The sequence below is a fragment of the Lytechinus pictus genome, chromosome 8, assembly GCF_037042905.1.
Source record: "Lytechinus pictus isolate F3 Inbred chromosome 8, Lp3.0, whole genome shotgun sequence".
Classification (NCBI taxonomy): domain Eukaryota; kingdom Metazoa; phylum Echinodermata; class Echinoidea; order Temnopleuroida; family Toxopneustidae; genus Lytechinus; species Lytechinus pictus.
Genome location: NC_087252.1, coordinates 34725637 through 34797725, shown reverse-complemented (window position 1 = coordinate 34797725; position 72089 = coordinate 34725637). Strand labels below are relative to the sequence as shown.

The following is a 72089-nucleotide window of genomic DNA, read 5'->3' as shown; positions in this document are numbered from 1 at the left end:
GGTAACACATCGGTTGTACTTGTGCTGTACTTCTTGGAGAAAAAGTTCTCTTGAGTGATCCAATGTGACTAGCATATTTTACTTTGAAGATTTTTTTTTAATGGCAAAACGTTGAATTTTAAGGAGAACAAAAGTTCCTAAAGTTAAACTGCCCTTTTTGAATATCATAATACATTGCAGGCCGTCATAAACATCTAGTTTCACCATATGTTGATACTTGTAGCTTGTTATTGTGTGAAGTAAATTTTGAATGGGTTTTCCAGAGATCTTCAACATTTTAAGAACATATGAGCATTAAATGTCTAGAATATGATCCTTCCCTAAAAACAAGCCACTTGCCCATCTTTAGACCCACTGGGCTATCATAACATATCTTACATTTTCATTCTATGATGTTCTTGGTGATTCAGTCAACCTAGTTTTCTTGTGTTGTACAGCAGAGCTGCTCCCACAAGAACCTCTATGTTCCCATCAACATTTGACAAGCCTTCAAAATTGATTGGTCAAAATAATCAACGACCAAATGATTGGGAAATATTGATGAATAATGACAAAATTGACAATCATTTGTGAAAATGTACATGTGCCAAGAGTTGGTGTTGATTTCATTCTTTTTAGGGGGTGGGGTGCCGAAAGAAGAGTCAGACACATATTTTGATCAATCATATCTGTACATCCCTTTGCCTTGAGCAGATTGTCTCAAATACATCACTCAGTACTATTCAATGACATCCCTTTCCCATTCCCTTCATAAAAAACTTTAATGGAGAATATTTACTTCAAATACATGTGATGCACTGGTTTCTGCAGATTTCAATTCTGATCATATGGTCATCTAATCACAATCAATTCATAATTTGTATCTCACTACTGACTAGATGCAATCTGAACAATGACTACAACAGTCTAATTTCAGCAAGTGCTTTTATAACAAGGTGATGACAGTGCTCTGAGAGTCAAGTGTGTTTTCAATCAAGAACTATTTTGGTATTATTAGACTCTGAGACGAGGAAGAGATGCTGTGAACTTCGTTTAAAATAGAGGGGAAAAGAATACAGACAGAGGGGAGACATTCCCTGTTATGTTTCACATATTATTTCTATCATTTGTATGTCTTTTACTCATTAAAAAAGTTGTACACCTAGTAAGCCTACTTGTACACTACAGCACATGTTTTGTCAATCCCAAAATGAACTTCCTGTTGGACAAAATGAATTGGATGGAATTGAATTTACAGATGTTCACCACATTAATCAAAATATAGATATAGAATCAAGAAAGTCTTTAAGAATTAATTTTGTATACAACTACATGTAGTACTGTATACATGTAGGTCTACCCTTTCAGACAGTTTCTATAAACTCTCTACACGTATGAACCAGTCCTTGTAAAATTCATTTTTAAAATGTTGATTCATCTAATTAGGCCAAGATCACATAAATTAGGTAATCAGAGCTCTAATACATGCACAAATACAATCATAAACATATAGGGCCAATATTCATTATTAATAACTATAAACTCTAAAAATTAAAATTCTATGATCTGAATTTCTTATTTTCACTTGATTAAAAACAGATGCATGTAATAAAACACCCTGAATGAACTCTCAACATGACCCACACTCATGTTTTAGGTAGCCTCTATAGCTTGAAATTGGCAGGGGATTTGGTTACAAAAAGGTTCAGAAGCATCAAGCTGCTGGCCAGCAACACTTCATGCTGTTCTCCAAATTAGTTTGTTACCATGGGGTCTGTAATAATTGAATGTTTGCATCCAAGTTGGAAAATTAGTACCAAATGTGGTGTAAAAGGCTGGAGAGTTGGGATGAACAAATTGGTCTGATGTTTAACAAGTTCAATGTATGATATCAGTAAAATCATTCTCTGAGAGCAAGGCTAGAAATCCATATGATATAAATGGCATGGAGATTGACACTTTGGTCAGAACAACCAAATTTTAGTATTATTGGTATCAAAAGAGTTTAAGTACAAATCTAAAAAAAAAGGGGGGTACTAGTATACAAATATACAATGACACTTGAGGATCTGGCTAAAACTATTCGCATCGAAGGAACATCATATAGTACTATTCTCCCGAGGGCCATCGGCCCGAGTGAGAATAGTACTATGTGATGTTCCTGAGTGCAAATAGTTTTAGCCAGTTCCGAGAATGGGTCATTGTATATTTGTTTTATATCCCTTCCACTCATATATATTCTTCATACGATATTCTTTGTTGATACCCGACTTTTACAGCAAAACGATTTTTAATAAGTCGATGATGGAACAATATTGTTGAGAAGTTGAGAAAACAATAAGCCTTGCCGTATTGATCGTCTGTTCAACGAGCGCACCTGGTTAGTGCAGCTCGCCGAAAGTTTCCCGTGGCATGCAGTGGAGAGTACCATTTGGCTGAGCAGCGCTCTGCTCGTATCGCGCCGCACAGCTCGCAAATTGAGTAGGGGGCGGGGTCAAAAAACGCATAGTTCACTTTTTCCCTAGGGAAAAAATGGACTATGCGTGACGTCAGCAAGGAAAATGAACTATTTCATGGCAAACGTTTTTCGTAGTAAAACCATTCTTTTTCTCCTTGTGTACACTCTCAATACAACAATCTTAAGTAAGGGATATAATATTCGCTATGGTATAAATTCATTCTATTACAGTTGAAATATTGCATCTTTCAATGCAGAAAGGAAACAACAAAGCCTGATATAGTACACGTACATGGGTCAATAAATGATAATCTCTCAAGCCAGTTGGACAATGAAAGAAAGAAGCCATACAATATCACTGGCCAGTCTATTATTTCAATGTGCAAGACACCATACATAACACTGTTCCTAGCTCAGGGGCCCATTGCAGTTTATTTTAGAGTTGCAATTTTCTACCAATCAACAGCGCGCATTTGGGACTTGCAATTGATTTGTTGACTTCCAGTTTAAACGCAACTCTTTCTGCAACGGACCCCTGGTGTCTATCATACTACAGAATACAATTGCAGAATTTATATCCTTCCTTGCACTGACCATAAAGCTACATGTGTAATACAGATCTATAAAATATACTACATTTACCTTTATCAGTTTACACAGTATAGCCTATAGGTCCATACATACACATTTGTACATTTAGGCCTAGAGCATGTATACAAAGCATGTCTGAAGCAGGGGTTCCAAAAAAGCGGATTTATTTTATAAGCTCCCCAGCTGGAGTTTCAACCGTCCAAGGACTCTGGAGGGACCCAGTTTTTTTTTTCAAAATTAATGCAAACAGTGACTTTCAAGCCTAGAGTGATGAATGAATGCACACAAACACTGCAGGTGCATGTATGTATCTAGTCACCATCCATGAATGATCACAATGTATTCATGTTTAGTATGGATGGTTAGTTCTTTTTTTTGCATTATTTCCTTATTGACACACCATACAGTAATCACGGAACAATCAGACATTTATCAAGCATTAAACATGTAGGCACACAGTCTACATTTAGGCCTAATATCTGTACCCTTAATGGGACCAACCCAACAAGTTTATTTGAATAAAAAGAGACAGAAATTCATCAAAACACTGAAAATTTCATCAAAATCGGATGTAAAATAAGAAAGTTATGGCATTTTTAAGTTTCAATTAATTTCACAAGAGTATTTTCACAGTCTGATCAGTATGCAAATGAGGACACTGATGAGATCATCAACTCACTATTTCTTTTGTATTTTATTATATGAAATATTCAAATTACCGGTAAGCGAAACTTTATTAAAACATAACTATCCCATTTTGATGATATTTTCTGTGTTATACTTGTTTCATTTTTCTCTGTTGATTCAAATCAACATTTTTCTGGGGTGAGCTTGACCATGTAATGCACATACATGAACAGAGTAGTATATCATTTTTTAGTTGATAATAATTACATGTATAATATTTCTTTCATTTTACTATTTAGTTTAATTCATAATTAGGGTCTTTTATACTGAACCATGAAATTCTTAAAATTAATGGTGGGGCCTACCCTCTACAGGGTCGTATATCATTGCTCAAATACAAAGAGTTTTTCATTCAAACATTGAGAATGATCCTGTAATCCTGTTACTGTTGGATCAGTTCCACATGATCAAACTCAAAGGAACGTAAAACGAACGTTACATTGTGATTTTTCAAGCGACGATATTCCATGGATAGGCTACATGATGATGTTATTTGTTTCAGATTACGTTTTATGAAAATGCCAGACTAATCCTTACTTTAGGAATCAACAAGCCATTCAAATAATGCAAACAAATTTTACAACAACAAAATACAACAAGTCAAAGATTCAACCTCCTGAACTGCAGCCAATCTTTCATGAATATGACGCTGAAAGATAGAGGCCCACATGTTAGAGTTTACTCCAATCTGATCACAAAATAATGACTAACAAAAATAATAATAATAATGTGTACATAACTGTAGGCCTAGACTGTACATGTCTAGACATAGCAGACCTACCATAAAGTCACAAAAAGACAAACAGGGAACCCTTTTGTAATTGTTCAAATGTGTTACAAAATAATAGATTTGCATCAAATTTCAAGGCACTGGCCAAAACTCAAAAAAGCAGACAAATCTGAGCACTGGTGTCACTCAAGATAATGAATTCAAATATTATATTCTAGAAAGTTTTCTACAGGTATATTCAAATTAAAATGGAACTGGGTCCGTTTCATGAAGACTTGTTATAATAACAAATGCAAGATTTCTAAACAAATTCACTATGATCAGCCAATCAGGTTGAAGGATTTCAGTAGCTTTTAACTGTTATTGTAAATTTGTTCTGACAAGTTTTATGAAACAGACCCCTGGTTTCTTCCCATCATGTTTCTTTGTTTCTGAAGAGAGTACAGTATATTGAACTTCACAAATGCTAGCCACAAAGGGTAGTGTTACTTGACAAACATGGGATTTAAGATGGATAATGGATCCAAAATAAGAAAACAAGAGACATAATTCAAGTGTAACAATTAATACCAGTCCTTAGCAAAGCTTTAGCAAGACTTAAGAAACCAGTCATTCCATGTAAGAAGACTGGATGAATGAACAGAGATGATTCAATTTTGGTGAGGTTTAATTAAACTTGAATAGCCTGCAGCTACATGTACATGCTTGAAGAAACAGAAAGTTCTTGTGATTGTGTTTTGTAAAGAAAGGATCGATTGGGTGGTGAAAAGGACAGATGAGCACTGATTTTGGTTGGTTAACAGTTACTTTGAAGGCTTCAAAAGAGACAAAGGTCAGATTAGTGTTGGGGGAATTGAAGGAGATTGCTTTTGTGGTTGGGAGCTGTAGGGATGAATGCTACACTTAGCTGACTTCTTTTTATCTCCATGCTAGGCTGGACATTGATAGAAGTTTTTAGTAAAGCTTTACAGTTATATATTCTTTGAATGAAACTGCAAGGTGCTGACAAGAGAGTTTTTCAAAGTGCAAAGATGTGCTTTCAATGATGACAAGACAGAGCTTATAGATGTTGGAAGCAGAGTTTCAATAAATCAGGGAGATACAATAGTTCAAATGCTTTTACTGTGAATAGACAGCTTTTCATTAATTTATACTTTTGTTTCTCAGCCAGATTTGTTAATTTGCTGAGCTGCAAGATGCCAGACCAAGTGCATGTTTAAGTGTTTTGCTTTAATCATCAAAATTCACTAACAGCAGGTCTAATTTTAATGGAATCAAACACCATTATTATCAACCCATGGTTTTAATTAGTTTTCTTTCTTAACACAGAATAATAGACAAAAAGATTCTTTACAAATATTCTCATCATTTTGGTCTGAAATTGGGGTCTCGTTCAAGAAGTCAAAAGAAATGATGATAGCATATTGGTAGTCCTAACTGATATGTAATGTAGGCTTTTATCTCATCATAACATATAGTCCTAGACCATAATTTTTTTTAAACTCTAATTCCTAATAATTTGAACATTGGTTTTTGTTTGGGTTGGTTGTCATTCAATGACCAATATTTTTTCATCATCCAATCATAAATGGTCGACCTTTTAGCAGTAGGGCATGTTTGCACATTTTACCCATTTCACAGGATTGGCTTTACAAAAACAAATGCAACATTCATACAGAGCTCAGGCCTAATGCAATGTTTCTAAGCACTTCATACTACTACCCCTGCCTTAGCACGGCCATTGTAATTAGACCTTCAAGGAATTCAAGGAATTTCTTCCTACAAGTTACCTACACCTGGGTGAAGAGTGGTAAACTCAGGAGGGCTACTCAACTTTATTGCTGTAGGCCTACACAGACACAACCGCATGTTTTACAAACCCACCCTAAACAAGTTTTATCCATTGGCATTGGTCAAATCTATACCCTTATCAAGTATTTTCACATGCATTTTGACAATTTTGCCCCCTAAACAAATATAACCCGTAAAAAATACATGTTTTACCTTACAACCATACCCTTTTGGCCTTATTTTGGCATTTTTAGTTTTTGACGTACATGTCAGCACCCATCATGTATGTGATGTGCCATGATCGGCAAAAAGTACCCTTTTTACGCACTTTTTTTGTACAGCAATATAACTGAGTGGTCCCCCAGGATGGCAAATGTAAATACATGTAAATGCCTTGCCAAAGGATGCAAGCACTGCATTGGGATTCGAACCCCGGACCTTGCGCTTCAAAGTCCAGAGACTCATCTTATTTCTTATTTTTAAAAGGTTAAAATCTTGCCTGACCCAATTGTGGCAACGACTTTTTTTTCCTGTGGTTGATAATGTTCATAATGTTCACAATTGCAATAAGCTCAAAATCCCGATATTTTATTTTCACAACGCCTCCTTTCCAAACGTCTAACTCTAAGTCTAACATTACTACAATACAAATACAATTACTAGGCAGCCGGCAGCAGCACGAGCAGGATTGTTTACGAGATGACAGCCATAACTTACCCGTTGGGTTCTGTGCAATGGTCGGCACTCCAGCTAAAACAAACGATGCGATAATCACGCAGATGACAGCCATTTCTGGGGAAAATCAGTTTACGCAGTTCATGACATCCTTTTTCAAATATACTAGGTCAAGTTCTCATTTGGTAGCATTATGACATCTTTAATCTGCTTGTCTGGCCATCTGGAGTGTATGTAAATAATAACTGTCTTTCTTCGGGGATACAGTATCATGGGTACCTTGCCTTGTCAACTCGTAGTCCGCGCAAGTTTTAAATTCAATGCACGCTCGAATTGCCCGTATTCGCGTACACATACACGTATACGGTACGGAGCTAGCCTCGGCCGATATCGCCGGTGCTGCTGCTGCGTGCATTCATGTGCTTTAGCCTTTCAACGTTTTAGCCAATCACAACCCCTATAGCTTTCGTCATTACAATATTGTCCAATCATTGGCTTGCTTTTATTCCTTATGTAACTTAGTTCGCTCAGCTTGATGATTCGTGATGATGTATTTGTTATCATCACTAGACAAAAGAGAAAGGGAGAGCTCATGAATTGTCAGTTATAGTATTTTATTTCAAGCATATCTTTTGTCAGAGAGGATTAATCGTCAGCTGGGAAGACGTCAACCGTTACTTCTGAGAGGATTCAAAAATTCGAAGGGCATGGAGATATACATTCATTTACAAATACACGATACACGTATATCCCAATATATCAGTTTTACCCCCCCCCCCCAAAAAAAAAAAAAAAAAAGAGAGAGAGAATATAAAGATTATGATAATTGATTACGGGCTTTCTTCATTTAATTTTTACTTTTCATTTATTACTATCATTATATTTTTCTCTTTATTTTCTATATCTTTGACTCGACTTTCTAACGTAGACCAAGCGGACCCCCACCCCCCCCCCCTCCTGCCCCAAATCGTAAACAGTTAGTACTTGGAGCTTAGTAGTTTTTTTTTTCTGGATGATTTCGCGTATCCACTGGATCCAGCAGTTCTCCAGGACAAGAAGAAATCAACAGAAGAATGAAGATGAACTTTTAATACATTTATCAAGCAAAATGGTAATATTTGTTCATAATTTTAATGAAGATGGAGATGATAAGGATGATGATGACAATTGTGAAAATTATTTTGAAAGTGCATGGGGTCTGAGCCGAAATTATGTGTTCTTTACTTGGTTATTGGAAAGGGGGCTGGAGTCCACACCACCGGGCAATGAATTATTGCCCACCCACCCCCCCCCCCCCCTGTGCAGGCGCGGAGGGGGAAGGAAAAGAAGAAAAAACTAGAGGAGAAAAAAAAGAAGAGGAAAAAGAGGAGGAATACGAGTGAATGAAATAAGGTGCAATGAAGACTTGGTACAAAAAAATAATCTTTCATGTCAAAACAACAAAATTTCGCTCGCGCTTCGCGCTGCAAGTTCGATGAGATACATGTACTGCTAAATAGACTGATATAGAGCTTAAAATATCAAGTATTGAAGTCAATATACAAAACATATTTCAGTTCGGACATCGAGCTTTCCAGTATATTGTTTGATTTACAAATTGATTTTCAAAGAGTGCTCTGTAAAATGTCTGTTTTACTGTCTGAGTATCAACATTTTCAGCCCGCGCTGCGCGCTCGCATTATTTGATCTGTCGAGTCCCTTCTCTTCGTGTGTTCCATAAAGTTCTCAAATATCCCTTTTCATGTTTGATTGCCAAAACCTTGGTCAAAACCAATCAGCTAGCGCTGCGCGCTCGCATTTTGGTTGGTGAGTATTATACCTCTATTGTAATTCTATAACAAACTACTTAAAATCCCATTTTCCTGACGTTTTATCAAAAAGTTTGGCTCGCGATTTGCGCTCGCATCAATTGTTAAAAATATATTAACCCATGCATCCTATTCAAAATTACATAAGTGCTTAAAATGTTCAGTTTTCAGGAATTAATATCAACAAATTTCGTGCTCTCATTTATAGGGTTATTAGATTGATGAATAAGATAATAACATTTTCATGAATTCTTAATTATCAAATTGTCTCTTTTTTCAGACAGGAATATCGACAAGTTTTAGCTAGCGCTTAAGAAGAGGAATAGGAAGATATATGATAATCATTTTCATACGATGACAAAATAACCTTAGATTGTTCAGTTTCTAGGTCAAAATGATAATTATAAAACTACTTATTTATTTATTTATTTATTCGTTTCTGCATTTCATGACAATGTACATATTGTGACCATCACAAAATTGAATACATTAAATTTTGCATAATAATAATGTATAGTTATGATCTTACATAACTGATTATACCAAGGTTGCAGTCGTATGACAATATAAGCAGATGCTTGAGCTGTTGTCACACTTTTGGATATATGAAATACATACATAAAATATAAAAGAATACTAAGAATAAAAACTAACGGTTACACACAGAAAAAAAAAACAAATACAGCTATTTACAAAACTATCAGCTCGCGCTTCGCGCTCGCATCATTTATCAAGTGCCATCCATATCCACTTCAGATTTTTCCTAGCGCTTAAATTGATCATTTTTCAGATCGGAATATCAAATATTTTCAGCTTGCGTTTCGCGCTCGCATTTTTGATTTTCATGATAAAATGTATTTAGAATTTTAGGTCTAAATCTAAAACACGCGCACGCATGTTTATTGAGATATGCATGCAGCTGGTTCTTTATTTAATACATGCTTAAATTATCCAGTTTTAGATCAGAATATCAAATTTTCTGCTTGCTCTACGCGCTCACATTAAGGAAGATACCCATCCTTTTCATACTTTACAAAACATTAAAAGAGTGTCCCTCTAAATCTCAATTTTACGCTCGAGCTTCGTATGCTCGCATTGTTTAGTTATATACCTATCCTGTTCATGATTACAAAAGTGCTTTAAACGTCCATTTTTTAGGTCTGAATGTCAAAAATGTTCAGCTCGCGCTTCGCACTCGCATCATTTCGATCAGGCCAGAAACCTATATTAAAATTTCTGTTTGCGCTTCGCACTCACAGTAATTATAGGCCTATATAATTACTTACGCATCTTGTTCAGGATAAAAAACATTGCCCAGAATGTTCAATAGTAAGGACAAAATACATGAAATTTCCAAAGTTTTCAGCTCGCGCTAACACTTTTAAAAATAGGGCTTGTGAGATTTATGTTGTTTTATATAGCTAAAAAATGACTACCCCTTCAAAGAAACTAACAAAAATCAACTTCAAGTCGATCGGGGAAAATATGGTTGAAATTTTGTTCGCCCCTCCCCCTATGATAGCTGGATCCGCTCCTGTTTATCTAAATTTATATTAAAAGATGAAGGTAATTCGAAAATTTATGTGAATTTGCATCAGGCAAATTCCTTGCATAAGCATGGGGTTGTTTTATTTATTGGGAAATAGAAAGTTCAATTTTAATGTAATTGCTAAATGCTGGAAACTTGCAGACTGAAACTTTCATTTAAAAAACAAAACAAATAAATTTGTATTTTTTTCAATTTTAAAATGATTAACTTGCAAAAGCTGTAACATTAAATTTTAATTCTATCAGAACAATGGATATTAAAGCAAGAAAATGATTGATGCCGTAAAAACAATGTGTCAAACAACATAGAAGGTCAATTCTTTTAATGATAAGGGATGTGAAGTGTCATGGCAAGTTCAGTTCTTGAAAGTATTTGTTTTCAACATGTAAGCAAAGGTTATTTGTGTTGAAAACTCAAAATAATGCAAGAAAATATTGAAGTCCTTTCATATGGTTTTCCATGAATTTCAGATGGTCAATTTTCAGACAATAACAATCGAGAAATTTAAGAGAATATATAACAGTATAAAAGGGACACAAAACATTAGATAATCATATTGAGTAATTTTGTTGCGAAAATTACTTGTATATTTATGTTGCATTGTCTCGTCTCCCCCCCCCCCCCCTCTCTCTCTCCCTCTCCCCCTCTCTCTTTATTTCTCTTTGTCCTCAGATTTCCTGTTCTCTTTCTCACCACTCTTTATTTGAAAATTCGCATAGTTTCGTTTTTTTTCTAGAGACGTCTTCTTTTGATTTGAACTTGATGAGATATCCAAAACTTCGAGCTTCCTCCCTGCACCCTCCCCCTAGGGAGCGCTCTGTAAGTGTTGGCACGCTTTGCGTTCATTAATCAGACCCCGTAAAAGTCCAACTCTGGATCCGCGCCTGATGTGCCCCCTAAAAGTAAAATAATAATCAATTTCATATAACTGAAAACGTAAAAGATTTCGCCCCTGTTGGGGAATTTTATACTTATAAATAAATTTAGTGTATATAAATCGGAGAACGACGAGTATGCCCCATGCCCCAGTGAAAACATACCTTTCCTAAATTTTATCATTTTCCCTTTGTCGTACTTTACCAGCCATCTAAAATATCTCTCATTGCTCGCGTACTTAGTCAAATGAATATAATAGTTTTTATGAGTAATGGTTTTTAACGCATTCGCATTATTACCTCGTCATGAATCATTGCAAACAGTCATTTTTAAAACTCTTTTTAAATGAAAAAAAAAAAAAACACAGGTTGCGCTTCGCTCTCGCACTATATTTTTTGTTACATAGTCCTAGTACGCATCTTGTTCATGATTACAAAGAAACTGCTCACAGTGCTTAATTTTCAGGTGCAAATAAATGAAATGTGAAAGAATTTGAGCTCGGGCTTCGCATGATCGCATTATTCATTTAGGAATTATGATATACCTATCTTGTTTGTTAGAGCAATGCCAAGATGAACTTGGGACCGGGCTTGGGGCTGCCCCCTCACGGGCCTCAAAAACAATAGAAATCAGCTTTTAGCAGCAAAATTGATGTTATAGAGGGTGAAAATACCCCCCCCCCCTCCTCTGACAAGAATATCCCAATGTCACGAAATTGTGCCCCCTTCAAGATTTTGCCCCCAGCCTCAAAACGGAAAGTGTTCCGGTGCGCCTGCATAGGCTGAGCCCCCGTTCTGCCACTGATCATTTTATTCGTCATTTTTACAACCTAGATAATATGTATATAGGAACTCTGTTCATAAATGATAATAATTAAATTGATTTATATAGCGTAAAAACTATAAGCTGATGCACTGTAAGAGGCCTGAAATGAATGGAAAACAAGATTTTTTATTTTAAAAAAGGGAAACAGAAGTTACGATATTATTAGCGCCATCTACGTTGTAAACATTATATTTTTTCTAACTCGAACTTAAGGATCGAGAGTGTTTCATCGACATTTTTTGTCTGACAAGATGTCATATCTGACGACTTTCCTTGATTTTGATTGGCTGAGAAGCAATGTAACTATGGTAACTTTAAGAACTGTGTTGTTGTTATTATTATTATTATAAAAACTTCCCTTTTCATGTAAAAATATATTCATAAATTTCAGCTCGCGCTTTGCGCTCCTTGAATTTTTTTTTACAGAATTACAGAATGCCCAAGGTCGGCGGAGCAAAGTTGAAAGTGAGGGGGGGGGGGGGTTGGACGTTATTACATTTGTGGGTGTAATAGGGAAAAAGGGCCCTTTTTCTTTCGAAAAGGTCACTATCACAAAACAAAGGGAAAAATGACTTATCTACCCTACTCACATGCTAATGAAACTTATGGCACGTAGGATTATTATTCTTACAAGTATTTTAATTCATATTAAGTAGATGAGTAGTAACATTATGAAAATGAGAATATTGTTCTCTTGTTTCTTACCAATAATGATGTTTCTTTATAGGAATTTGCCAAAGTATTACCGGCTGTTCCTGTTGACAACTGCCTCGTATTCCTCTAAATACTTATATTTGAAAATCGTCAATTTAATATGTGTTTTTCTAGAATCATTTCATAGGAATTCCTGTTCCAAAGATCAGAACATTAACAGACTGAACATTATTTTTAAACAATCTAGAAAAGAAAAGGGGCATCAAAAGTAATAATAATAATAATCGGCTTTTATCTAGTGCTTAATACATCGGACCGATGTGTCTAAGCGCTTTACGGACATATTATTATTACTTCGGTCATCAGTCATTCTCGCACACAATATGTGCACATTCTCCACTCCCTGGGGAGTATTCCAGTCAGTCGCCGATGGGGCGCACATAGTACTGGGCAAGCTACAATGACATTTAGCAACCCGGGTCAAGAGAAGTGTGGATTAACGCCTTGCCAAAAGACGCCAGACCGTGGAGTGATTCGAACACACGACCCTCTGTTTACAAGGCGAGAGTCAGAACCACTACACTACGGCTCCACCACGTAAACAAAAGTAAACAAGGGCATATTAAAACAGGGTATTTAATCAGGCGCAATTTTAGCGGGGGTGCAAATTTGGGGACTGCATCCCCCTCCCAAATATCGCTCAAGCCCCCCCCCCCCCACGAAACAAAAAATCGACCACAAAGAATATAATGTATATATATATATCATATCATATATCATATATCATGTGGGCCATAAGCGGATAGAAAAGCAGTATTCCATTCATTTCGTCAAGTGTTACAACCAAAACTTTTGCTATTGTATTCAAATTAAAAAAAAGTATCGCTATAGTCGCTCGGTCGCTAAACACTCCCTCGCAAAATAACATCTAAATGCAGAATACATTAATGCTTTCTTTAAAGTATACGAGTAGGGGAAGTCATGATGATCTCCTGCGATATAGTAGACTGCCTTGCAACTTTTTTTTTCAAATTAACATCTCTATACATGCTTCACCAACCACGAATATAACAATATATACTAATGCCATAAAATTGAAGTTTGACTCTAACCCTGTCCGAAATCCGATTTTTGGGGGGGTCATTCGTTTAGATATTTTTCTTTAAAATGGCTCTGTCGCTACATACTCCCCGATTGAGGCAAATCTTATTTACAACATAATAGTTTAGAGTGTCGATCCATGTTTCGGATGGCGAGAGGGGAGTTAAGACAATATCCAAAATTTTAGGCGCGTTCTCCGCGCCAAATACAATGTAGATTTTCAGTGGCACGTGGAGCACACTGGAAAATACAAATTTTATATATTCAATAGTATTTTTACGTCAAGTGTGATGGTTTTATAGCGCTTTAAGATGTTCCTTCAAATACATTTTTGCAATGGATTCATAAAATTTTTCATTTTGTCAAAATTATTGGGCATGGCAAATCGATGTTTGCTGCATCCCCAATATTTTCGTAGCGATCGCCCCTGCCCCCGCCCCATGATAGAAGCAACATGAAGAATGATAAAGCCGGGGTAATAATAGCAGCGCTTTGTATCCTCAGGCAAAAGGCGCTTTATAAATACAGGGGCCGTTTCATAAAGCTGTTCGTAAGTTAAGTGCGACTTTAAGAACGACTGGTGATCCTTTCTTACGCGCTAAATCATTGTCAATGATGTATAGCATTTACCAAAAGAAAGGATACCAGTCGTTCTTTAAGTCGCTCTTATCTTACGAACAGCTTTATGAAACACCCACCAGCTACTATTAATATTATTATTACATCTCCAAATGCAAGGTTACACTTCATAAATTTCTGCAAAAATAGGCCTACTTCTTAAGATTGTCTATTTTCAGGTCTGCATATCATTTTATCAGCTCGCGCTTCGCGCTCGCATTATTTCTGAAAAAGATGTCCTAATAATAATTTGAATACGTATCATCATAAAATTCTTCTTCATGTATTTTTTTTGAAGTCCCACTTTAAGATCAATTTCAAATCAAATCATCTCTTGCATAGTACTTTCAAATTCCCCCAAATTCCCTCCGACTCGTTGGCCTGGTAGTCCTTTAACATCTGGAGACTTGATTTTGCTTTTGATTTGATTTTATTTGATTTGATTCCTGCATTCACATCAGTATCATAATTTCAAGATATAGACAAGTCCATCCCCAACAAAAAGGTTTATTTGAATAAAAAGTGAAAAATCCAACAGGCACAACACTGAAGATTTCATCAAAATTGGATGTAAAATATGAAAGTTATGACATTTTAAAGTTTCGCTTAATTTTACAAAACAGTTGTATGCATAATGCTCGTTAAGCATAAATTATGAGTGCACTGATGACATCACCCACTCACTATTTCTTTTGTATTTTATTATACGAAATATGAAATATTTTGATTTTCTCGTCATTGTCATGTGAAATAAAGTTTTATCCCTCCCTAAACGTGTGGAATTAATTTTGTTTAAAATTTTGTGGTTCAGTCAAGTTTGGTCATTATTGTCAAATCTGACAAAAATGAAATATTGTATACAATTCAAACAATAGGCTAATAAACAAAAGAAAAGGTGAGTGACGAACATCATTGACTCTTTTTTTTATTATTTGTATGTTCATATTAACATCGTCACTGTTATTGAAACAAAAAACAGCATGATATTCATTAAAATTCATTATAAAAGATTTGACAACATTGTATAACAAGAAAGAATATAGTAAGCAAACATAGCTCCTCATTGAACTTTTCAATCTTCTTTCTGCAATTTTTCCCAAAAAATACTTTTTTATATATGCTCTCCATTTTATATTTTCCAAGAATATTTTTTTTTAATTTGATTTTCTTTTTTGTTGAAAAGCTGTGTAAGAAGCTAAATTAATCAATACATTAAAGAAAGATATAATGTTGTGTCCATTACCACCGTGTCTACCAATCACAATATATTTATAACTTATCATATATTAGATTAATGGTAACACAAAATTTACTGGATTTTACCCCCAAAGAGTCTAGAATAATGGCAATCATAAAATAAGTGATAATAGTTGTCAAGAGCTTTACATTTAAAACAAAGTGGAGGTTCTGCCAATTTAAACCGAAACAGATATTAATTTGACATCAAAAGTTTATACAAAAAATGAAAAGTTTATAAAAAAGTTGATACAAAAGTTTGCATTCAGCTAAACGAAATTCTTTAATGAAAGTAACTTTTTTCTTTTCCAGATATTGTTCCAAATCAAATTTTCTTTAAAATAAAGTGACCAACATTGTTCAACATTTGGGGTTATGAACTTTTTATGCACTAAAAATTGTATGATCTCTTAGAACGTTTAACAAATAAATGTTTACTTTGTTTTTTATGTAAAACAGGATCATGGTCCTTCAACTGAAAGTAGCTAATAATTGAATGATTTGAGCAATGTTTATCTTTAATTAAAATGTTTTTCCATTTTTCTGGTATACAATTCCAGATTAATTTCGATTCACATAAATAATTTCCCCTTTTCTTTTATTTTGCATGAATGCACATTATATCCAATAGTCCTATGTTAACAACATCTCCAATAACAAGAATATCTGAGAATACCCAATGCTAAAAATAAAAAAAAACACTTATTCTTATACAGAATGTTTTTATTACCCAATAACAACTGCTGTCTACTCTACATTTGCATATCACTAAGATGTGCATATAACTATATATTTTTTAATAAGACAAACTTCAAAATGTCACAACTTTTTTATTCTACATCCGATTTTGATGAAATTTTCAGTGGTGTGCTTATTTGATTTTTCTCTCTTGATTCAAATTAACATTTTGTGGGGTGGACTTGACCTTTAATATATAACAAAACTATATTAATAGCAGTGCGATGTGGCGGGAGTGAAAACAAATATCAACAAGATGTATTATACATTTTACCGGGACATTTTACAAAAATAATCATTATTTTGTAAGGGAATGCAGGAGACCGCCATCGCTAGCGTTTACTAACTTGTAGGCTTGATTACGGCCTCGTAACCTCAGTGTGATTACTGTCCGGCCTACAAATGATTTGTGTAATCTTTGTGTAAAATGGAAGGAGGAAACAGAGTATAAATGAAAATTAAAGAATAAATATTCATGGGAAAAGAAAAGAGAAAAGGAAGAGAGAGAGAGGATGATTGATTGTAATCATTTCTTTATTTCAAAGAAAAGCAGCATACAAATGAACCAAGTGAAACAATCATTATGAAAGAGTAACAAGCGAAACCAGGTCCATAAACCTTTACTGGTTCAAGGCAGGTTGAAATGTACCCCGAAATGTACATGAAAAGTAAATTACAAAGACATGATATTGATTGCGAACAAAAAGCAATCATACAAAAAAATAAAAGCAGAAATAATGAGATGATGGTAAGGATGATGCTGAGGATGATGAGGAAGAGGAGGATCGAGGAGGGGGAGGATGATAGAAAGCTCGGATGGAAAGAATAGTAGATCGAAGATGAAAAGAAAGAAAGAACGGGAGAATTAGTGAGGCATGTATCCCTTGGTAAAATAAATTTGCACAGGACACGTTTAGCATCCTTTCCACAGGTACATCGACCATGCGCGTACTGCGCCGGCGCAGTGCATTTAGAACATCGCTCAGATGTATGTAGAGCAAGACCGAGGAGGTAGCTCGAGATGTTTTGATTCTGTTCCAAGGTGATATGGGAAATTTGAGGTATGTTTAACTTTATGAGGTATATCAGTTGAGTAAAATGAATACTCCTTAAACTATTGATAATATGTAGACCATCTTAAATTAACTGAAAGAAATAGTTTTCCACCTAAAATGTCCGTCGTCGGCCCCGTAGCCAACCCAAGGACGCTTTGCCTAGGCTAGAGAGTGTTGCTGGCAGCCGTCTGTTTCGAGTTTACAGGCCTAAACATTTTTATTTAAAAAAAAATTTCTCCTCGTACACAGACGGCTCGCTATCGTGCAGCCACCATAAGGGGGTTAACAATGCAAAATCCCCCTGACGGGGCACATCGATTTTTGTCTTTATTTCATAAAAATATATCAAAAGAACTGTAGCCCTACCAAAATATAAAAGATTAATCATTCCGTTTTGGCCTGAAACTGTGAAATGCACCAAATCGGTTAAACTTGAAAGGGGAAAAAACAGTGGCTTTCTTCGGCTGTCGCGCAACTTCACTTCCCTGTTTTATCCGAGCTTAATACCTAAACATATATACAGATCGAGCTAGAACTTCGGTCTCTGTATTTGGTGCGTGGAGCCAACAACAGAGTTCAGCGGAACAACCGACATAACACTCAGAGACCAAAGCTTTTGGTCTACGCTTTGCCTTGCTTTGACTTGAGTTTATTGACTTGCATTCACAATATAGAGGTATACCTATCGACTCTCTAATATGGCCCATATTCTGAAGTCAGGTTTAACTTTGAAAGATGTTACCAGCTTCAATTCTGTTTTATTTTCCTTTCTGACGTTGTTGGAATAATTCGTCAATTATATTTCTTCTGGGAGAGCAGGTGGGTGTTTTATAAAGCTGTTCGTAAGTTAAGAGCGACTAAAGTTTAAGAACGACCGGTTTGTGGTATACCCAGTTGTTGTGTGTCCGGACAGGTTGTGTGTCCGGACGATCAATTTTAGAGAAAGTCATTTGGAAAAAATTACAAGCGAAGTTTCATCAATTTTTAGTACAAAATGTTAGGAAATATTATAGAGAACAAAATAGAAGATGATTACAAGTATTGAATTCTTATTTTAAGTGTAATCCAAAGACAAAAAAGAAAGCTTCAAAAAGATAAAGTGTCCGGACACCCGACCCCCCATCCTAAATGAACCGTTAAGTGTTCATCGGTGATTAATTAGCGCGTAACGAGAAAGGTTCCCCAGTCGTTCTTAGAGTCGCTCTTATAACTTACGAACAGCTTTATGAAATGGCCCCCGGGAGTTCATAATGAAAGATATGTAAAATTTATTTTAACTCGTTAGCCCTTCAAAACAATTTTAAAAAATGCCCTGATAGATTGCCAACGAATCTAAGATGTTTCCAACTTCTATTTTGTTTATTTACGTTTCCAACATTTTCGAGAAAATGCGTCTTTAATCTTGAATCTTGAAGAAGTACTCTCCCAAAAGCGTACACGCTGTCCTGGAGAGGGTTGTGCTGTGTCAGGTGCTGCCAGTGCTTCAGGTGATGTGGTGATCCTGTGGTGGTATTCTTGGTGCACTATATACAGTGTGCTAGGTGCAGTGTGCGGGTGGTGCGTGTGTGTCCCTCTTACAGCATCTTAAGGGGAGGGGGAGGCAACATTTGCTGAATGATAGGCAATGTTGCTCCCCGGAAGCCAGCTATAGAGGTCGAAGTTACAGCAGCATTTGGGAGAGTATTCCAAATACGGATGGTTCTTGGGAACATACTGTACATGTAGCAGTTCACTCTACAAAAAGGCTGGGTGTACTTGAGCTGATGTCCAGTGTGTTGTGAACGTTGTGGACGAGAACTGCTGCTTAACTTAATCTGATGTGGCATGTTGATGTAAACATAATTGTGATGAATTTTGTAGAACATCTCACATTGGCTAAGAAGGCGTCTGTGTTGGAGAGTATCCCAGTGAAGAGTTGACAACATCGATGTTACACTGGATTCTCTGCTATAGTCATGAAGGACAAACCGAGCACCCTGACGCTGAATGTTCTCAATAATGTTTACATCTTTCTGTATGTGAGGATTCCATGCACATGAAGCATACTCAAGTTGAGGTCTGACAAGTTGCTTGTACGCAATGTCTCTCACTTTAATATTTCTTAACGGAGAAAAAGGGGTCATAACGAAAGGGAAATTAAATATATTTTAACTTGTTAGCTCCTCAAAACAATTTTAAAACATGTCCTGATATATCGCCAACTAATCTTAGATGTTACCAACTTCAATTCTGTTTAAGTGCATAATACAGAGACTAAAGTTCTAACTCGATCTGTACAGGGAATCAATGGCAATATGTTTATGTACTATTCGGATAAACCAGGAAGTGGGAGTTGCGCGACAGCCGAAGTAAGTCACTCTTTTTTCCCCTTTAAGTTTATTTTTCCCGGTTTGGTGCATTTCAGGCCAAAACGGAATAATCTTTATTTTGGACAAGTTATTTTTATATAATTTTATGAAATAAAGACAAAAATCGATGAGCCACGTTGGGGGATTTGCATTGTTAACCCCCTAATGGTGGTTGCACGATAGCGAGCCGTCTGTGTACGAGGAGAAATATAAAAAATTAAAAATGTTAAAAAACTCCTTGAAACAGACGGCTGTCCATAATGTTCCTAACTCTTACATTTCTATGAATAGACCTAATGTTAGGCCTAAGTGTGCCAAATAACTGACAAAAAATTGAAAGAAATATGTAACGTTAGATCTAGATCTAGATTCTATTTTTTCTTGGAAAAAAAACTTAGCCAGTCATTTTCAGATGGGGCAAAAAAAATAATGGCATGTAATGTTAACGTTAGACCTACATTGTAAGTTAGACCTACCTCTCAAGTGATGTTCGTGCAGGCTCCACTTCACTTCACTATTGCTACACCTACCCGAACATCAAGGTCCAAAACTCGCTCTGATACTCCGAGTGACAAAGGTGGGAAAAATTGATTGTAAAAATCCTACGCCGAAACTAGCTTAAAGATATAAGAAGCTTAATTTCTTACTTTTCATCCTAATTTCACTCCATATCAGGCCCGTTTTAAAGTCCATTTTTGATGCACGTGTACACGGCCGATTTTTCGGTCGTGTACTCGTGTACACGTTGTAAACACACTGAGAGCCAGTTATGTTACATAATATGATAACTTGCATTAGGCCTATATATCAATTATTTTGTAAACAGCTTTAATTCGATCGAACATCGATGCATTGAAATTCGAAGGCGGGAAAATCATTTTTTTTTCTCCGTCATGACCACGCTGAAATGTGCTGTGGCCGGGGTAAGCGTTGCACAAGCGGTCGGATGCAGAGCATGCAATAAAGATTGTCTGTATTTTCCATGATCACAAAACAACAACTAAAAAAAAGCAGAATTCTTCCAAAATATCTAAAACAATGATATTTGCAGATGACAACATATATGCCTTACATTTGATGTATAATAATATGGAAGCCAGAAACAAGTTGATCCGAACAATTCTCGGTCAACCAACCCACAGTCACAGTCTAGACTCGCACACATACTACCTCCCCTTTATACTACACTCACTCTCTCGAAACGACAGGCATGCTTGCCGCCCAACAAGTGCTATACCAGCAAAGACCAACTTGGCCGAGATGTAGTTGGATTCAAAATGAGCTCCAAATTGATTGGAATAAATACAAGTAATTTTCTCAGGATGGTCATTTGAATTGGTATTATATGCTGAAAAGTTTGTGGAATATGAGTTACGACGATGTTCGAGAATTAATCCTGATAATGATATTTTTGATAATCCATTTTCAGACTCGGGATAATTGCAGAGCACTGACTCACCGAAATAAATATGAAGGTCTCAAATTGAGCTCTAAATTTATATGAATGATTATTGGATGTAAATTATTGTTTAATTATTATGATTTGATAACATTCTATGGCCATGGAATTTAGTACACTTAGCACTGACTTGGCCGGGCGTGTACATGTGTACCCGAAACGGGCCTACTCCATATCCATCCTCCGGTTAGCCTTAGAAAATGGTGATTTAGAGCCAACGTCGAGTTCCTCACACGTAGAAATAATTCGCTGCTGATTTCAAAACATCGCATGCGCAAGGGTCTGAGCTCGGACCCTCGCGCATGCGCATGAAAAAATGAAATTTAAAAAGAAGTGAAATTCTAGCTAACTTTTTGAATTACTAACCTGAGTCCAAAATATTGACACAGATAGCGTGCACTTTTTAGACCAGTTTCAAATCCTTAAATTTATCACTATTTAGAGTCTGTGCCTTTAGACTAACTGAAATTGGTCAGGAATTGAAAACCAACTTTGGGATTGACATGAATTTCTGTGACCGATAGGGGAAATCGAATATGCTCTGATGTAAATAGACTCTTCTCCTGTCCGTTTGCGAAGCTAATCCACAATCTCTTTCAAGATTGCAACTGGTCTTGGTCGGGACTTTTAATCTTTTTTGAGATTGTCCAAAAGGATTTTTTTCTGGCTTTATTTGTTGATTATTTGTCTAGCACTAGAATTGTGATATAATGTAATCTGTTAATAATATACATGTACATTTTTACTTTGTAAATATGATAATATGAGTCTTCGGACTTTTGTCATGTACCATTTTCACAATAAAACCAGAATTGAATTGAATTGAATTGAATTGACTTGGGTAAATAATTTTCTAGATCTACCACTGGTCCAAGTATTCAAAACATTCATGAACAGGCATGCTCTGTTATGTTTAGTTTGATTCTTTTATGTCATGATGAAAAATGAATCGATGCTTATGAAGACATGTGTATGCATATCAAATAATGTCTTTATAATATTAATATTGACTCAATTTATGATTAATTAATTAATTAATGATTTTTGTCTTCCTTTTTTAGTAAAGTAATTTTGAGACAATTTGAATGAACATATGATATGAAAGTGTCTGCCTAACACAATTTGGAAATAATTCATATTAACAGATAACTTCCTCATGTCGACTGTCTACATTTAAGAGCTTGCTGCCACCCCTCAAAAGCGAAGTGGAGAAAAAACATGGCTGAGCACATTCTTGAGGCTCTCTCTAGCAACCAATCCACAGAATTATATGATGAAATCCAAGATCTCCTTGCTATTGTTGACAAGGAGAGTGACAAGATTTCTACTGCATTTGATGAAAATCTCTTCTCAGAGGTTTCAGAGCTACAACCCAAGATGGACACAATATTTGCAGATATTCAAGCTAGCATTCCTTCCCTTGACTTTGAAGCTTCAAGTGTAAGTTCTTTACTTCCACAAACTACATGTATTTCATTAAGATTAATTCCTAGTCCAGGAATAATTAGACTTTATAATTTTCTAGAACAAATCTCACACACACTCAATTTCATTTATATTTCAAAACCTGAAATATGAATTTTCTTAATTTTTCTGCATTACAACATGAAACATCCTCCATGAATACATGTATGTGAAATTGCCAGTGAGTGTTGTAACCTTTCATGATTCAATGAACATATACCATGTATCAAATTTGCAAAAATTGAAATATTTTCATAAATTTACACAATAGATTGTTTTAAATGTTGCTTTCAAACAGGAAACCCTTGAAATCAATTCATGTAAAAGAGAAAAATCAAAGAAACTGATCAATGGAAGTTTGAGAAAGATTGAACAAAAAATAAGAATGTTAGGAGTATTTTAATATTGAGATTCAATTGGCGATACAACCAAGATCTATCATGTGACAAAAGTACAACTTCTCCTCAGTTTAATATTTCACTTTAAAATTTTCTCTTTTATATAGTCTGTAGCATGTTCTTTTTTATCCTTTTTTACGAAGGGGCTCATCATAGAGGTTCCACATTATTACATCACAGAGAAATAATTTATCATACATGTATCATGAGATTGAGCAAAAAAGAGATATTTGATAGCATATTTTCAGTGTCCAAAGGGAAGAGTTGTACATGTGTGACATCACACATGTTGGTCGTATTGCCAATGGGAAGATGTCCACATAATTTTGGGATCTCATCATTTTAATGCCCATAACTTTCTTATTATTTGTTTAATATTTTTGAAGAATTCATTGATTTGTTTCTTTGATTTTTTTTTTACACAAGCTATAAAATGGTTTCATTTTCATTCTCATTTAAACCCCATCTAGGATGTTATGCAGATAGAGAATGTTATGGTATTGGTGTGCTTAAAAGGGGGATAGGAGTGGTGTGTAAATCATACTTTTTGAAACCTCTTGTTAGTTTTGGTCTATGTAAATTAGTTTGAAGTTTAATCTAGAGTTACCAATGTACACAGACCATGGATTCTTTACTTTGCTTTATTATTACACATTCATATAGGTGAGCTCTGATGAGGAACTTAGTGTCTTCAATCGTTCTATGAAAACACCACATTCGGACCGAGATCCGACCGAAGATACCTTGACACCTGAAGCATGGCGAAAGGCATTGGAACCCACTCAGGACCTGGAAGACATCCCAGTCCAGGCACCCACCTATGAGTACATCAAACTCAGCCAGGATTCCAGCCCTTACAGAAATCCTGCTTCCTTCAAATCATCCATGCCAAAGCTTGTTGAGACTGAAACCAGTGGAGAACCAACCAGTCCTAGGGTATTCAACCGGCGCTTGATGTCCATGTCTTCAACAGGTTCTGATGATGGGACTGTCCGCTCTCCTCTCCTTGCACAGGATCTTGTTCCTCGAGATATGATTCCATCCATCGATGACTTTGATGATGGAGAGGACATCCTTGGACACTCTGGCAGCAGTTTTGGTAACTCTGAAGGCAGCCTTGGACAATCCGGAAGTAGCCTTCAGACTGTTATTTCATCAGTTGTTGCTGAAAGCTTTGGACTGGATTTTGAGGATGACCTTGAGAACTTACAACAGGACATTGATCAAGGTGACAGTATCCTGGATGTTGCTCAGGAATCTGTGCCTGTAGAAACCATATTGGCTGAGCTGACCAAAGATCCATCAAGAACTGTAGATAATCGAGAGGTGTTCCAGGAGCAAAGCGAAAGTGATGCCATCATTGAAGCCATGCTTCCTGCAGAAGTTCCCACGTTGGCAATAGAGAAAGTGGATTTTATTGATCTTGACCTCTTGATTGATGCATTTCCTGAGAGGTCAAACATCATGGAGGGGTCAGGAGGTCAACCAGGGGGAAAAGGAGATGGAAGTAGCGTGGGTAAGTGACTCAAACAAGCCTCATGAGTGCAGTGATCATATCGTTGCACTACTGTTAAAACCTTATGTCTCAAATGGCAGCTCAGTTCAATTGTAGGTGATTTTAGATTTTAATGGTATGGTATTTTTATTGTATGATAACAGTCTCTAAATTCATGTAGAGAACTATTTCTAGGTAAAAGAATGTTGCCACTTGATCATGTCTTAATTTATTAACAAGCCCTTCATGAGCTTTTTACATTTTTAAGGTTTTTCAAGCCCATCAAAGATATGTTAAAACATGGTTCAAACTTCAATGCGCTCAAGGACAAAGCTTAGCAATATGTACAAAGTCAGTATGAGATGAGACAAAGTAAATATTGCAGGGGTAGGAGATTTAATGCATGATCCACTCAAATCGATCATTTGTTTAATTTTATCTTTTCAAACAATGTGAAATCTGATTCTTTTTATTGTACGTGCAAAAAGGGATTGGTCACATATAAGACAGAGAGCTCTATGATAAAGGTAAATTAACAAATGATGGTTGTTCACTGATAGATCAATTAGAAAAAATAGATACAAGAAAGATAACAAAATTAAGGATTGGTTGGCACTTTATTTCTTCATAATGGATTAGTTTTATAAAAGTCTGCAGGCTTTACTAAGGTCAGTCAGGTATCAACAGCATTAAGTTTTTATGCATTTTGCTTAATCATAAATACACTGGGCTATTTTGATCGCTCCATCGCAACGAAAATTGGCATGCACACTACCCATGGCATAATCGACAAAACTTATAATAAGATCAAATTCTGCAAAAATCTCTTGGCCAATTAATTGTGCTAATTTATGCATAAAATTAAAAGTTTGCTCTAATTATTCTAAATGCCCCTAAAATGTATTTTTTGTGCACAGACTCCTTATAGGAATCTGATCAAATGTACTCTAAAAAAGAATTCAGCATCTAATTTATTTTCCTATGCTTTTTTTCTATTTTTGTATGTGCACTTTCTTTGTTTTCAAATTTTTTATTGTTGTTTTTAAATGGAAATTGTCAGGGACTTTATTTTGACCATAAACAAGATGACATTGATTTAAATTAGTAAAAGGAAAAATAATGATACATATAAGAATTTTGGCTAAATTTGTATTGGAAATGTACACAAATTCATGTTTTTGAGCAATTTTGGGTCTGCATGCGCTTACGAACTGTTGCATAATTTTGGAACCGCTTACCTGGGGGTCGCAATTTTGGTCTCAAAAGTTGCGCAAGACTTAAAATTAAAAAATCAATGAGCGACACGGTAAAAAAACTTTGTGCGGCAGAATTATTGCAAAAAATATTGAGTGGGGGCTGATTCAGCCCCAGTCTTATAATGGTCAATATCTTTTGAATATTACAGTAGTGTGCTGTGCATTCATTAGATGCATCTTGTTTGCTGAAAACATCTGTGGAAATTAGTTGAATATCCCTTGGTCTTATTATTGATATTTTTTTCTAAACAGATAATACGTGCCTGATGGACAAGCTAGCCCAGCTCTGTATTGACCAGTCTGGAGGGAAGATTAGCAAGGCAGACCTCACTCCATCCCACTCTCAGCAAGGCAGATCGAAGAAAAAGGGGAAAGGTCTAGCAGCTAAACCACCCAAACCACCTCCTAAAGTGGTCTGGGAAGAGAAGACTAGTCCTAAAAGGTAGGTATATTCATCATTTTCTCATGATATAATCAATTTGATACCAAATGATTGAGTGACTATAGAAATGGTTAATACATTGTAGGTGCTTAAATCACATAATTGTAAATTATCTTAAGGCTAAGACAAATATGTCTGTATGTTTTCCATTTCCACATTTATTGTCGCAGTCATTGGTAAAAATCATTAAAAACACAATGGTAGTAGATATGATACCCCACAGTGGTATAGTTTACAGAACAAAGAATGTTTTATATCATTTCCTTTCTATGGGTCTAGAGTCAACACCAGCACCTCCCCTCCCAAGCCAATTGAAACAACCCAAAACAAGTCAGCTTCTACAGGGACCTCTACTGTCATGGACCATTCCACTTTAGGTGTAGGGGAGCCCTCAAATATAGCTGGTAAAGGAAAGGAAATGAACCTTCAGAGGAGCAAGCAAACAGTCTATTTGGACTTGAGGCCTAAAAAAGAGGATGAAGATGAGGTAAGTCTAGATTACTAAAACATATGGGGAGTGTGTCATCTAGCAAATACTGATTTTCACTGATTAATTTGTGTGAGTTGGCAAGATGCAATGATTTTAGTAGCTTATAACATTTATCAGTGAAGGCACAGACTGTTTGTGTGATGAAATACAGGAACTCATAGACCTTTCATTACTCAAGTCTAACACCTAACTTTGCAAACTTTATTGATTTTTTATCTTTGTATTTTGTTTGTCCTTTTCTGTCCTTATTTGTGTGTTTCATGAAATAGGGCCCCCTGGGAGAACAGTGTATGTCACTGATGTGGATACTGTGCATAAAACTTAATGATATTGATAATAATAATGAAGAATGAAAGTCATGTTTGATTAAAATAGATATCTGAAATAGAAAGAATTCAAAAATTCATTTTGCCCAATAAGTCAGTTTGTAGTTCCATTCTGCGCATGATCAGAAGGTCATTGTACTAAAGTGACATGGTGGTTTGATATTCAATGAGATAAAAACCATATTTGATGTCTTGATTATTCATATATTTTTTTGAAATGTGTTTTTGTCTCGCCTGCATAGTAGAGCGAGACTATAGGCGCCGCTTTTCCGATGGCGACGGCGGCGTCAACATCAAATCTTAACCTAAGGTTAAGTTTTTGAAATGACATCATAACTTAGAAAGTATATGGACCTAGTTCATGAAACTTGGACATAAGGTTAATCAAGTATTACTGAACATCCTGCCTGAGTTTCAGGTCACATGACCAAGGTCAAAGGTCATTTAGGGTCAATGAACTTAGACCATGTTGGGAAAATTATTTTCAAAATCTTAACCGAAGGTTAAGTTTTTGAAATGACATCATAACTTAGAAAGTATATGGACCTAGTTCATGAAACTTGGGCATAAGGTTAATCAAGTATTAGTGAACATCCTGCTCGAGTTTCAGGTCACGTGACCAAGGTCAAAGGTCATTTAGGGTCAATGAACTTTGGTCAAGTTGGGGGTATTTGTTGAATTACTATCATAAATTTGAAAATATATGGATCTAGTCCATGAAACTTGGACATAAGGTTAATCAAGTATTAGTGAACATCCTGCTTGAGTTTCAGGTCTCATGACCAAGGTCAAAGGTCATTTGGGGTCAATGAACTTTGGCCAAGTTGGGGGTATTTGTTGAATTACCATCCTAACTCTGAAAGTTTATGGATCTAGTTCATAAAACTTGGACATAAGAGTAATCAAGTATCACTGAACATCCTGTACGAGTTTCAGGTCACATGACCATGGTCAAAGGTCATTAAAGGTCAATGAACTTTGGCCGTGTTGGGGGTACTTGTTGAATTACCATCCTAACTCTGAAAGTTTATGGATCTAGTTCATAAAACTTGGGATATAAGAGTAATCAAGCATCACTGAACATCCCCTGTGATTTTCAGGTCACAAAACCAAGTCAAAGGTCAGTTAAGGTCAATAAACTTAGGCCATGTTGGGGTAATTGTTGAAGTGCCATCATAACTTTGAAAGTTTATGGATAGAGTGAATGAAATGTGGACATGGGTGTAGTTGACAGTCTTAAGTCTCCGTTCAAATGTCATTTATGGTCAATGAACGTGGTATTATGTCATTATATGAATGATGTTTTTGTGAATGATTATTTCATAGTAGTTTTCAAAGTTAGTACTGCTGCTATATTAAATTGTGTAATGCAGGCGAGACTGCCAGAGGCGTTCCACTTGTTTACTAGATGAACCCCCCCCAAAAAAAAAAATGGGTCCACTAGCGACAGGTTTTTTAAGTTGGCCAAGTACATGTGCATTGTTATAACAACATGCCAACGCATTCCAAGTAGAAATACCATCGTAGGGTGTTCATTTTTGTGCTATTCTAGTCACCTGTTCTACATCTATGCAATATCTGCATCCTGCTATGTAAGGCATGCTAACATAACATCATGCTTTGTAATTTGTATTCTATAATGGAATAAATGAAACGTCATTTGACCAAAATTGCTGTATCTATGAACTGGTCTATTGATGGTGGGCCCAGCAGCCATTGTGCAACCCCAGATCAATGTTGTGTTGTGTTGTCATTGGATCGATTGCGCTTTTACTTTCAACCAGACTTAAATGAGACGAAGCAATACAAAGCCTGTACAGTTCATATATACATTTATTGAAGATTATAAATAAGTTGATGATGATGATAACAAATAATACAGGAACATGAGTAAGTCTGATGGTGACTATACTCTAAAGATGAAGTAGTTCTGCAGTATAAAATATAAACTCTTCTGTAGCTGTCTGTATGCTGGAACAATCTCCAAAGTAATATGTAAACCAATCTGCATTCTGATTTGGGTTCAGAAGTGAACCCCTTTTATATTGGTCTGGTCTAGACTCTTTACAACCAAACAGGTGTTGGTCAACCTTGGACGCTTGACCAAAACAATATGTGCGTCATAACTTTACTCTGAATTGGGGGAGTCGACCTTATAGGGAGAACATGAAATGTAGTGAATAACAAACCCATAAAATGTGTGTGGTCAGAAGTTTAGCTGAAAGATGGATGAGTAATACTTTCTTAAGAAAGTTGGAATTGGTAGACATATAGTTTCCTGTTATACTTCCTGCAGAAGCATTGATTAAGTATTGATATATTATTGAATATGTGAGATATGTCTTATCATCACATAACAGTTGCTCTATCCCTTGAATAGTTGAACGCCAAACAGGGTAGCAACAACTCGCATCTTTTTTACGTGTTTTGGTCTTACGTGGTGGGGGTTGCAGAATGATTTGAAATTAAACACAACTCAAAAAATCTATCGCAGCTTGATGTTAAACCAATTAGAAATGTGCATTAGAGACTTTATAATTTTAGTTCCGTTCACATGTAAATCACAGCTTTTTTATATCTTATTTATAGCTGTCTAGCAATGCACCATCCAAAGCAGTTCAAAGAATCTTACAGCTACATTCTAAACAGTGAGTATCATTGAGTAGATCATTTGAGTTACATGTAAGAAGATATTCTTAACCTGCAGAGCTTCCTTACATTCTATAGCAATCTATGAATCATAGAGATTTCAATATAATGAAAAGGGGTCAGAAGAGGATATGCTTAAATTCTTTTCCTGTTGAATAAATGATCAAATTATAAATATGACAGTTAGATAATTGATAGATTATAGATATAATTCACATATATAAAATGATAAATTATCAGAATACATGGGCTACCTTTCATGAAGAAAAGGCTTGACTTAATAGCAGCCACAGGAATAATGATGAGAGCTGGTAAAGGCTTGGTCCCACTGCACTTACGGATGCAGAGAGGATGTAAAACAGAAAAGAATCTTGCCGTTTGTTGGAAAACATTATGTATCTATTGTGTATTCTTTGCATACATGTTTTATATGCTCTATATCCACTGAGCATCCGTCCACTGTGATTTCATTGTTCGCCCATTTTGTCCATTGTCTGGAGCAGATGAAAACGGATGGAGCCAACCCGAAATTTTCCTTGTCCGCTGTTTTGTGTCCATCGGCCAGTGGGACCAGGTCTAAAGCTCACATATTTGTTTATATTGTTCAATATCAGGGTTCCCACAGTCATGGAAAAGCCTGGAAAAATTTGTGGTCTTGCAAAGTCAGGGAAAAGTCTGGGAATTCTGAAAATTTTTGTGAAAAGTCATGGAATTGCATTTACCTCTTGGCTATAGCAGCTTTCCAGTTTGTCATGTCTCGCAACTCTCATACTCTGTGATCATACTCTGCTATTATAATTGGTGTTCATTATTTCCATTTTCCCAGTTTTGTGACATCCCAAATTCTACATAACTCCTGGGACGTCACGGGAAGTCATGGAAAGCAGCAATTTAGTTATGGAAAAGTCATGGAATTCTGTTTTCAAATTTCTGTGGGAACCCTATATATGTGAATGCCATTTTATAATCATTTGGATAGAAAGAGAGAGAGGATTAAAAGATTGAAAATTTAGGAAAGTGTAAGATTCACAAGAACAATCCACAAAATAGATGAAATAAAGAAAATCTGCTGCTCTTGTTCATCTAAACATGTCAGCCTTAAAGCATTGTTCTCTTTGTATTTACAGGAATGAAGGCAGTTCTAGTGATGACAGTAGTGATGATGAAGATTCTGCCCTTGGTTGGCATGAGAAGAGGAGGAAGATCATGCAGAAACTAGGTCAGGTCAAAGGTCAGTCATCTTTGACCTCTGTAGGAAATCAAACTGGTGACAATGAGAGAGCAGCTGCCAGAGATAGAGAACCCATGTAAGTATTGATATTTCATTTTGTGTGAGTAATACACACTAGTTCTGCCTTTATTGTGATGTCGCTCCTTTGCATTAAAGGAGAATGAAACAGTTGAAACCAATTGAATTGTATAAAACAAAAAGAAACAGATCAATGGAATTTTTAGAAAGATGTAGCCAATAATAAGAGAGTTATGAATATTGGGGTCACACAGGCAATGCGACTAAGATGTGTAATGTCACACATTTAGAACATTGAGTTTTATATTTTCACTCAAACTAGTTTGTCCCAATGATTTGCTTTTCCTTTAATCCAAAGAGATAGCAGTGTACACCGTGCATTAGTCTTTCTCTTTCGATTACAAACTTCATTTGAATACAATAGTTCTCCTGTGATTTGATAAATCCTTATTTGTCCCTGTAGATGGGGTTTATTGTACAGTTAAATTGATCAATTCTCATTTGCAAGAACTGCTACTTAGAATAGAGTTGTCAACCCACAATGAACATGATAATGAGTGTTGGTGCATGTAGGTCTACATTCCTCTAAGCCTTCAAATTCTATTTAATATTCAAGGAGAAATAAAAAGAAAAGAGTGGACCTCTGATATAAATACCCTCACAATTTATATTACAAAATGAGAAATAGCTCGATCAATTCGACTGACCATTTTTGTGTAGTTCCATACATTCGTTTATTATGTACATTTTTCAGAAGAATTGCATCCAGATATTATAATTTCAGATGACTCAGTAAATTACAACAAAGACTATTTGTTTTGTGCATTACAAGCCATTTGAAATAGTTATTACTGCCAAAATGATATTTTAATTTTGAGCAGCATTGCCAGAGAAAAACTATCAATAAAAGTTTAAAGAAAACTTTATTACCATTACTTGTGATGCATTCTAAAACAGTTACTGTATAAGCTGTAATTTTCGCGGGGGTTTTATTTTCGCGGATTTCGCGAATTGCCGATCGGCCGCGAATTTAACAACACGCGAAAATATTGACACACTTGTTAGTCAGTGCCAATGTCCCCAACAGCAAGGCTTTGCTATTGAAAACATACTATATGGTGAGAAAATGGAGATATGCACCTCTATATGTACAAAAAATGAGGCTTAGAAAGTACAGTTAGTGATTCAAAAAGTTAGCTAGAATTTCACTTTTTTTAATTTCTCAAACAAAATCAGAGCCTAAACTATTTTCTAACATTATTTTATCAATATCTATACACTTACTGTAATATTAAAATGTATTTTCCATGAAATAATTTGATTTTATTGTCATCTGATTGACTCTATACACATGTATTGGCAGCTATTTGCATACTCATTAATATTCATAAGTCACATGACCAGAGCTTTTAGGGTGAAAATTCTGTTCACAAAATTCCACATGTTTGCACTTTTACCAACTTTTTGAAAAATTAATAGAACAAAACACAAATTATAAAGATTGCTTAACCCTATAAATTACAGATCAAACTGTGGCATGATGAATTTTCAGATCTAAAGGTAAAAAAAATGAAATTTAAACCACCTTTTTCCACAGTTTGTAACTGTTTTTACAGGGACATATTTATGTACAAAAGACACATCAGCAATGGGATGTTGAGGAGTAGAGATTTGTATGTGATTTGCACTAGTTTTACTTCTTTTAAATGCTGTGGAAATGTTTACTACATCTTCCGATCGCGAATTTAACAACCCGCGAAAATCGGGACCTCCGCGATTCGCGAAAAATTCTGTGCGCGAAAATAACAGCTTCTACAGTATAATTTGATCTTATATTTTCTGTTTTTTTTATTCAAATTTTACTTTTAGACTGTATGAGATGAAATTTTTTGTGATGCTTTGAATACATGATTTCATGCTGATATTTTAGAAAGCTTCTGATATTTAAGAACGGTCAATTTTATGCTTATTTTCAGAAAATTTTTGACATATTTTTAAAATTTAAGTCAATATTGATATTTGATACATTTATTTATAATCATTTGCCTTTTCTTGTTTATTATTGGTTTATTTTTGAAAAATTGTTATTTTTCTCATGAAGTACATGTATTCAGTATACATGCTTAAATAATTCAAATCTGACAAGCTTCTAATTGGATATACTACCTATTTTCATCAATGTATAAAGGAGGAACCTTGTCGCTAAGCAACACAGAGTCATACATATTGTACATGATGAAGGGAGGACCGAAAGCAGCACACAGACATTACCAGTAGTAAAGGTATGAAATCTCTTCAAATCTTAAAAGTATAATGATGATATGGCCACTAATCATATGATTGGCTAAAATCAATCACGTGACGAATCAGTTATGTTAGCCAACAGGCTAATGACTGGTATGAATAATTAGTTCTATTGACCAATCATGGTTTATCAAGTAACAAGGATTCACATTTTGAATTACACACAGTTCTTACTTTGTAAACAGTAAAATAAATCTCTCTCTTTATTAGGAAATTGACTAAAAATTTCTTTTTTAACCTATTGATTAAAGCTAAGAGATTAAATTTTTCTTATATTCAAATTATTTTTCAGAACTGCATAGAGTTATGTCTACCTTCACTTGTTAATCGGGCATTGTAAAAAACCTGTATTTAATTCCATATCAAGCTAAGTCCTTTGATTAAAAGCAAAATTGTAGTTGTTTTGGGTTCATTGTAATTCCCCTTTCTTACAGTCTTTCTTTGATGACACATACAAAGTCTTTACTAGATTTCTAAACTAATATCAAGAAATAGAATATTCTGATAATTTATCTTCATTCATAATGATGATATATGTTTGTTCATTTAGTCAATACCAGTACCCAGAGAAACCTACAACCTTCAACTTCCTCCAAACCCTCCCCAGTCACCGTCTAGCCAGGGTAATCTTACCCCACAACGCAGGACTAGTCTTGGAGAGGACCAAGGGAACCACAAGGACCAGATACCAAACAAGAAGGACCAGGATCGGGACCATAACGTGGTCCTGGCCAGGAAGCTCCGGGAACAGAAGGAAAAGGAACGTCAGGAACATCTGAAATTTCAGAAGAAACTTGAGACGTTACATCCTCAGATGACTATGTCAGCAAAGCGCAAGGAGATTGCAAAGGCAACTGATGTGATCTTTGATCTGGTTAGTGCTTTGTCTTATTGACAGTTGTGATAACCATTTCAAAATGTATTCATACAGAATCCAATGAAATATAAGTGTCTGTATATATTAAAATTCTGAAAGAAATTGTGTGATTGTTGAGAAATTAGCGAAATAAGCATGCATTCCAGCCAATTTTTCAATAATTGTGCATATCTGTATTGGCAATCTACAGTGTAATCGTTTTCCAGCTTGGGTTTCATGATTTCACAAAATTCATCTCATGTAATTGTTTAATGAAGATGTAGATCTGCGATAATGACAATTAACTTGGTTAAGTAAACTTCACAACAACATTTATTTATCATTGGTTTTGGCTAGGAGCATAATGTGACAGTCATATATACATTATGTACCTTATCAAATCCAAAGCACTATTAATCATGTTGTAGCAGTCATAATGGAGAATTTAAGAGAATACACAATGAGTCAGATGCATGAACTATCTTTTATTCTTGGTCAAAAACAAAACAAAGGCCATTTCAATTCTGATGGGCGTTTCAGAAAGCTGTTTGTAAAGTATGGCATGACTTTTCACACGTCTGTAACATATTCTTAGGTGTTAAGTCAGCTACATAGGGATATATTATTCAGCGTAAGAAAGCGTCACCAGTCATGCGTAAAGTTTTATGATACACTCATCAGGCCATGCTATGTCTGGCAAAGATGTCTGTTGGAAATTGAAAAAGGAGTTTAAGCAGTTTATAAATTTATCTAAAACAGCCAAAAATATTTGAATAAATATATTCAAATGGCAAATTGAGAGAGGAATGGAAAGAATCAAATTTTGAGCTCAGAGTAAAAAGGAAATTAATGAATTGATGTGCTCTGAATCATCATAAGGAAATAATTTAAACATTACGTCATGTATTCAGTCACCACCCAAGTGTCACTGTATGCATATAGGGAGGGATTCCTTGAATGCTGTTACATGTAGCTACTAAATTTGACAGAGCCTATGACAAAGGCTCATTGTACATATACACTGTAGCACTTTGAGTACTCTACTTCATCATGCCACAGTCATCCAAACATCACAAACTACAACTGACTCATGTCATTTGTAATAATATTATCGGGTTTTCGGTCTGGAGTCATGTTTTCTGTGACTATAGCATTAGGTGGACATGGTTATTTTGTTGTGTTTTGTTGATTTAAAGGTTCCCATTTCATAATGTTTTTGAACTGTTTTCACACACAGGAAGCATCATACAAACCAGAATCTAACCTATTACCCTCAAACCTGAAGCCGACTCATGAAACAGCCCTCCTTACTGTCACCATGACAACGGTCGGAAATATTCTCCTCCACAAGAGCTCTGGAAAGCAACCCTTAGAGAAGCTGGATAGCCAGATCTCTGGAACATATATAGTCCTTCTCTCTTGGTTCCTGTCCTTGGTTCCTAAGGACCTGGACTACCTAAACGACCCTACTGTTGAGGCTACATGTGGTGCAAGTGGGATAGATAATACTCCTTTTAGAGTTCTTGGTCTGCAACAGGTAAAGTATCCAAGGGATTTAGTAATAATAACAAGTCAGTAACTGCTGTATAAGACCAGTTGGAATTTCAAATGTTAATAGATTAGCCTTGGTTCCCAAATCCAATAGATTAGTACTACTACTGCTGCTGCTGCTGCTGCTGCTGCTACTACATTAGCAACATGGCTGATTTCCAGGATATTTATGTTACCAATATATTTGCAAAGTTCATTTGATGGAGTCATTATTCTCATTTCATGTTTAATGATTTACTCCTGCATGTTGCTTTGTTGTACAACAGATATGGAAAGATGGAAAACTACAATTATTGGTGGCCATCACACCTCCTTGCATGGACTCCACAAAGCAGTCACCCATCAAAGCCAAGAAAGGCAAGCTGAGAAACGAGGTGCGGGACATGACCCCCTTCCAGCAGACTGTCTCCAAGTTCCTTACCAGCAAGAACCTTCATACCTTGGCCCCATGGCTGCCCCTTGCCTTCAGGTTTGCTCAGGAGTTCTCTGGTGAACCTCTAGATTTAAAACCCATTCCCATGGAGGCAACACAAGAGGGCGCTACAGACACTGGAACATACATCCCACCATACCCTCAAGTCAGCAGCAAACCCCTTGCTACTTACGTGGCACTGAGCACTTCTCCTTGCGCAGTAGAAGGTGCCTTCACATCCACTCCAGGCTTCTTCTGGAGAACATTGGATGCAGAGGAAGCGGTATATGACCAGTTGACTAACGATGAATACAGTAATAATGGTGATATACAGAACACTTTGACTGTTTTTCATGATGCAATATATCACTTTCCGTCCAGACAAGCAGGGGTGTTATATCGTCTTCTTCAGGAAGGACTTGACATCTCTGGTCTCAGGCTTATGTACAACTCTAAAGATCTTCTATCAAGTCCTCGGGTCCTTCGATCAAAGCAGTGTGGTAATGAATCAGGTATGCCCGTAGTCGTTCTTGGTATCAGAGGCAACCTGGCCCGTACTCGATGGCTAGATGCAGTGGGGCCCTCTGATCCTCAACTTGCAAAACGTACAGATCCCTATTCCTTGATGGCCTTGTATGGTGGGACCACTCGTGATGACCTCACTATTATCTGTCCTCGGAATCCAAGCCGTATCAATTATGAACTCTCACTTTGGTTTGGAGCAAGAGGTACTAATGATCGCTTAGTCGAAGCTCCAGACTCCGTACCATCACGGCTGGATAGGAGAGTAAGATCAGAGAGTCCTAAACAGAAGAAAAACCGCAAGGGATCAAGGAAAGATTCTTGGTCAAGCAGTAGCAATGAAGACCTGGAATCTACAGGGTAAGATTATATTTCAAAATAATAATAAATATCATTCATAATATGCAAAATCCATCTTTCATAGTGCTTGAGAGTATTCACCACACACAGTATATTAAGAATGCCTTCCCTCATTGATTTTGTTGGTGTGCTTGTCACTTTAATAGCACATTATTAATGATGTCAGTATGCTTTTGAAAACTCCACCTAATTTGTGGCTCTTTGTAGTAATTGAAGCATAGGTCAAAATGAAAAAAAAAATGTTGATTTAACAAATGTTTTAACTTTGATATTTTGCATAATCTAGAGGATGTTCACAAAGATTCAAATCTGGAAAAAAAAATCATGACTGGAATTCTGTTTGTGGTATATAGTGCATTATTGTATTGGTCAGGTCATACTCAAGGGACACATGTTAATCAATTAAATCACATATTAAATACCTGTTGCCTTTCACCTTTTAGTCAGACTTAGCTCTTTGTAAAATACCCTGTAGAAATGAAACCACACAATCTCAGCTAGATTGTCAAAGAATTATTTTATATTTGATCAGGGGTGTGATAGTTCAGATTTCTAGCTGATTTCAGATTTTTTTTGATTTTCAGCTTAATTTCAGCTTATGTTTGGCTTTCCTCTGTACAAAAAAGTACGAGAGCTCTTTCTATTTCAGACTTTTTCAACACTCTTCAGCTTTTTCAGATCTTTGTATTTGTGACCAATCACACCCCTGTTTAATGCATTTTAATATTCTTCAAATAATTTCTAGCAACTTCAGTAAATCTATCAGCTATATTATGTTGAAAAATAATGTTTCTAATTAAAATAGGATGTACATGTATTATGCACCATAACAAAAGTCCTGCTATCATCTTCTCATTGCTTTTCCTCACATGTATCTGAGAGAAAAGAATAAAGGAAACACACTGTACATATCGCCTTTCAATCTCACTGCTTGACTCAAATTCACAAGGTGGTTCCAGTTGTACCATCATACAAAACCATAGATTATGCAATGTTCAATTATAAATGGGTAAAGGGAACTGAATTCATGCTTGAAAGAATGTGCATAGTCCATGGTTTTGTACCTTGGTACAATTGAAACAATCTTTGTTAATTTGGGCCTTTATGTCTTTCTCTGCAAGGTTTCCTGCGTTCCTTAATTGTTTTGTATGGGATGAATATGAGAATTATCAATGAGAAGAAAATGAGCCGTGGTGTAGTCGTTCTGACTCTTGCCTTGAAAACAGAGGGTCGTGTGTTCGAATCCCACCACGGTCTAGCGTCCTTTGGCAAGGCGTTAATCCACACTTTGCCACTCTCGACCCAGGTGCTAAATGGGTACCCGGTAGGATGCGAAAGATATTGTATGTTTGATTTTACCAGCGCCATAATGAGGCTTTGATGAATGCAAGGAATGCTCCCCAGGGAGGGGATATTGTGCACTTTTCGTGCGGGATTGAAATGAATCCTATGACCGGGGTAATAATATGCTGTAACACGCTTTGAGCCATTCTGGGAAAAGCGCTTTATAAAAATTTGCTATTATTATTATTAACACTGCTCTGACTTTCAGTATCATGGTGTGTTCATTAGTACCTTATTCCTGTCCTTGCTTAGGTTGTCAGCCAGTACCTTAGTAGCCAGCACCAGTGGTGATATGGTTCTATCGGTGTCTCCTCTGGTACCTCCTATGTGTCTTGGTATGATCTTATCAAGCTGTCTGGAGAGAGGTTATCAATTGAGAGGAATCAAGAGAGTAAGACTCAACTCTAGAAGAGCTAATTCACTAGGTAAGACAAACAATGCAATTCTTTAAATCTTGAAGCTGGACCAGCAAAATGGGGAAACAAGATTGAGAAGATAATGGCCTGTATTCTGAAGTCTTGTTTAACTTAAACTCAGGTTTAAAGTTGTGGTTTAAGTATGGATAGCCAATCGTTACATGATCACTAACAGTAGAGATATCATATTTCAGCTCAATTGACTCTCAAATCATTCATAATTGTCTAGGAAGTATTAAAAGGTGATTGTCTTCACATCGATGAATCAGGAAAGAGCACAGTGAAGATAAGAAACATACATCTTAATAAAAATGTTGACACTTTTGGCTTCCCATAATTTTAGCACAGAGATAGACCATGGTCTAAGTTAAACCTGACTTCAGAATACGGGCCACTGACCTTAATGTTTGGAATGTTTTACCAGCACAGGGGCCATTATGGCAACTAACATTGTAATGGGGCTCAGCAGTTGATCACAATCAAGGTTTCCATGGTAATGACAATAAATTTAGATTTTAACCTTAATGAAACTAGTGCCAAAGATCTAGTATATATCTAACAAAACTTTTTCTATGATAAGTTGAATAAGCTGCAATTTTCATGATTTCTTTAAATTCCAATTATTGCACAGAAACGAAAAGAAAAGAAAACCTAAATTATGAAAATGACAACATGTTGTTGAGTCTAAATTAATAATAATGATAAAAAAATCTGTGTGCTAATTACACCCTGAAAGACTTCAGTATATTCATAGTTGTTATTATTATTATTGTTTATTTATTTAGCTTTTTACCATATAAATGCATTCATAAAACAAATGAGAGATATAACAATTAGACATGAATCAAACCAATTCTCAGAATGTAAAATAAAAAAGTTTGTTATAATTTTCAAGATCGATTATAACTTGTTTGACTAAGTTATAAATGATTTTATATATCCAGGTTTACAGGGCAAACAAGTTTCTGTCTTTAGTCCAATGTCTTGTTCTACTCCAACCTCACCCAAGAATTGTGAAGAAGCGTTGAGAAAGCGTCTAGAAGCTGGTTTACCTGCCTCTACTAACCCTCCTCTCCCATCAATCTTGATTCATTTAAGAGCAGAGAATACTATGAGGAATGCTGGTGGATTAATCTATACTCTTATGATCCAACTATCTAGACAAGGTAGGAATCAGGACACGTGGTTAATAAAGTGTTTGAACATGATCTCTTTTACAGTCTTTCTGGACTAACCACATGATAAACCTTAATCCTCCTCTATGTACTAAATCAATAGATTTACCCAGATTAAAGTAAAAAAGGGAATCAGATGTGGTAGAGTAGAATAGAATTAATACACATCATCTTAGACATTAGTAGGAATCACATTAACAAGGTATCTTTGAAATAATTCCAACAGGCCAGAGTCATTAACAATAGTGTTTGGACTGTTCTAAAGGTAATAAATGTAGGTAATTATTCTAATCCCAGAGAAAAAATTATGTGTATTGTATGTTTTAAAAGATAGTGGTTTGGATCCTCATTTGATAACCCATCCTCATTTCAGAACCATGACTGGTCAGTAGAAGGAGTAATTAGTACCAGTCATTAGTAAAGTAAGTTGAGATAAATGACTGCTCATTTGATAGATTCCAGCCTATCATGTGATTAGGATCTATATCAGTCATATATATAACATTATGACCTCAACATACATGTACTGGGCTTATCAATTCAAGGGTTCTGTGGTCAGTCATAGATTTCACATTATGACCTCAACATACTTGACTTCTCGATTCAAGGGTCGTGTGGTCCTAGGTCTTAAAGCATTTGGCTTATGATTGTGGAGCGCTGTGTCCCAACGGATTAGTCTCCGGACTTTGAAAAAGAGGGTCGTGGGTTTGAATCCCAGCCATGGCGTAATTTCCTTCGGCAAGAAATTTATCCACATTGTGCCGCACTCGACCCAGGTGAGGTGAATGGGTACCCAGTAGGAAGAAATTCCTTGAATGCTCGAGCGCCCAATCAAGGTAGCCGTGCTAAAGCTGGGGTAATAATAATAGCAGGACCCGCTGGGAGAACAGTTTTCGGAACTGAAGTGGCTACCCTGGGTAAATATGCCTATTATTATTATTATTGTGAGTTTAACTCTTGCTCGTTTATTCTGTCCACTTTAACCAAAAAGTTCTGAGAGTAATTCCTGTTATCTACAAGGTCAGCCACTATGAGTGATAGATTTAAAATGTTTCCTGTGTAATTTGTTATACCGGCTTGGTGTTAATTCTGCTGCCTTCCTAGGTGAGTTTCTTCAGCAGAAACAGAAATTTGTCCATTTATACACTGTTCAGGAGAACTGGAAAGTAATAGTATACTGATAAAACCTCTTGAAGGGAAAACCTTTTACCATTTTGATAATAATCTTGATTTTAAATCTTGTGTTGACAGGTCTACTGTCATCCATCCAAGCGAATGCCGAAACCAACCTCAAATCCAGTTTGTGTTTCCATGTTACACCTTTCTCTGACAACCTCCTCTCCAATCTTGGTGGTGATTTCAGTCGTATCCCTGAGCATGATGTGTATCATGGAGTGTCTGTACCATCTTCATTCTACTCTAATCCAGAGTTAGAGCAGATTGTTGTCGTTACATTCTCAGGAGCTAAGACATTAAAACTCCTTGGAAACACTCTTGGGAAGCTGCTTGGTGTCTATCCAGTGGTAAGTGATTGAAGTCTGAGATAACATTGTTATTACAGGCACATTGTTTTCACAGGGTCAAAATTATTCTTTTTTATCTCCTCAAATTGGCAACAATCATTAATTTTATACTCATTTTCATATCAATAGAAATATAATATATTATGGATATGACATATAACACAAATCAAACTTGATGATAAAAAGCTTATGTTAATGAGAAGTCACCAATTTGCATTTTTAACAGTGATTTTGTTATTTTCATGCCATTGCCAATTTAGAAAGTGTAATGATTAGGCAAAAAACATTTTTTTTTGCATTAGTTTTAGGTAAACAGCTTGTATTAAGAAACTGCAGCACATACTGCACTGGGAATAGTATAATTCTTTGTGCATTTTTCCCTCTGTGAAAAGGTCCCATTTTAAAAGTCTTTGGTATGACTCAGTCGGGATGAAACCCACAACTGTTCATGAGACAGACTCTCTACCTCTGAGACACCATAGGGTGAACAAAATGACCACCAAAGTATTTGTATGAATTAATAAAACATATATGTCATGTAGTTATTGAGGAAAGCATGGTGCTCTGATGGGTGATTTCTAAATAGTTATAAGTCTCATGCCAACATGCGCTAATCTCTGTCAGTGAATTTTTAGTGTACCTGTGTTTCAGACTTCATAACTTTGTCATAGCTTTGTTGATCCTGTGTTCAATTCAGAGCATTGGCTAAGCAAAATGCTTGTAAATAATTGTATTCAAATCACTTCAAAGTATTTTTTATGAAGCCAAATATATGTTTTAGAGTTTGTTGTAACAGCCCAGTGATCACATCATTGTGTGTTTTCTTCCAGACATCCACCAACAACCTGATGACACCTAGAGCCAATCCTGGTGAAGGTTTAGAACTCCTTGGTATCAAGTTCTTACCTTCCTTGACTGCTTTCCAAGCTAAAGAGTTAACACCGTTTGAGGTCGGTGACCGTAGCTGGCAACCAAGTGTCCATACTCTGGTCTCAAACCCTGCTGTTATATGTGTCCTGCGTGGGATTAATGCTTTCCACCATGTCCGATCTGTTCTCAAGATCCCAACACATCCAAATGACTTCAGGCGTGGGGCCAAACTAGAGGTCTGCATGGAAAGGTTGATGTCGGCATCCGCTGAGATCGCTTTCCGTCAGGCATCAATGTTCTTCCGTGATCATGAACTGTTTGCTGATCCCAGTATGAGAGCTAACCTACCTTACCAGCCTCCACTACGTAGCCCTAGCCTTGAGGAACTCTCTAACGCAAGGTTTGCGTGGGCTGAAGATCATGGCTTGAGTTCAAAGAAGACAAAGTATAAGGCCAATGCAGGAGAGACAAAAGGAACAGTGCTGGTGGAAGAATCAATATTCAAGACAATGCTAGCAGGTTTGTTGTTCTTTGCTTTAAAGACTTCATGGATGCAAATGGGTATTTGGTAAAATTGAGTTAAACATGAGATATTGTACTTATACATAGCCCATCATGTGTGTGATTTATATCCTTGAATTCTATTCCTAAGTGTTCGAAATATATTTTAAAAAATGACCTCAAACCCTCATTTGAAACCTGTACTACCCCATCTCTATTGGCTGTAACATAGATGAATATTTTTTCTCTTAAAAAAACATTATTAGAATTTACTCCTTTTTTCAATATGAACCTACAGCATTAATAGAATATAGAATCAAAACCAGGACTTGTGTTGTTTTTCATTTGTTTTACTTTGTTTGTACATGTAGGCCCAAGACCTATCACAACAACGCTTGTCATCAAACCAGGAGCACTCAAAAACTTCTCCAAGATCCTCAAGCGAGTTTGTCAAGAAGATTTCATCATTGTGGCCCTTGGTCTTCTTACCCTTAATGATCAGCAGGCCATGGCTTTGGTACCAGAGAGGGAGGCAGAGAACTCGGTCATCTGTAACATGCATCTGGACCATCTTACATCTGGTCCAGTCCTAGTCCTGGTCCTACAGAGGGAGAATGCTGTTAGGAAGCTATTGAGTCTTCTTGGACCAAACAATCCAAAAGAAGCCAAGAAGAAGAATGAGTTCCTCTGGAGAGGCATGTTTGGTGCTGACCCAATCAACAATGCACTTCATGGTATGTACCGTGTTTGGTCTTTAGTGTGCTGGTCTTCAAGTGTGGATTTCATCATTTCATCTGCATATATCTAAAGTGATATGATAACAATTAATTTTGACTTTCTCTTATTATAATATTATAATTATTGTCTGCTAATTCTTACTTTATAAGAACTGTAAGAATTGATGAAACATTTTGAATGATTGCAGGTTCCATGACGTATGCGAAGGCAGTTGAGGAGCAGATTCTATTCTTCCCTGAAGGATTATGTTGTAGACTAACATCAGATCTCAAGGCTGATAAGGTTTGTGCATTTTATTGGGTCAGAAAAGGTAGCAATCGCTCTTTGCTAGGCATTTGCTTGGCCTTTGCTTGATTCCGTATGTATAAAACTGAGTGAACAAATGATTTTGCTAGTAAGATCTAGCAATCGCTATCTGACATCTAGTATTTTGACTGTTAAGCTATTGCTAAAAAGTGTATGCATAAAGCTAGCATTTCGCTTGTGTGTTAAAGCACTTGCTTGGGTTTTTCAACCTCCGTCAGAGCAGCTTGAGCGTTTGCTTGATCAGGGTGTTCATGTTTTTAATCATGTTTATGCACTTAAGGACGTTCCACAGTTAAAGTGAAATCCATGTCATTTTCACCAAACTTTGCACATAAATACTTTAAAACCTGAATATTCGAAATATGCAAAAATTAACATATGTCCATGTGCTTGATTTTTTGCTATAGAGCTTCAAAGTTCACCTAAATGGATGTTCTTAAGAATTGCGCATTCAAAAGAATTTGGCATTTTTAGACCTCGCAATATCACTGCAATGAGTTTAAACCTATATTACTCAGTCAAGATACATGAAAAAGTCATCAAATTTTTCAAGAGAGTTAATCGTTGTATTGTTAGAATGGAGAATCTATTTATACTGCTATTTGTTTGCAATTTTAAGTCTAACAGCACTGTCAGTTCTTAAAAATGGCGTAAGAGATAACAAAAACCCAATCTCAAAAATGTGAAATTTCAATAAAAAACTACAAAAGTACAAAAAATGCTGCACTTTATTCAAAATCCATGTCATTTTCACCAAAATTTGCAAAGTTGTAGAGGAAGGTATACATAAGAGGTGCAAACATTAAAAAATAGGGGTTCATGTGCTCGTTTTCAAACTATCAGTATTTTTATTAGAGAAAATGTGCTTTCTAAACACCAAAAATGTGCCAAATGCTTTGTATCTATGTGAAGACAAAAAACAAAACCACTCTACCATTTATTCAAACTCGGGGTCATAATCGTGATTCTTGGCAGCATTGCAGAGTAAAGTATGTCAAAATTGTAGACATATTTTTTTTAATGGTCCATGGAATAATTCCAGTTTTTTAGCTTCATAAAATAACGCATCGGATCTGTAGTTAGCATGAAGATGATGAGAAAAATCAGCTCATAACCACAGCTAATTAATCGCCTGTTCATCCATTGTGACGTCAGCGTGCAGAGTGTAAAATATGCGCAGATCATAATGCGCACAAACATAACTGTGGAACGTCCTTAAGAGAGAACCCCAAGGTGTACTGTAACCTACATGTACTTGTTTTGTTCCTAATAAGTGACAACCAAATGCCACATATATAAATTTATCAAAAAGAAAAAAGTTACTTTTACACGTCTGAGGAAAAGATGGGAAAGAAGCGGTAATTTGCACTGCCACACCTTGAGTTTGAGTCCTGCCTTTTCTGTGAATTGCATTTGCACCAGGGTGACGTGGCTATTGTTCAAACCGCTAGCAATTGCTTTCTGAAGGCAAGAAAAGGGTCCAAGCACTAGCAAAGGGTTATGCATATGAAATAAAGCAATTGCTGAAGCATGATATTTTGCTTAGCTAGCTATTGCTTGTGCTTGAAGCAGTTGCTGCTTTTCATGCATTTGACCCATTGTACATTATTTCTGTTTCTGTTTCCATTTGTGGTAACTCCCGTAGGAACTCGGCAGGACAGCATTTTGCTGGTAAACGCCAAGCTGGTATATTACCAATTACCTATGAAACATTTTACGTCTAGGTTCATCAGTCGTAGTGGCTGACGTTATGTATTGACACATAAAAATTCAAATTGAGACAGCTAGTTTTCAGAGATTATTGAATATTACCTTTCATATTTACCATAATGTTTTTTATCTTTTCATTGACACCTTACAAATAGGGTATCAATAATAAGGTGAAGATTGCTCTTTCATATTTTGATTAATTTGAAATGTAATATTCAATAATCTCTTCATATTACCTTTTGAAAAATGAATTACCCTTCTTTTGATATGCACTGAAAAAGTTCATATGATTGTTGTGATGACATAGGAAAAAATTCTTGTTCACGATCATGAAATTTAAGTTTTTGGGATAAACTTACCCTTGCAAAGCTGCGAGCTTCATCAGACCATGGTCATAGATGCTTGCAGCTTTTCATACTTACCAAAAACAGGTAAATTTTCATAAATGTCTGATAAAAGGTTGGTGCAGCGTTGTTTCATCACTTTTCAAAATATGGGGGAAACCAGCATTGGCCATTGTCCTTTCAACTAATTAGCCCCCGAAACCTTAACATAATCAGTAATTATAAAATAGCGAGAGGGTATATAGATATCTACAGATGTGGGTGAGCTATAAGGCAATTTGCTCATTAATATTGTAGCGTTTATAGGTGTTAATAATGTAGTTTTTAAAACTATTTTTAAAATAGGCAAGAGATGGGCATATGTTAATTTTGTTCAATAACAAGACTCCAGTATATTCCTATTTTTAACAAATTTATTGTGATTATAGATTACCTGTCCAGCTGTCGATACTGTGTTAGGATCCAGCCAAGCCTCTAAGAGAAGTTTCATGCTAAGGATAGGATCACACGGAGACACCAATCTATCTTTATCTGAGAGTTTAATATCACACAATGGAGACACAAGCCCAAGGAGCATAGGTTAGTTCAGTTTTTATCTGTGACCAACGTATACATTATTTTTTCTGAATATCCTGCCCGAGTTTCAGGTTACATGACCTGGTCAAAGGTCATTTAAGGTCAATGAAGTTTGACCGTGTTAGGGGTTTTACACTAATCGAATGTTCGCCAGATGTTAATAACTGATTTGAGACGTTTGATTATCAAAAGTCCACGGCTATAATCTTTGATTTTGACAAGTTGCATGATAATAAATGAAATTTACGCTAAAATTGAATGAATTCCAAACATTGTAAATTTTAAAGACATGGCAATGATGGCCTAGCCTGTGACTTTTCATGATTAGCTACGTTGATGCGCATGTCATAGGTGCTGTACTCAGACACTTGGACTTTATATAGCCCCTCTCAAACTGGCCTCTTCATTTTTCTCTGGCATGCATTTTTCACTTCCCCGGCGAAGACAAAAATGTACTTGTACTCTTTCGCACTGACATCTCTTCTGGCGAAAGGCGACGGGCGATTTGCTCGAGCGGAAGTAAGTGCAGATCTGGTGTCAATGAAGTAGTGCGCTTTTTTTATTTGAATTTTAATCGTACTCTCCTTTAATTAATTGCAGATACCTAATTGATTTATCAGTGAAATTTTGGAGATGACGGCTGTTAAATACTTATCAGCTGATCAGCCTCGTGTATGCATTGCTCAGCAGTACGAAAAGAAAATTGTAAACATTGCTTCTTGCTGATTACAAAAAGGTGTCAAAAATCCAAATTACAACATATTTTTGAAATGTAAGCAAAACAAAAAAATGAAAGTCTTTAGATATTTTTGGCTCATTTTCTGCATGTAAAATAACGCTGTTGTAATAAACAAAAGTATGTTCAAGGGTATTTAACTCTATGGATTGATCGAATCGCTCATGAAGCATAGCCTTCCGCATTAAACCGCGGAAATAATAGCTAGCTAGCGTGCAGAATCTCAGTTCAGGGGATTTCGGGAAAAAAAAAATTGACCTCCGATGTCATTAAAAAGGAGAAGTTCTGCGATGATACTGGCCATTTCACTGGTGAACTTTGCTGGGGAAAAGCGCAGTGTGAAAGGGGTATGAGTCAGCACACTCTTTATGTGTATTTGTCCTAGGCCTAATTTTGAAATTATTGAATGTTACAATTTAAATGTACCAGAATATTAATTGTGATGTTCAATGATCTTTAATACTAGCTCTCCAAAATTTATTTTCATAAAAAGCCGAAAAACTTTGAAATAAGCAGAATAAAACCCTTCATTGCTGGTTCCACAGCCAACGTACTGTTGTTGATCCAGTGTTTAGGGTCATTTTGTAACACTTTACTTTTCATAATGGTTTATACAGTAAAGATAGATTTGTAGTACATTGTAAAATGCGTAGGAATTGTGATAACTCACATGGGGGTTTTGGATTCTGGTAACCATTCTTTAATTCCCACTGGGCATGCTTTCACCATTTATTAATGTATTTATCATCATAACCAGGTCCCTTGGAGAGGAGATTAAGCCTTTGTTCCTCTTGTTTACAAGCAGTCATTCTTTCTTTAGCAATCAGGTATCACTATCATCACCAAATATCATAGCATACTATATCAACCTCCATTGATTCACTCACTCAGTAAGTACCATCATGTTTTCTTTTCATACAGGTGTTGGTACTAGTACTGCTGACCTTACCCTTCATTCCCATAGTGCATTGTGTCAGACAAACTGCATCCTGTTGACCCCACCTCTACAGCTTCTCAATGTCAATGGTCATCGTAAAGGATACGTTGATGTCATCGATTGTCTCCGTCATCGTGGGTTCATCGTCGTAGGTGCTAGAATGATATGGTTTACTCAGGCTCAGGCTAAGGAGTATGTCTCAATATACAGTGGGGCTTTCCCCAATCTGGTAAGAAATTTAAACCTTTGTTGTTCGTTTTTTTTTTTTTTTTTTTTTTTTTTTTTAAAGACCAACTATTCTTTCATTTGTAACCAACTGATGGAGAAGTAAATTATCATTACAAAACAACAAAATAAGTACAGTATATAACTCTGGATGATGTTTTGTGAGTATTGATGCCATACCAAACTGTTTTAGCAAATTATAATTATAAGTGACCCTTGGAATGGCAGCTTTTGCTTCCTTCAAATCATTGAGGATGTTCATCTGACATGAGAAAATAATCTTTACCAATAATCAAGACATGTTAATGATAATAATAATGATGTTAGATTTATTAAGCGCATAATAATTAATACTTAATTCTCTATGCACCTTACAATAAAATATAGTAAACTATAATAAACATCTACAGGAGCAACAATAACTTAAGAGTCTAAATAACAAAATAGCATACATATAATATAAGAAATTGGAAATGTGGGTCTTTAAAGTTCTCTTAAACTGAGAAAGGGAAGGTGTACTTCTTAAGTTCCAAATTCCAAAGCTGCTAGTGCTGAAGATGCAAATGCTCGATTATCATATGTTTGTAAATTAACTGGATATACTGTAAGAAGGTTTTGTGAAGAGGATCGAAGTGTACGTACTGGATTGTGTGTATGAATCAAATTTGAGATGTAAAATGGAGCAAGATCATTCTTTGCTTTGAAACACATGATAAGGATTTTAAATTCAACATGTTTAGCAACAGGAAGCCAGTGAAGTTTCTTTAGAATAGGTGTAATCTGATATCTTGAACGAGCACCAACTATCAACCTCGCAGCTGTATTCTGAATTCTTTGTACCCTAAGCAATTCCCTTTTGGAAGGTCATACAGTATTGAGTTACAATTATCAACAAAGGACATTATCAAAGCATTAACTGTTATAGTAAGCCTTCACTTGTGAGGCTGCAAGCTTCATCATCGATGGTATACATGCTCTAATGAATAGTGATATGATTCTGATTTTCAGTTACATAAATCATGTGACAACAAATAATTTAGGTGACTGAACACACAGTCACACTTTGCTTCAAACATTAGGAAAAACAATCTTCCAAAGTTGAAGGTCAAGTCCACCTCAGAAAAATGTTGATTTGAATCAATAGAGAAAAATCAGACAAGCACAATGCTGAAAATTTCATCAAACTCGGATGTAAAATAAGAAAGTTATGACATTTCAAACTTTCGCTTATTTTTAACAAAATAGTTATATGAACGAGCCATTTACATCCAAATGAGAGAGTCGATGATGTCACTCACTCACTATTTCTTTTGTTTTTATTGTTTGAATTATACAATATTTCAATTTTTACAAATTTGATGATTAGGACCTCCTTGCCTGAAGCACAAAATGGTAAAATAATGGAATTCCACATGTTCAGGGAGGAATAAAACTTCATTTCACATGACAATGACGAGAAAATCAAAATATTTCATATTTCATATAATAAAATACAAAAGAAATAGTGAGTGATGTCATCAGTTCCCTCATTTGCATACCGACTGAGATGTGCATATAACTTTTGTGAAATGAAGCGAAACTTTAAAATGTCATAACTTTCTTATTTTTCATCCAATTTTGATGAAATTTTCAGTGTTATGCTTGTTGAATTTTTCTCTTTTTATTTAAATCAAGTTTTTGTTGGGGTGGACTTGTCCTTTAAGCATTCCATCTTGTAATGATTTCTTCAGAAGTAATTTGTGCATAACCTTGCACACAATTTTCTGAATCAACCTAAATTTTAAAGTAATTGCAAGTTCTCTTTTTCCCATGTTTGTTGGTAGGGTCAACTTCTCTGCCATGGACCAAGCATTGTTCTAGCAATACAAAGAGATAATGCTGTTAGCTGTTTAGGATCTCTTCTTGGAAAGTAAGTAATAACAATGGTTTGTTTGCCTATTCATGTCTGGGATTTAACCTGAACTTGTGTATAGTATCATAGAGAATAAGTGGACTTTTCTAATGAATAAAAACAACAAAAATTATCATTTTGGAAATGAAATCACGAACCTTTTTGTTTGTCCTACACCCATTGTCCTCTATTCTTTATGAACTGGTCAATCAAAGATGAATAAGAGCTTTTCATATATGAACTAGAGAACAGAGATAAATCATTTTACAATGGTCTCATACACAGAGGATTGGACTTATAGGCCCAAATTCACAAAGGTGGTTTTGAAAACCCACGGTCGAGTCCATGGTTTATGTAGTTTTCCTGTATAAATTACGCTTAATTTAGCGCGTATCGGGCGTCTGTATAAAACATGTCCAATGCTGATGCGCGCTTTTGTCACAGTGCGCCAAATTGACGCCTGTTGCCGTGGTTATCAACGCTATTTTATTCATGAGTCCACTCTTCAATATACACTGATTTCACTCTAGGGCCACATCTTGAAGCTACTAGATTTTGGTTCTGGATATTTTTCATTATACTCTGCTGAGATATGGTATCAAAATGCTGGAATAAAAAAAAAGAAAGAAAATGTGATGCCATTGCTTTTGGTATTCTATTGAATTTTATTGCCCAAAGTGTGTAAAATTATTTATGATTACATGTTTTACAATCATGTACATGTACATGTATATCAATAAAAGGGTTTAATTTTTTTTTTTTAAGTATTTATGCTTTTCATGCACTTATAAATCTAGCAGTGAGAAAGGTTTGAATTTCAAGATGGCATCCTTATTTTACTTACCTTGATATTTTTTAGACAGAAGATGATCATTTGATTTAAACAATTTATGTCAGTTATTTAGAAGTAAATAGATAACCTACAAGGTTATTCTAGCTTTAAAAACTTTTTTGTATGTAAAAAATTCATGTACATTTGGGGCAAAAGTCCTATTTTTTAGATTAGTCATATTTGAAAAATTGTAAATTTTGAAGTGCTTAAATCTTCTTTAGTAATTGTCTATATGTTCATGATTTCATTAAAACTTGTAAGAGTTGACACTTTTTGTTTTGAAGTCTACGGTCTCCTATGAGAAAACCAGAGGTATTAATAGATTTCACTTTTACCTTTGCACATGTAAACTCCATATTAATTGTTGTGTGTTATGCATTGAAGAGTAGTTGCAACTAACAATGATTTCCTGAGAAAGTCTTTAGAATTGCCCTATATCCGAATGACATCAATATATAAACTCATCTTCTTTTTATTCTATTTTAGCATGCTGGATAAAGAATCTGTTATCAACAAATATGGGAAGCACATCATGAGACCTAAGGATACCAAAGAAGTAAGATACCCCCTGATTAGTTGCAAAGTTTGTTTTCTTAGTTTGTATGATAAAGGTTTTTATATTCCACATACTAAGAATCTTGCTATGGGATTGGTCAGAAGTCAAAGTCCCATTTACCCAAACTCTTGTAATATTTCTGGTATTGCATTCTGAGCCATCCAATATAATATTATAGAAATTGGTCATCAACATAATTATTTTCATCCTAGTTCTATGATCCATCCCTCATACAACTGTCAATGAGTTATGTATAAAACATTTACAAAAAGACAAACGCACTCAAAGTATCTGCTTCTGTAACATGAAAGAAAGGAGAGGGAGAGAGGCAGAGGGAACAAAGTAGAGAAGACAAAAATATTTAATACAAACTGATTCCTAGCTTTCCATTGTGTCTTTCTTTGTTTTTTATTTCAACAGGCAATCAAGCATCTTGAGTTCTTCTTTAATGAGTTGATACCAGGGAGTCAAGGAGAGATTGTATCAGACGATGCTTCGTTAGGATTTCTCTCATCTTGATATTTGGGATGATTTGATTACATTAATTGATTGCAATCACCTGTGTGATCAATCAATAATGTTTGTGTTAAGGGATCCAGGGGTCTAGCAAATATATAAATGGAAATTATATAAAGCTAGTGAAAAGCTACTGGAAGCTAGCAATTTGATTGGTTTATCATAAATACAGATGTACATATATCTAGAATTTGTACCTGTACAGTATGTTGATAACAAGTTGAATGAAATGAAATTTAATTCAGCTACTGTGTTGAGTTCACATTTGAAGAAAATATGCAAAAAAAAACCCAAAATGAAATCACACTTAAAATATTTGCATTTGTTTTCACTTTAAAAAAAAAATCATTAAAAAATGATTAAATTAAAGTCATTAAAAAAATCCATTAAATTAAAGTCTTGATAATTGCAGCTTATGAAAGTAGTACTTTTTTTCTTTTCATTTGAGTGTTAAAAGGTCAAGTCCACCTCAACAATGATTTGAAAAAAAAAAAAAAAAAAAACAGGCAAACACTGAAAGTTCTGTTGAAATAGGGTGTTGAATAAGACAGTTATGATGTTTTAAGGTTTTGCTTAAATCCACAAAACAGTTATGCACATCTTGGTCGGTATGCAAGTGAGGGAACCGATGATGTTACCCATCGACTATATTGGGGGGTATTTGATGCTAAAAATAGTGAAATTTCTTGGTTTTTTTTCCCTCCTTGAAATCCTACTATAAATAAGGAGAAATGTTTCCTTGTTGTAAAATAAGCAAAATGTGAAGTACATGTATTCTATTTTTTTTTTCATTTAAGAAAATGCAATAGAGATAGTGAATTAATGCCACCACCATCTATTTCACTGTGTTGCGCATGTATACCCCTGCAAAACAAAGCTTGAAGGGGGTATATAGGAATCAGTGTACGGTCGGGCGGGCGGTCCGTTGCAAATCTTGCGCTTTGAACTACTTCCTCAGTTTTCTCATGAGACTTGGAACACATATTGGTATTGATGTATAGATGTGTAAGACCTTCAGTGATAGTTCCTGTTTTGTGACAAAATACTAGTGAATGAAATTACAAAATACTATTACTTTTTCTACCCCTGCCAAACAAAGTTTGAAGGGGGTACATGTAGGGGAAGGCGGGGTAAGTTGTGACACTTTTTGCATTTTGCATGTTAGAATTGATATGACTAGTAATATTGTAGAAATAAGTACCTTGCCTTTAAATTTGATTCTTGGGAAATATTTTTCACCTATGTATAACTTTCTACCCCTACATTGAAAGTCATCGTGACCTTTGAAAAAAACGATGTCAAATGGCTCAACTTGCCCCATCTGTGGGGTAAGTTGTGCCACTGTCTGGGGTAAGTTGAGCCACAAAAACTATGTACAAAATGTATGCAGGAAGAACCAGGATGTCAATTTTTCATTTAAAGTCTTTTCACTTGCTCATTCTCTATAAATACTAACATCTTCTAAAAGTAAAAGAACTGTCATGTGAATTTGCACCTTTCTGCCTGCATATCAATGGCTCTTTTTTATTATACATCACCATGAGAATTACCATGGCTCAACTTGCCCCATGTTGATTTGGCTTAAATTACCCCAGTCCGAACTTATTGCGATATTTTCACATCCACACATTTCTTATGCATTCATCATGTAAAATACTATGACAAGAATGAGAATCCATACCTGGACTAACAATATTGTTCTTATTTCTATAATATATTTAAAGATGTGTGTGGGTAAAAAGCACTTATCTATTTCACACCCTTTTTTACTTTTTTGGCTGAAATTTGTATTTTTCCCTCTAAAAAAGTACTTTTTATTTCAAAGATGAAAATAAAGTAGTGGGGTTAAGGGTTATGCAATGGGTCATCAATACATGACACCATCGCAATGTCTGACTCATTCATTATTAGCCTGGGGTGGTGGCTCAACTTGCCCCTATGCTCAACTTACCCCGCCTTCCCCTACATAGGAATCTGCCTACGGCGGTCGGTTGGTCTGTTGCAAAACTTGTGTTGAAACTACTTCCTTGGTTTTTATTTCATGAAACTTGGAACACATATTGATGTTGGGGTGAAGATGTGCAAGATACACTTTTTGCATGTGTCAGAAATTGTGTTGCCATGGTAACAGTATATTTTGGCAAAAATAAGGTAAAAATCTTGCAGTTGAAACCACTTCCTTAGTTTTTAACCAATTCTCATGAAAATTGCTACACATTGATATAAAGATGTTCAAGACATATATTTTGTGATTTTCAGAAATCATGTTGCCATGGCAATGACATATAAGTTAAAAAACTTGCAGTTTTAATTACTTCATCAATTTTCAACCAATTCTGAAATTTGACTCACACATTGGTATTTGGGTAAAGATAGGCAAGACACATTGTTTCTATGTGTCGGAAACTGGTGTCATGGTAACAGCATAGGACGGGGGTATTAATCACTTTCAGTGATAGATCTAGTTTAGTTTACCTCCAAAATCCATGAAAATTTCAGAATGATGCTTGTTTGATTTTCCTGTTTATTCCAAAACACTTTTTTATACCCCTGTCCTAGACGGGACTTACTATGGTATCGTGCTCAGTGTCCATCCATCCGTCTGTCTCTCTGTGCCGTCCCTTAACTTTTCCTTGTAAACGCGATAACTTCAGTTTGACTTAACCTAGGCTCATATAATTTAGTGTGTATGATATTAGCATGGATCCCAGGAAGCCTATCGATTTTGATGTCCAAAGGTCAAGGTCATAGTAACATGTTTTCATCTTACCCTTCTGAAGTCCTTATAAACGCGATAACTTTAGTTGAACTAAGGTTAATAATTGTAGTTAAATCAAATCTTTCTATTTGATTTCAGCATGGAATATTCATGCATAGGAAACTCTGTAAAAGTAGAATCTTTGTGACCATAGAAATTTGTTGACTTATAAGAGGTATGTTACATGTTTTTCAATAATCTGGTAATAATTTGACTCTTTGAATGTTATCTTAGAAGAAAAAAAAGCTTCAATCTCTGTACATTGGTTGTTCTGCTGAACTACGTTGGCGCCACTAAAACTGTCAGAAATTGTTGAATAAATCCCCAGAAACTACGGTTATTCCTTCTGCTGAGCTACAACATACAAATTGTCCATACAACCTATTCATTTTGGGGATTTTTTTTATTGTTTCATCTTTGTGATTATGATTCTGTTGTTGTGTGGCTTTTATACTTTTGATGATATAACATGATGTGAATTTAACTGTTAATCCATTTCAATCAAAGCTTTAGTCACTTTATAACTGGGATTTTTTTTAGTTTTGATATTCAGATTGAATACCCATTCTGTAGATTTTGTGTGATTTACAATTGTTTCATTTATCACTTTTTTTCCACCAAAGATTGTTGTGAATTAAATTTGTATTTTTTAGGACTTCATTTAAAAAGACAGACTAATTACACAAGCATTGCATTATAAGGAAGAGTTATAATGTGAAGGATGGATACAAATAATGACTTTTATTGAAAGTGTGGTATTATTGTTTTCATCATTTATTTCTTTCTTTTATTCTGTTTTTAAGCATTAATTGATTAATTTATATGTACTTTTCTTTATTATCAAAAGCACTTTATAGAAAAAAGTTGCTTCTTAAAGCAGCTAGCAGCTAAATAATGAAATGCAAGTCCCACATATGTGCTTTGGATTGGTTGAAAATCAAGCGGCGTTTGATGCAAATCTATCTAGAATGGAACCTTTATGTATATATATATATATATATATATATATAGGTGTAAATAATTCAGCATCAGCGCAAGACGTAGCTTCCAAGTATCTCTTTATTACAAGCTTTCGGCCAATGGGGCCTTCATCAGGCCTAAAATGCATTGAAACAAACAGAACAAAACCATACAAATAAGGTCGAAATAACAAAGTAAATGTGTAACAAAGGGTACAGAACAGAAGGGTTACACTAAGATAACAAAAATAACAAAAATTGAGTACAGAACAGAAGGATTACAGTAAGATTTACACATTTACTTTGTTATTTCGACCTTATTTGTATGGTTTTGTTCTGTTTGTTTCAATGCATTATAGGCCTGATGAAGGCCCCATTGGCCGAAAGCTTGTAATAAAGAGATACTTGGAAGCTATGTCTTGCGTTGATGCTGAATTATTTACACCTGTACATAGAACATGACGCGCTGTAATACACGTTATGCAAAGGGCCCTCTTCTTTTATATATAATATATATATATATATATATACATGTATGATCAGAAATAATTACAATAGCTTGAGCTTAATCAAATTCAAATGAAATATATTAAGTTTATGCTGAAAATATTGTACATAATGTATATAATTATCTGTATATACTTCCATATATTTAAACAAGATTATTTGAGGTTTTGTTTGTAAATATAAGATGAGATATGTATAGACATATAAATGTGATATAGTGCTATGGATGTTATTGAAGAATCTGCTTAAATGGAAATCATTTCAACTTGAAACATTTGTAGTTGATTAAAATAAAACCAGCAAAAAGTGAATTATACAGTGCGTATCAAAAAAAAGTTTACACTTTGAAAAAACCTTGGGAATTAAAAAATATACAACACATATAATCACATATAATCTTGGGTTTGGGTCTCATCTATCCAATGAAAGTAAAAGTTTTGACAGAATGTTACACTTGAGTGAGCACTGTCCATTTTTGTAAAGCTCGCAGAAATCTGTTTGCGCAGAAATGCTCATTTGTACGCTGTGTCAAGGGGAAAGGGCGAAAATCAAACTTTACCTTCGAAACATTATTCATACATTTCTCTTGCACTTTTAGTCAATTGAAATAAAACGGATACATTCAAGCATTTTGTAACAATTTTGCCACCCAAATTGAAATTTCAACACTTAGCAAGCACAACCTTTACCCTTTTCGTGCAACCTGGATCTGAGGACATAACTGAATCTGAACAAAAGTTTATATCAGACATCTCCAACATTTTTTCAAGTTTTATCATTTAAAGTGGGTTTACATTCCATTTTTCATTTTATACTTGTTTCTCCACACTTTTCCCCAAGCTTGACAATGATTAACAAAATGAAAATCAAGCCTAAGCCATTTCGGGTAAATCACAGCTCAGTGTAAAGCAAATATCACTATGGCCTTGGTTTGTGGGGGAGTGGGGTGGGGCGCAATGCACTCTTTGAAGTGTTTTGGGCAAGGAAACAAGTTAAAAAAAGGTAAAAGATATCTTCAAATCAATTATACTAGCTAAATTCCATGTGTTCTTCATGATGAAGGTCTATTTTTATTCGCATAACTATTTCAAAGTTCTGCGCAAATCATTTTTCACCAACTTTTTAAAAGTAAGTGGTGTTCACTCAAGCGGAAATATTTTCGACAGTTATATCGTCATTTGGTAAAATGGATCTGCACCAATGTTAAAATGTGGAAAAATCTTCAGGATATTACAAATGTATAATTTTACAGGATTTTTTCTAAGTGTAAACTTTTTTATGATACGCACTGTATAAATGAAGGTTTGATTAAATCAAACCAGAATGCATACTTGCATAATTGTACTAATGAACTTTGGAATACCCATCAAACCTACTTACATATCAAAACTTTGATAGTTGTACTCATGAAAATGTAAATAAATGATATCAATTTCAAAGTGTGGATTATATTTTGAATCATCTTGACAAATCTCCGTCCAAATTCTCGACATGTTAATGATGTGAAGTGTGTGTAAATTCAATTCAAGTCTTAAATTGCCTGTGTATTCATATTTTCTTCTTCTACCAAACTGTGCTTCTATCACTACACCTTGAAATTATAATTTACTTTAAATGTTGACATTTAAAGTAAAACCTAACCTAAATTACTTTCCTAACCTATATGAATTTCCATTCATGTTTTGCTTATATTATTTAATGTATTGCAGGAAATGATCAATTTGTTTTGGATTGGAAACATAACAATTATTACAAATATCTACATTGTCTTTCTCAATATAATTTTTTAAATCATTGTTATGAATATTCAAGCTGATGAATATACCAGGTACAGTGTAGCCTCTTGTCGAACAAATCAAGGTATTTCCTAATTCGCGAAGCGAATTAGGCCTGGCACGAGCCTGTCTCATGGCGCTCTGCTTCGCTCTCTCCCATGCTTCACCATGTTTGCTCGGAAAGCAGCCGACATGGCCTCGACAAGAGGCTAGGTGCAGTGCCACAGATGGGGTAGGAGTGTATAAGGCAACTGCTCTTGTGATTTTCAAGTAACTGGAATAAAAAATGGGAAAAAATTGATTGAAAGATAAAGAATTGCAAAATAAAATAAAAGGATTGAATAGAGAGTGCTTGGCTTGTAACTATTATAATATCCATATTTTTTCACGAGACAAAAATGATGTCGAAGTAAGGTCATCTTGCTCCCCCCTCCATTCAAATATTCTGGTGACACCCATGTATTATTCATTGTGTATATATGTTGCTGCATGTGGCTTGAATCACTCTATTTATGGTAAGCTGCAATTTGCTCTCAACTTGTTGTTTCTTCTCATTTTAAGGAATATTATCTTAAAGATGATTATTAAAATTTGAAAATGTTGAATGAAGAAATTGATTCCTGTTTCCTTCTTTCAGTTGATGTAGATTACTTTATAAATCTACTTAAAATTTATTTTAGAAACAAATGAAAGACGAGTGTAGTACCAAAATTATATGCTTTGCTTATTGACAATATAGGAATATACAGAAAGGCATCTGAAACGCTTTAGAAATGGCAATTTATCAAAAATCCAGAGAGTTTATGAACGATCATCCTTTTTCATTTTATTTTTAATAACTTTATGACTTTTTTAACCCAGGAAACTTATATTTCTTTTAAGGACAAGTCTATCCCAACAAAAAGCAGATTTGAATAGAAAGAGAAAATTCAAACAAACATAACACTGAAAGTTGCATCGAAGTCGGATATAAAATAAAATATTTTAAAGTTTTGCTTAATTTCACAAAACAGTTATATGCACATCCTGGTTGGATGGTATGCAAATGAGGAAACTGATGACATCACCCATTCACTATTTCTTTTGTATTTTATTATATGAAATATTTTGATTTTCTCATCATGTGAAACGAAGTTTCATTCCTCCCTGAACACGTAGAATTCCATTATTTTATCATTTTTTGGTTCAGACAAAGGAGGTCCTAATTGTCAAATTCGTAAAAATTGAAATATTGTATAATTCAAACAATAAGAAACAAAAGAAATAGTGAATGACATCATCGACTCTCACTTGCATAACACTGAGTTGAGCATAGAACTGTTTTGTGAAAAATAAGCGAAACTTTAAAATGTAATAATTTTTTTTATTTTACATCCGATTTTGATGAAGTTTTCAGCGTTATTCATGTTTGATTTTTATCTATTTATTTAGATCAACTATTTTCTGGGGTAGACTTGACCTTTAAATGAACTTACATTCCCAATTTATATTAACTGATGACCCAGAGATCCTAAGTAGTATGATTTATTAAGGTGTATGTCCAATTGAAATAGGAATTTTAAACTTGTACCAATGATCCTTTGATACACATGTTACGTTTCATATCAACACAGAAACTCACCCAAGTATCATACACCCTGATGTATTATGTACTTTAAAACATTCTGATTGAAAAATACAATGATGTAACTAAGTAAGCCCTTCATATATGAAATTTCAGTAAGAATATGTGGTGTGCCGTACAAATTCGATTAATAGTATTTTGCGTTTGAAAATAGGGTAAAGAGAATATGATCTTTCCTAATTGAATTTGGCAGCTATGCTTTTCATGGACTCCCGTAAATCTGATCAATAATATTCAAAGATTACATATTCTATTTCTTTGCTCACTCTCCCTCCCCCTCTCTCTCTCTCTTTCTGTCTCTCCTCCCTCATCAATTACCCTGATAATAAGAAAGAGCGCCCTCCTGCGTTGGTTGATATCATGAATTCAAGATGCCATCCATGTAACTCAAAGCTAATTGAGCTGTGACAAGTGCGTTTCATTACGAGATAGAATAGAAATCAATTAAGCTTTCAAATTTTTCTTCATAATTATTTTTTCGATTTTGAAATCATAATGAATATATTTGTAGCAGAGAAACATAATTTTGAGATGCTAAGATGGTCCACTTGATTCATTCTAACAAATTTCATAAGATCAATGATGTCACAAAGAGGTATGAAAGGATCATGATATCTTAACACTCTTCACCACGAGAAGGTGCAGGTAGGACTTCCTTGTGAGATCAGGAAGATCAATTTTTACTATGTCAGGCAACCACTAATATACATGTCCCCGGTGGAAAGCAACACTTTTGTAACTGTTTTGATTGGTTAATACGTGCTTCCAAGAAATAAAGTTTTTCAGAGTAGATAAAGCGTATAATAAAAGTTAAGTTATGTGGATGCCTGCAACATTGGTAATTTTTTTAATTGATTTTCCTATTTTGATACTCACTATTGGCTTTGAAGAGCACCCACCCCTAACCCTTTCGTTCCATCTTTTTTCCTTCAGTTGTACTTGCCTATACACCAGTTTTATCAGTATGAACATCGTGCTGTATCCCTCACCTTGAAGGCAAGGTACCAATTCTCAAGCACTCTAACGCTCTTACTGATAACTCGAAACAATCCCGTTGTTATAAAGATAAAAGAAGTAGTATTTATGCTACAGGTCCTCTTCAACGTTCTCTGTCTGTATTTTACTTATACTGAAATCGTTTTCAGTTTCTGAATCAATGACATTGACGTTCTTACTAAGGTTTGTGTATCTTCTTTTTGTCTCGATATTGTCAGAACTAAAACGTTTATCATTAAATCGATATCGTTCAACGTTCTCTGTCTGTATCACATTGAAATTGTTTTCAGTTTCTGAATCTCGAACATTGACATTCTTACTAAGGTTTGTGTATCTTCTTTTTGTCTCGATATTATCAGAACTAAAACGTTTATCATTAAATCGATATCGTTCAACGTTCTCTGTCTGTATCACATTGAAATTGTTTTCAGTTTCTGAATCTCGAACATTGACATTCTTACTAAGGTTTGTGTATCTTCTTTTTGTCTCGATATTATCAGAACTAAAACGTTTATCATTAAATCGATATCGTTCAACGTTCTCTGTCTGTATCACATTGAAATTGTTTTCAGTTTCTGAATCTCGAACATTGACATTCTTATTAAGGTTTGTGTATCTTCTTTTTGTCTCGATATTATCAGAACTAAAACGTTTATCATTAAATCGATATCGTTCAACGTTCTCTGTCTGTATCACATTGAAATTGTTTTCAGTTTCTGAATCTCGAACATTGACATTCTTACTAAGGTTTGTGTATCTTCTTTTTGTCTCGATATTGTCAGAACTAAAACGTTTATCATTAAATCGATATCGTTCAACGTTCTCTGTCTGTATCACATTGAAATTGTTTTCAGTTTCTGAATCTCGAACATTGACATTCTTATTAAGGTTTGTGTATCTTCTTTTTGTCTCGATATTATCAGAACTAAAACGTTTATCATTAAATCGATATCGTTCAACGTTCTCTGTCTGTATCCCATTAAAATTGTTTTCAGTTTCTGAATCAAGAACATTGACATTCTGACTTAGGTCTGGGTATCGTCTTTTTGTCTTGGTATTGTCAGAACTAAAACATTTATCATTAAATCGATATCGTTCAACGTTCTCTGTCTGTATCCCATTAAAATTGTTTTCATTTTCTGAATCAAGAACATTGACATTCTGACTTAGGTCTGGGTATCGTCTTTTTGTCTTGGTATTGTCAGAACTAAAACATTTATCATTAAATCGATATCGTTCAACGTTCTCTGTCTGTATCCCATTAAAATTGTTTTCATTTTCTGAATCAAGAACATTGACATTCTGACTTAGGTCTGGGTATCTTCTTTTTGTCTCGATATTATCAGAACTAAAACATTTATCATTAAATCGATATCGTTCAACGTTCTCTGTCTGTATCACATTGAAATTGTTTTCAGTTTCTGAATCTCGAACATTGACATTCTTATTAAGGTTTGTGTATCTTCTTTTTGTCTCGATATTATCAGAACTAAAACGTTTATCATTAAATCGATATCGTTCAACGTTCTCTGTCTGTATCACATTGAAATTGTTTTCAGTTTCTGAATCTCGAACATTGACATTCTTATTAAGGTTTGTGTATCTTCTTTTTGTCTCGATATTATCAGAACTAAAACATTTATCATTAAATCGATATCGTTCAACGTTCTCTGTCTGTATCCCATTAAAATTGTTTTCATTTTCTGAATCAAGAACATTGACATTCTGACTTAGGTCTGGGTATCGTCTTTTTGTCTTGGTATTGTCAGAACTAAAACATTTATCATTAAATCGATATCGTTCAACGTTCTCTGTCTGTATCCCATTAAAATTGTTTTCATTTTCTGAATCAAGAACATTGACATTCTGACTTAGGTCTGGGTATCGTCTTTTTGTCTTGGTATTGTCAGAACTAAAACATTTATCATTAAATCGATATCGTTCAACGTTCTCTGTCTGTATCCCATTAAAATTGTTTTCATTTTCTGAATCAAGAACATTGACATTCTGACTTAGGTCTTGGTATCGTCTTTTTGTCTTGGTATTGTCAGAACTAAAACATTTATCATTAAATCGATATCGTTCAACGTTCTCTGTCTGTATCCCATTAAAATTGTTTTCATTTTCTGAATCAAGAACATTGACATTCTGACTTAGGTTTGGGTATCGTCTTCTTGTCTTGGTATTATCAGAACTAAAACATTTATCATTAAATCGATATCGTTCAACGTTCTCTGTCTGTATCACATTGAAATTGTTTTCAGTTTCTGAATCTCGAACATTGACATTCTTACTAAGGTTTGTGTATCTTCTTTTTGTCTCGATATTGTCAGAACTAAAACGTTTATCATTAAATCGATATCGTTCAACGTTCTCTGTCTGTATCACATTGAAATTGTTTTCAGTTTCTGAATCTCGAACATTGACATTCTTATTAAGGTTTGTGTATCTTCTTTTTGTCTCGATATTATCAGAACTAAAACGTTTATCATTAAATCGATATCGTTCAACGTTCTCTGTCTGTATCACATTGAAATTGTTTTCAGTTTCTGAATCTCGAACATTGACATTCTTATTAAGGTTTGTGTATCTTCTTTTTGTCTCGATATTATCAGAACTAAAACATTTATCATTAAATCGATATCGTTCAACGTTCTCTGTCTGTATCCCATTAAAATTGTTTTCATTTTCTGAATCAAGAACATTGACATTCTTATTAAGGTTTGTGTATCTTCTTTTTGTCTCGATATTGTCAGAACTAAAACATTTATCATTAAATCGATATCGTTCAACGTTCTCTGTCTGTATCCCATTAAAATTGTTTTCATTTTCTGAATCAAGAACATTGACATTCTGACTTAGGTCTGGGTATCGTCTTTTTGTCTTGGTATTGTCAGAACTAAAACATTTATCATTAAATCGATATCGTTCAACGTTCTCTGTCTGTATCCCATTAAAATTGTTTTCATTTTCTGAATCAAGAACATTGACATTCTGACTTAGGTCTGGGTATCGTCTTCTTGTCTTGGTATTGTCAGAACTAAAACATTTATCATTAAATCGATATCGTTCAACGTTCTCTGTCTGTATCCCATTAAAATTGTTTTCATTTTCTGAATCAAGAACATTGACATTCTGACTTAGGTCTGGGTATCGTCTTCTTGTCTTGGTATTGTCAGAACTAAAACATTTATCATTAAATCGATATATTTCAACGTTCTCCGTCTGTGTTTTTTTTAATTCATTATTAGATTCTATTTTTTTGGAACAATTACACTTGTCCAATTTCATAAAAAAGGATCTAGCAATTTCATAACTTATAGTTTTACCAATAAATCTGTGTGAAAATGTGAACTCTGCCAACAATTCAAAGAAATGGTTTATATCGATTATTCTTTGTGTCTTTATAATGTAACGTATATTACTACTTTTCATACCTTGTTTGTAGTGTGTTTCAATAATAATGACTTTATATCGCTCCTTGAGTACGTCAAACATCCTAGGAAGTTTGGTTTTATGTTGTCTCATCGAAGATGACCTGTAGCACCTGAAGATGGATAACAAATACAAATAAAATTAAAATTATACAAATGTTATTATTGCTTCTTTATAGACTTTTGAATGAAGTATGATTTTATATCATTGATAAATGCCTTTTTTTATTAAAGATACAAACTTCTGGCTTCAACGTCCCAGATTTCAATCATACAAGACAAGTGATTGGTGACGTACATATGATCCAATCATTAAGGGACAGAACGTGGCGTATGGGGTAAAATTACCCAAAAGTCGCAACTTTTGCAAAAGTAACAAAACGAGTGAATATTTTTGTGATAGATATTAAAATACTTAATTAATATCACATATCAGCATTTCCATGTTTTTCTTTCATTTTATCGGTTTCCCTGTTTTTCATGGAAACTTTTCTTTTTTTTTGGGGGGGGGGGGGAGGAGGGCAAGCCCTCCCCCATCTATACAGTAAGTTCCCCCTTTAATCCTCACAAGAGGGATTTTATTTGTTCATATGATATTCACAATCGTCATATAAAAAATTCACATAAATAACGAAACAGGAAGGATTGAAAGAACCTTTGAGACCTGTTTTAAGTCCAGTCTCTTCTGATTACATTTTCTTTTTAGATAACTTCGAATTTCTACCTTTACATCTTTCATAAAATAAAAAGCATGAGTCATCTGTTTTTCGTTTCAAAAATATTTTTTTATAATTCCTATAGATTACAAATTGCGAAAAATTCAAAATACGGTTAACAAAATTCACTTCTGTTTTTTCTATTTCATGACCTATCATGATAATTTTTTCGTTCAAAACAATATTTACATCTAACAAAGCATTTATTCATTTAGAAACAATTTTCCAAAATACTGTTACCACTTGACAGCTAAAAAGAATATGAATGCCGGTTTCTGGAACTTTACAAATATTACATAAAATATCATTTTAATTTTCCATTTGAATAGATTGTCTTTACTTGGTAGTATTCTATAAATCAATTCAAAATTAAATTGTTTAATCCTGTTGTTTATAAAATCAAGTTTAAACTCTAATAATGGTTTCCAATTAAATTCAAGAGGCAAGCTAAAAGAATGCATTCCAAAAATGAATACACGGGAGGTCTCTTTTCTCCTTTTCTATCATCAAATGATGGTAATAATGTCTGGTTTTCATGCCATTGGTGTCTATACAGTCACCTGTTGATATTTCAATAGTGCTGGATTTCGATGACATGCTATTAACATTTCGTGCACTATTACGTAATTTGTAATTTGGAACGCATTTTATATTTTAACCAATTCAAAGGTAGAAAGTATTTCTCTTTCTTTAAAGATAGTACATATTGAATCAATTTTCTTCCACACACCACCTTTTAGATTTAGTTTAACTTTCAAAATATTGTTTTTTATCCGGTTAGGAATACATCTTTTTTTTACATCTTTTCTTTATGTTACTATTGTACCAAATAATTTCGTTTCAATGTTAGTTACTTTAAACATATCAATATACTTTAAATCAGCCCATAAACAGAACATGTCAACATAAAATATGGGCAAATGTTTTTTTCATACAAATACGATATATATCACTCTTTTTGCAATTAAAAGTCAATCAAAGAGGCAAATCCCCGCCGATTTTCTGAGTCCAATATTCAAACAGGGTTTTCCAAGCACTGTCTTCACCTGTCAAATATTTATTGATCCATGATAGACGTAGTAATCGACAATTTTTCTTTAAGTCAACCATTCCTAATCCCCTTCCCTTTCCAGGATTATGACAAACGTTTTTTTACCATTCTCTTTTTAGAATTCCACAAAAAATGTAAACTAGTTTATTAATATCTTTAATTACTTCAGAAGGGATTTGTACTGCCGGAGCAGTATGTACTATCTGTGACATTACTAAAAATTGTATTACCATAACTTTTCCATGTAATGGTAGTTATCTCATTTTCCATGAGTCAAGTGTATTTTTTATTCTTTTAAACTTTATTTTCCAAAATTAAGAGATTGGACAACAGAATATTGTTTTTCCAACGAAGACACAAAAACATTCTATAGGATCTTCAGTAAAATAGAAATTGTTAGTTTCTTTGTTGTTTATATTCAATTTCATAAGATTTGATTAAGTCCAATTGATTTTTGGCCGAGTATATTTTCCAAACGTCTCGACTTCTTTCATTATCTTTTTGATACATTGTATAGAATCAGTAAAAACTGTTGTATCGTCTGCATAATGTACGATACGTATATGTCTATCGTTAAATCGTTTACGCGTACAAGTACGTTCTTCAAAGGACAAGTCCACCCCATCAAAAACTTGATTTGAATAAAAAGAGAAAAAATCAACAAACATAACACTGAAAATTTCATCAAAATCGGATGTAAAATAAGAAAGTTATGACATTTTAAAGTTTCGCTTCATTTCACAAAACAGTTATATGCACATCTCGGTCGGTATGCAAATGAGGGAACTGATGACATCACTCACTATTTCTTTTGTATTTTATTACATAACATATGAAATATTTTTATTTTCTTAGTTATGTCATAGTTATGGGATAGACCTCATACCAATTGACCTTTGACCTGGTCAGCCATGACCTTTGACCCGGTTATGACCTTTGACCATATGACCTTTGACCCGGCCATGACCTTTGAACGCATGACCTATGACCCGGTCATGACTTTTGACCACATGACCTTTGACCCAGTCATGACCTTTGACCACATGACCTATAGCCAGGTCAGCCTTTGACCTTTGGCCCGGTCAGTCATGACCTTTAGTCCGGTCAGCCTTTGACCACATGACCTTTATAGCCGGTCAGCCTTTGACCACATGACCTTTAGCCCGGTCAGCCTTTGACCACACGACACGACGGGTTGACCCAGACCTTCGGTCAGCCATGAAATGGCATTTTATCCACCGTGATGTCATCCCAGGGAATTACCCTTATTGCACCGTCGGTATTGCACCACTGCTGTGTCATCGCCTCGTATGGGTGACCTTCGGTCGACCTTATCACACGATGCAGCGACGTTGCACGGCATATGATACGATGCACAAAAACAAGACATCTATACAGTTTCCTATTAAAAAAGTTGTCTTTCTCTGCCTACCGGCGGATATGTCAAGTGTCTCGCATGACGTCACGTCACCATGACGTCACCAGCTACGTGAACCGCGAGGCACTTGACATACCTGCTGGTAGGTAGAGAAAGATAACTTTTCACTTTTTAACTGTATAGAAATCATAAATATTTTTTGTGCATCGTATCCTATACGTGGCGATGACGATTGCGCCACGGTGGTGCAATACCGATATGGCGCGATAAGGGTAATTCCCGGGATGACATCACCGTGGTTGCGTAGCTGGTGACGTCATGCGAGACACTTGACATATCCGCCGGTAGGCGGAGAAAGACAACTTTTTTAATAGGAAACTGTATAGATGTCTTGTTTTTGTGCATCATATCATATGCCCGTGCAACGTCACTGCATCGTGTGATAAGGTCGACCGAAGGTCACCCATACGCGGCGATGACACAACGGTGGTGCAATACCGAGGTGCAATAAGGGTAATTCCCTGGGATGACATCATGGTGGATAAAATGCCATTTCATGGCTGACCGAAAGTCTGGGTCAACCCGTCGTGTCATGTTGTCAAAGGCTGACTGGGCTAAAAGTCATGTGGTCAAAGGCTGGCCGGCTATAAAGGTCATGTGGTCAAAGGCTGACCGGACTAAAGGTCATGACTGACCGGGCCAAAGGTCAAAGGCTGACCGGGCTAAAGGTCGTGGCAGACCGGGCTAAAGGTCATGTGGTCAAAGGTCATGACAGGGTCAAAGGTCATGTGGTCAAAGGTCATGACCGGGTCATAGGCCATGAGGTCATAGGTCATGGCCGGGTCAAAGGTCATGTGGTCAAAGGTCATGGCTGACCGGGTCAAAGGTCAATAGGTATGAGGTCTATCCCATAACTACTGTTGTATCTGTTGTATCGTCTGCATAATGTACGATACGTATATGTCTATCGTTAAATCGTTTACGCGTACAAGTACGTTCTTCAAAGGACAAGTCCACCCCATCAAAAACTTGATTTGAATAAAAAGAGAAAAAATCAACAAACATAACACTGAAAATTTCATCAAAATCGGATGTAAAATAAGAAAGTTATGACATTTTAAAGTTTCTCTTCATTTCACAAAACAGTTATATGCACATCTCGGTCGGTATGCAAATGAGGGAACTGATGACATCACTCACTATTTCTTTTGTATTTTATTGCATAACATATGAAATATTTTTATTTTCTTAGTTATGGGATAGTTATGGGATAGACCTCATACCAATTGACCTTTGACCCGGTCAGCCATGACCTTTGACCCGGTTATGACCTTTGACCATATGACCTTTGACCCGGCCATGACCTTTGAACGCATGACCTATGACCCGGTCATGACTTTTGACCACATGACCTTTGACCCTGTCGTGACCTTTGACCACATGACCTTTAGCCCGGTCAGCCTTTGACCTTTGGCCCGGTCAGTCATGACCTTTAGTCCGGTCAGCCTTTGACCACATGACCTTTATAGCCGATCAGCCTTTGACCACATGACCTTTAGCCCGGTCAGCCTTTGACCACACGACACGACGGGTTGGCCCAGACTTTCGGTCAGCCATGAAATGGCATTTTATCCACCGTGATGTCATCCCAGGGAATTACCCTTATTGCACCGTCGGTATTGCACCACTGCTGTGTCATCGCCGGGTATGGGTGACCTTCGGTCGTCCTTATCACACGATGCAGCGACGTTGCACGGGCATATGATACGATGCACACAAACAAGACATCTATACAGTTTCCTATTAAAAAGGTTGTCTTTCTCCGCCTACCGGCGGATATGTCAAGTGTCTCGCATGACGTCACCAGCTACGCAACCACCGTGATGTCATCCCGGGAAATTACCCTTATCGCGCCATATCGGTATAGCACCATCGTGCAATTCAAGCCTTATTTCAAATAACCAGAACTTTGTTATTTCTTGACCATTTTCTGTAATTGAGGTATCAAATTAAAGAGCAAATATTGAACTTTTTAAAAATGTGGTTTTCCTTTTGAAAGCCAGATACAATCCGCCAAATGACTTTTTGGTATCCCCTCTTCAAATTGTTTTGCTCACTCATACGTGACGGAGAAATAATATGAGTAATATCAAATGAAAGAAGAGATTCCAAGCTTTACATTGGTAGGTCATTTGTCTATTTTATTTGTGATTAAGTTATGATAAATCATCGCTAAATCTCGGTTTCGTTTTTTCTGGGACGCACTGTATAGTCAAGGATGATTCTTTATTATTACTATCATTTATTCCATTCCCTTTCAATGTACATAGGTTCAGATATTGTATAAACAGCAGATTTTGATACAAAGGTAAGAATAATGTAAGTTTTGTTATCAAATTAGGTTGTAATAACAAAATAACCAATTATTCTTACCTTTGTATCAAAATCTGCTGTTTATCCAATACCTGAACCTATGTACATTGAAATGGAATAGAATAAATTATAGTAATAATAAAGAATCATCCTTGACTATATAGTGTTTCATGTTATCACCATCTGTACTGCGGATGAATGAAGTTGATTTAAAGGAGTCCTCTACTGGTTTCAATATATAGTATACTTTTTGCGAGTCAGAGAGCCGGGCAGGTCATGTGAGTTAAAATGAAAAGTATGGAAGTATGAACAAAACGGTATGAAAAAGTCAGAAAGTTTTGATGGGGAAATGTCTGGAATGAGTAGAGCCTGAGATGTCATGATTATAATCACATGTTGGATAATCAATCATTGCTGTAATAAGAGGCAGAGAGAGTCGGGTTTCACCTTTCCAATAAGATATCCCAAGTTCAATCACGCGCGTTGGCCATGCATGGGGTGATCGATTCGTGAACCGCGAGGCACTTTTCATACCTGCTGGTAGGTAGAGAAAGATAACTTTTCACTTTTTAACTGTATAGAAATCATATATCTTTTTTGTGCATCGTATCCTATACGTGGCGATGACGATTGCACCACGGTGGTGCAATACCGACGGTGCAATAAGGGTAATTCCCTGGGATGACATCACGGTGGATAAAATGCCATTTCATGGCTGACCGAAAGTCTGGGTCAACCCGTCGTGTCGTGTTGTAAAAGGCTGACTGGGCTAAAGGTCATGTGGTCAAAGGCTGGCCGGCTATAAAGGTCATGTGGTCAAAGGCTGACCGGACTAAAGGTCATGACTGACCGGGCCAAAGGTCAAAGGCTGACCGGGCTAAAGGTCATGGCAGACCGGGCTAAAGGTCATGTGGTCAAAGGTCATGACCGGGTCATAGGCCATGCGGTCATAGGTCATGGCCGGGTCAAAGGTCATGTGGTCAAAGGTCATGACCGGGTCAAAGGTCATGGCTGACCGGGTCAAAGGGCAATAGGTATGAGGTCTATCCCATAACTACTGTTGTATCGTCAGCATAATGTACGATACGTATATGTCTATCGTTAAATCGTTTACGCGTACAAGTACGTTCTTCAAAGGACAAGTCCACCCCATCAAAAACTTGATTTGAATAAAAAGAGAAAAAATCAACAAACATAACACTGAAAATTTCATCAAAATCGGATGTAAAATAAGAAAGTTATGACATTTTAAAGTTTCGCTTCATTTCACAAAACAGTTATATGCACATCTCGGTCGGTATGCAAATGAGGGAACTGATGACATCACTCACTATTTCTTTTGTATTTTATTACATAACATATGAAATATTTTTATTTTCTTAGTTATGGGATAGTTACGGGATAGACCTCATACCTATTGACCTTTGACCTGGTCAGCCATGACCTTTGACCCGGTTATGACCTTTGACCATTTGACCTTTGACCCGGCCATGACCTTTGAACGCATGACCTATGACCCGGTCATGACTTTTGACCACATGACCTTTGACCCAGTCATGACCTTTGACCACATGACCTATAGCCAGGTCAGCCTTTGACATTTGGCCCGGTCAGTCATGACCTTTAGTCCGGTCAGCCTTTGACCACATGACCTTTATAGCCGGTCAGCCTTTGACCACATGACCTTTAGCCCGGTCAGCCTTTGACCACATGACACGACGGGTTGACCCAGACCTTCGGTCAGCCATGAAATGGCATTTTATCCACCGTGATGTCATCCCAGGGAATTACCCTTATTGCACCGTCGGTATTGCACCACTGCTGTGTCATCGCCTCGTATGGGTGACCTTCGGTCGACCTTATCACACGATGCAGCGACGTTGCACGGGCATATGATACGATGCACAAAAACAAGACATCTTTACAGTTTCCTATTAAAAAAGTTGTCTTTCTCCGCCTACGGGCAGATATGTCAAGTGTCTCGCATGACGTCACCAGTGTCTCGCATGACGTCACCAGCTACGTGAACCGCGAGGCACTTGACATACCTGCTGGTAGGTAGAGAAAGATAACTTTTCACTTTTTAACTGTATAGAAATCATATATCGTTTTTGTGCATCGTATCCTATACGTGGCGATGACGATTGCGCCACGGTGGTGCAATACCGATATGGCGCGATAAGGGTAATTCCCGGGATGACATCACGGTGGTTGCGTAGCTGGTGACGTCATGCGAGACACTTGACATATCCGCCGGTAGGCGGAGAAAGACAACTTTTTAAATAGGAAACTGTATAGATGTTTTGTTTTTGTGCATCGTATCATATGCCCGTGCAACGTCGCTGCATCGTGTGATAAGGTCGACCGAAG

At 35.6% G+C, this 72089-nt stretch overlaps 2 protein-coding genes across 3 annotated transcripts in view; one reads left to right on the top strand and one right to left on the bottom strand.

The window, feature by feature from the left end:
• LOC129266484 (protein turtle homolog A-like) overlaps positions 1 to 7026 on the bottom strand; it is an 88648-nt gene extending 81622 nt beyond the window's left edge. The window contains exon 1 of the mRNA XM_054904339.2: positions 6954 to 7026. Within this exon, the coding sequence (XP_054760314.2) occupies positions 6954 to 7026 (73 nt within the window). The remainder of the gene's footprint in view (positions 1 to 6953) is intronic.
• A 10157-nt stretch (positions 7027 to 17183) lies between these two features.
• LOC129266103 (dynein axonemal assembly factor 8-like) lies at positions 17184 to 52631 on the top strand. 2 transcript variants are annotated; one of them, XM_064103974.1, is made up of 22 exons: positions 17184 to 17377; positions 22324 to 22618; positions 23704 to 24556; positions 26044 to 26233; positions 26513 to 26720; positions 29639 to 29697; positions 30826 to 31005; positions 33136 to 33229; positions 33802 to 34125; positions 35345 to 35644; positions 35925 to 36952; positions 38549 to 38721; positions 39657 to 39878; positions 41139 to 41410; positions 42241 to 42799; positions 43153 to 43515; positions 43707 to 43801; positions 46308 to 46458; positions 48113 to 48357; positions 50177 to 50262; positions 51563 to 51632; positions 52053 to 52631. In XM_064103974.1, the coding sequence occupies exons 2-22, from the start codon at positions 22397 to 22399 to the stop codon at positions 52149 to 52151; spliced, it is 5793 nt and encodes a 1930-aa protein (XP_063960044.1). In that variant the 5' UTR covers positions 17184 to 17377; positions 22324 to 22396; the 3' UTR covers positions 52152 to 52631. The 2 variants fall into 2 exon arrangements, with proteins under 2 accessions (XP_063960044.1, XP_063960045.1); XM_064103975.1 differs by having other exon boundaries at positions 17297 to 17377; positions 33859 to 34125.
• The last annotated feature ends 19458 nt before the right edge of the window (positions 52632 to 72089 follow it).

Coding starts and splice junctions, on each gene's coding strand:
- LOC129266103 (XM_064103974.1), top strand. CDS start 22,397: ATGGCTGAGCACATTCTTGAGGCTCTCTCTAGCAACCAATCCACAGAA. Junction 26,721..29,638: donor AAAAAGAGGATGAAGATGAG/GTAAGTCTAGAT, acceptor TCTTATTTATAG/CTGTCTAGCAATGCACCATC. Junction 51,633..52,052: donor GACCTAAGGATACCAAAGAA/GTAAGATACCCC, acceptor TTATTTCAACAG/GCAATCAAGCATCTTGAGTT.